At 51.6% G+C, this 70051-nt stretch overlaps 1 protein-coding gene, 1 long non-coding RNA gene and 1 pseudogene across 4 annotated transcripts; 1 reads left to right on the plus strand and 2 right to left on the minus strand.

The window, feature by feature from the left end:
- Nucleotides 1-4400: 4400 nt before the first annotated feature.
- On the minus strand, nt 4401-41069 carry RPS6KA1 (ribosomal protein S6 kinase A1). Of its 3 annotated transcripts, XM_059070280.2 has the most exons (22): nt 40944-41069; nt 34845-34889; nt 26495-26611; nt 26144-26225; nt 24391-24471; nt 24130-24209; nt 22653-22759; nt 21889-21926; nt 21399-21541; nt 20951-21021; nt 20548-20636; nt 19523-19587; nt 19165-19267; nt 17585-17715; nt 16118-16243; nt 15805-15894; nt 15262-15420; nt 7445-7606; nt 7125-7201; nt 6723-6840; nt 5677-5814; nt 4401-5338 (listed from the first exon to the last, which is right to left on the minus strand). In XM_059070280.2, exons 1-22 carry the CDS (start codon nt 41004-41006, stop codon nt 5216-5218), a joined length of 2208 nt encoding a protein of 735 aa, XP_058926263.1. In that variant the 5' UTR covers nt 41007-41069; the 3' UTR covers nt 4401-5215. The 3 variants fall into 3 exon arrangements, with proteins under 3 accessions (XP_058926263.1, XP_066870351.1, XP_058926256.1); XM_067014250.1 differs by lacking the exons at nt 34845-34889; nt 40944-41069 and adding an exon at nt 29400-29572; XM_059070273.2 differs by lacking the exons at nt 34845-34889; nt 40944-41069 and adding an exon at nt 27459-27672.
- A 4675-nt stretch (nt 41070-45744) lies between these two features.
- LOC131768135 (large ribosomal subunit protein eL18 pseudogene) lies at nt 45745-46878 on the plus strand (annotated as a pseudogene).
- Nucleotides 46879-47416: 538 nt separating this feature from the next.
- LOC131760625 (uncharacterized) lies at nt 47417-51976 on the minus strand. Its single transcript, XR_010837352.1, has 3 exons — nt 51806-51976; nt 48601-48672; nt 47417-47825 (listed from the first exon to the last, which is right to left on the minus strand). It is a non-coding gene; the product is annotated as an uncharacterized lncRNA (long non-coding RNA).
- Nucleotides 51977-70051: the final 18075 nt, after the last annotated feature.

A 70051-nucleotide genomic window follows, 5' to 3' on the forward strand; every position in this document is an offset into this window, starting at 1 on the left:
TAAAAATAAATCGATTAAATAAACTAAAAAAAAAAAAAGGGTGAGTTTCAGAACCACACAAAGCTCGATTTGAGTTCTGCTCTGCCACTTAGCTGTGTCCTTGGGCAAGTCACTTAACCTCTTAGCCTCAACTTTCTCATGTGTGGAATGGAATTAATCATATCTCTGGGAATTCCTGGTGATCCAGTGGTTAGGACTCTGCTCTTCTACTGAAGCGGGCACGGGTTTGATCCCTGGTCGGGGAATTAAGATCCTGCAAGCCACATGGTGAGCCAAAAAAAAAAGCATATCTCCTTCACATGAGGATCAAATGAAATAAAGCCTGGAAGACACCTGGCATCCAGCGTCTCCACATAGTATTTGTTTAATAGACTGGAACGGGGACTTCCTGGTGGCACAGTGGTTAAGAATCCGCCTGCCAATGCAGGGGACACGGGTTCGAGCCCTGGTCCAGGGGAAGATTCCACATGCCACTGAGCAACTAAGCCCGTGTGCCACAATTACTGAGCCTGTGCTCTAGAGCCCGTGAGCCACAACTACTGAAGCCTGCACGCCTAGAGCTCATGCTCTGCAACAAGAGAAGCCACCGCAATGAGAAGCCTGTGCACCTCAATGAAGAGCCACCCCCGCTCCCCACAACTAGAAAAAGCCCACGGACAGCAATGAAGACACAACGCAGCCAAAAGTAAATGAATTAATTTAAATATATATATATATTTTAAAAATAGAATGGAGCGGATATTTCATGGGAAGGGGCATCCTACAGGGTGGGAGCTCAGGCATTCTTATTCGAGTGTTGAAGGGAAGAGTGGCTCTGGAACTTGGGGACATCTGGACAGACAATTTGTTTCCCCATGCTGGGTAATTTCTATTAGTGGGTTTTGACCAAAGAGTCAGCACTCAGGGAAGTTCCTGGCTGAGGTGTTGGTGGCTTGGAACTGTGTTTCTGGAGTCCACTGAGTTCCTGGGGGGCCGTCCTGACCTTATGAAAGTTAGAACAAGCTTAACTGTACAAGCCACACTTTTTACCTTCCAAAACATGTTCAGACTCACTTGCTCATTTGATCTTCAGGTGATGCTGTGAGATGAGCACAGATTATGATCCTCATTTAGCAAGTGAGGAAACTGAGGCTCAGAGAAGGAAAGTAATATTTGAGTTTGGGGGTTTAGCTGCTGAGAAAGCAGTTGTGGACTTCCACTCTACCCATCACCATTTCCTGGTTCTTGAATCTTCTCTCTGTTGCCTGGGGCAAGACACTGCTTGGTGTCTCAGAGCATCAGCTTCCTTTCCTCCTCCCTAGATGCCTTTCCAGGCTCCTGCAACTCTGTGGGTGAAGTTTCTATACTTCCTCCAGCACTACCAAGTCCACTGTTCCTGCATTCTCTCTTGCTCACCCATTCAACAAACACTAGCTGAGGACCAATATATTGTGTGCCAGGCCTGGTACTAGGTGCTTGGGATACAGAAATGAACAAAACACAGTCCATACCTTCGAGTTCACAGACTGGGTAGGGAGAAAACACATCATCAGTTAATTCCAAAGCTGTGTGATACACAAAGAGATGGAGTGAGAGCATCTGGGGATCCCAAAGGAGGACTGCCAAATCCTATCTGGGATGTCCCTGTTGGCTTCCTGGAGGTGTCATTTGAATTTTCCTAAAGGATGAGTAGAAGTTAGCCAGGCAGAATCCAGTGAAGGCAGGAACATGTTCAGGTCTTGGGGATAAGTTATGAGAGCTGATGCTGGGGCTCAACAGGCACCAGATCACACAGGACACTGACTGTCAGGCTAAGCTGTCTGGGCTCTCTCTGTGGGCAGAGAGGAGCCACTCCAGGACAGATGCTGGGTCAGATTTGTGATTATAATGGAGTATGCTGGGGACACAAAAGACTGAAGGGGGAACTTCCCGGCGTGGCACAGTGGTTAAGAATCCACCTGCCAATGCAGGGGACACGGGTTCAATCCCTGGTCCAGGAAGATCCCACATGCCGCGGAGCAACTAAGCCCATGCACCACAACTACTGAGCCTGAACTCTAGAGCCCGTGAGCCACAACTACTGAGCCTGCACACACAACTACTGAAGCCTGAGCACCTAGAGACTGTGCTCTGCAACAAGAGAAGCCACCGCAATGAGAAGCCCGCGCACCGCAACAAAGGGTAGCCCCTGCTCACCGCAACTAGAGAAAGCCCGCGCGCAGCAACGAAGACCCAACGTAGCCAATACTAAATAATTTTTTTTTAAAAAGAAAAGACTGAAGGGAATTAGTAGCCTGTGGCAAAGAACAAAAAATGTGGTAAACAGGGAGAATGGAGAGGATGGGATGGATCCCCAAAATATTTAGGGAACGATATTGATGGGACCAGGAGGAAGACTGGATGGAGGAAGTGGGGGAAGGGGTCAGGGGTGATGCTCAGGATTCCAGCTGCAATGATGGGGTCCAGGGTGGACAACCTAGGGTGGTGGGTGGGACAGGAAATGTTGGTTTCACTGCACAGAGAAGTGGAACACACTCAGGTCAGGGACTCAGTACTATGTGTGTCAGTGGTGTTCACCAGAGCTCCAGTGCAGCCTCCTTCCCTGCTCCTGTGGGGAGGCTGCTAGCTCAGAACCTGCAAGCCAAGGCCAGCTCAGAAGCTGAGCTGCTAGTGTCACAATCTCCTTCCATCATAACAGGATTTACCTCTCGTGCCCTTACTTTCTTATCTATAAAGTGAGGAGGTTGAGAAATAACAGAAGCAAAAGACCCTGGTTCATAAAGCTTTGAATCTTGCCAGACTGGCAGGCCCCCACTCACTGACTGTTATCTCACAGTTTCTTTGGCTGGTTCTCCCTCTTCCAGGTCACCTCTAAATGCTAGTATGTGCTAGGGCTCAATCAGTCTCCTTCTCTGCTCTCAGTCCCTACAGTAGCACTTCTCGAACTTTAACGTGCACACAAATCACATGCAGATCTCATTAAAATGTAGGTTCTGACTGAGCAGGTGTGGGGATGGGCCTGAGATTCTGCACTTCTAACAAGCTCCCAGGTGATGCTGATGCTGCCGGGCCATGGACCACACTGTGAAAGTCCAGCTTCCTGGCTCTACAAACTTTCCCCAAACTAATGACTCCCAAGTTTATACTTCCAATCCAGACTTCTCTCCAGAACTCCGACTTCTAATTACAACTCTTGGTTGACACCTCCATTTGGATATTTTAAGGCATCTCCCAGAGTTCTCAAACCTGCTCCTCCCCAACTTCTCCTTCAGTACTCAACTGCTCAAGTCAAAAACCTACAAGATACCTGTGCGTCTCCTTTTTCTCTTAGCCTCTACATCCAAACTGACAGCAAGCAAGTGGGGTCTACTTTACCTCCAAAGCATACCCGGACCCTGTCTACTCCCTCCCCATCTCCACTCCCACCGCCCTAGTCCAGGCGACCTCCTCTCTTGTGGGAGCTACTGCAGAAGCCACCGACCTGGCCGCCCTGTTTCTTGCCTGCCCTCTCCCCACATCATTTCTCTACACATTAGTTAGAGTGGTCTTTTTAAAATATAAATCAAATCATGTCACTCTTCTGCTTAATTAAATTCTTTTAGGAGCTAGCATCTCATCTGGAATTAAATCCTAACTCTTTACTCTGGCCTACAAAGCCCAGCATGCCTGGCCCCTGCCCTCCTTCCGAATCTCACCTCAGGCAAACCCCTGGCCCTGACACCACAGCCTTGTCAGCTTCTCTCCAGTCCCTGAGCATGGCCAGCCTGTTTCCTCCTTGGAGCGATTGTCCTGACTCTGCCCTCTGCTTCCTGGTCCTGGCTGGGCCCTTCTCATCATTCAGATCTCAGCTTGTGGGTCACCTCCCCTGAGAGGCCTTCCCTGATCACCCCATCTCTCACCCCAATTTAACTCTGCATGTCTCATCAGTAGCTGACCTTTGTTTACGTGTCTATTTCCCCACTGGAAGTAAGACCCAGGAAAACAATGACCTTGTTTTCTGCTTGGTTCACCAGTATCTGGAACAGGGCCAGCATAGGTACTCAGAAAAAAATTATTGTGTTAGGAAATGTCATTCCCCCTCTGAGCCTCAGTTTCCCCATCTATTAAACAGGGATAATAATATAATAGCATCTTCCTCACAGGGTTCTTAAGATTAAATGAGAAAGACATGTAAGGCCCAGGCACGGTGCCTGGCACTTGGTCACTAGTGGCTAGTAATCCCATTACTATGGTCAATACCATATTGGAATCCCTGACAGGAATGTGTGGGCAGAGCCAGCAGGACTCCCACATGCTCCCCAACTGAGCTCCAAGCAGCTGGGCTAATTGGCCCTGGCCCACTGCTTGTCACTACCAAAGTCCTCAACACCCCATCGCAGAGGGAGGCCAAATCCAGGGATGACAAGTGGAGACAAGCGAGCTTCAACTCAACTGTAAGTTTATTAGAAAGGCCGTGGACATGTGAACCCTGAGTTACCAGCTGAGGAAGAAATGGAAAAAGGCCCTGCCCCTCTTGGCCTGCCCCACAGGCCTCCTGTGAACTCTGTCCTGTGGCAGACTCCAGCAGAAGTCAGCCAAAAAGTGCTTTCCAGATGCTCCTTCAGGGGCTGCCCAACCTGACTGCAGAGGCCCCAGTGGTACGGCCAATGTGGATGCTGGTGCCGGGAGCTGGGAGCCACAGGTCCTCTCCTCTAGCAGAAAGTGGTTCCAGAACCCCCAACAGAACAGAACAGAAAAGGAGCCGATGGGGATAGAGCAAGTTCTGCTAAACAGCCAAGGGCTCTGGAAGGTGACGCTGGACTGCGTTGGAGGTGGGTGCAGATTGCTACAGATGGTCAATTGTAGGGGTCCCCCCCAGGGGGACCCTAAAGCTGCTCTAAGGAGTCTCAGCTACAGACAGCCCTAGCGTGACTCAGTGCCCCTCCTGGGACTGCACTGGTTATTTCTGTTCCCAGAAAGGCAAATGGATCTTGTAAAAATCCATGGTGGTTGGTGTCATTTTTTCCTTAAAAAAAGACAAGAGTTTGTACAGTGAATCGATTTCAACCAGCAGAGCCTGAGCCGAGAAGAGTGCGTCCTGGGGGAGGAGAAGGCACTTCTCACGCCCTCCCCGGGGTGATCTGGGCCCCCTCGGGGCTCCGCTCCCTCCGGCCCTGTGACTCAGGCCCGCTCCCTCTGGGAAGTACGCTGCCTCCGTCGAGCTAGCGCTGCCCTGCGGCCCGGATGCTCTGGCCCCTCACAGGGTGGTGGATGGCAGCTTCCTCACCCGCCGCTGGGCCAGGATAGACGACTCGATGGGCTTCAGCTGAGGGGTGGGCTTGGAGCTGCTGAGCGCAGAGTACGTAGCTGCCATGGCTCCCTGGAGGAGGAGGTGGGAGTCAGTTCCCGAGGGTGGGAGGCGCATGTGCTCCAGGGCCAGGCCAGCCCTTCCCAGTGTTCCACAGCCCCCACAGGCCCCTGTTAATCCCGCCTTGGTGGTTCTTCATGGTCATCAGTCCTGCCTCATCCATCAGACTGGAGGCTTCAGAGCTCAGGGGCTGGGCCCCCTAGAGGACCAGGGGGGCCATGAGTGTACTGTAGACACCCCTGCATGTCAGACTGGGGCTCCCTGGGAAGAGACACACGTGGCATCTCCTGGCTCTGCCGCCCCAAGTCCCTGCCCATGGAACCTTGGCCTGGCAGCCTGGGTGGCTGTACCTTCACAGTCTGCAGGTCCTGGTGGGATAGCTGGCTCTGGGGGAGCTTGTCTTTCTGGGTGATCCACGGGTGCTGCAGGACCTGCTTAGCTGTGAGGCGCTGGTGCGGGTCCACATGCAGCATCTTGGATACCAGGTCCTGGGGGAACAGCAGGAAGGGGCTGGCGGGAAGGGCTAGCAGGGGCGCACACAGCTGTGTCTGTAAGGCAGCCATGTCCTGCCATCTCCCGCCTGGACCCTTGCAGTGGCCCCTTCGATCCACTCTCCACGCCACTCCACGGCCTCCCCGAGCACATGCCCTTCTTCAGGACTTCTTCGTGGAAGGCCGTTTCCTTTCTCTTTCACCTTCTAGAAGCCATGCAGGAAGGTGGGAAGAACCTAAGGCTGGGGTTGGGCAGGTTCAAAACCTGACTCCCCTGCTCATCAACTGCACCTCCTGGGCAAGTTACTTTAACTCTGTGGGCTTCAGTTTTGCCTCTGAGAAACGGGATAACAAAAATACCTGACTCGTAAGGTTAATGCAAGGCGGTACTGTTCGTTAAGGGCTCAACCTCTGTCTGACACAGAGGTTCCCAAGACTGGAACCCATTGCTAACAGTGAAAGCTCAAACGTCCTCTCCTCTGAGAAGGCCTCTCTGCCCGGTGGCCCGGGGCTCTGCTCGTGTCTCCACTGCCTGTACCCCTGACCAGGAGGACCTGCCTCTCCGCACGTGGCATCTCTGTTCCTTGCGCGCAAGCCTGTCTCTCACCTCACGCTAAGTTTCCCCAAGGCAGGGGCTGTGACGATACAGCCCTCTGTTCCCCTACAGGGCCCAGAACACAGGAAGGGCCAGTAAATGATCACCAAGCTGTTTCCAAACAAGGTGTGGGGGGCAGTCTGCCTGGGACTCTTCCACTTGGAGAAATATGGCAACAGAAGATTTGTGGGACATTCCACTTGGAGAAATGAGGCTGCAGGTCACCTGTTCATGAAATGCTGAAAAGCCCTGGGATGGGACCCTGCCCCCCAGCTCCTCAATGAGCAGGGTCCAGGCCTCACAGACTCACCTTGGCTGTATCTGAAACCGTGTCCCAGTTTCCCCCGCTGAGGGTGAACTTCCCACTGCCGATCCGGGTCAGGATTTCCTCTGGTGTGTCACTGGGTCCATTGGCAAATGGAGTGTATCTGGGGGAAAGTCCACCCAGTCTGGGTATAATAGCCTCTGGCCTCCATCCTGGGGCCAGGGGCGGGGAGGGGTGGGGGACGGTGTCTCCCCCTTCAGCCGGGGTGTTCCCAAGGGTGGCACTTCCTCCTCAAGGTGGAGCTCCCAAAGGCAGGACCATGTCCCTGTCTTCAGGCCTTCCTGAGGCCGGGCTGAGTCTCTCCCATCAGACAAGCACCACTCCAGCTACACTAGGGCTGGAGGAAGGAGCGGGGGGCCGAGGGGGGCAGGCCAGTGGGGCACTCACCCCGCCAGCATGGTGTACAGCAGAATGCCCAGGCTCCAGATGTCACAGCCCTCGTCATAGCCCTGGCGCTTCAGCACCTGGCAGGAAGGAAGGCAGGGGAGGGTGGTCAGTGTGAGGGGCAGTGGCGGGTGGCCCCATATGCCTGCCTGCTGCTCCCCAAAGGCTAGGACAAGGGTCCCAGGCCTGGGCTGATCCTCCCTTGGTACCTGGGCCAAGGCCACAGAGATGGGTTCTGGACAGCGTGGGGCCTCTGGAAGGGACACAAGGCTCCTCGTGCCAGGTGCCCTCACTCTGGCCGCTGAGGAGGCCAGGCCACTCACCTCAGGTGCCACGAAGTTGGCGGTGTAGCAAGGTGTCATGAGGAGCCCGTTCTCAGCCCGCAGCTGCTTGGCAAAGCCAAAGTCGCAGATGCGCAGGCACTCAGGGTTCCCAGACTCGTCCACATACAGGATGTTGCTGGGCTTGAGGTCCCGGTGCACAACCTGGGGGCAGAGGGCCCGGGTCAGTTCTCCATGTGGGCAGGCTGCCGGTGGCCCAGGTCAACTGCCAGGGATGGGAGAGTTAGAAGATGGGCCCAGAAGGACCCAGACTCTGAGAGGGGAAGGGGCTACAAGGGGGCCTTAGTGCTGCTGGTATTGCCGACTTGAAACTTCTAGGTCAATGTCTGTGAGGCAGCTCTAATTTCACTGTCCACACGGAACTCCTCAAATCTGCCATCACACAATCTTACCTAATGGCCACTCCATTCTTCCCGTTGCTTGGGTTGAAATCTTAAGAGTCATTCTCAATGCCTCTTTTTTTCTCGTATTCCTCAATCGATCCATTAGCAAACTCTGCTGGCTCTACCATTAAAATACATCCAGTGCCCAAGCACTTCTCAGCGCCTCCTGGCAGCACGCTGATCTCAGCCACCATCGTCCCTCCCCTGGGTTATGGCAACAACCTCCTAACTGGTCTTCCTGCTTCTGACCTCACCCCCTATAGCCTGTTCTAAACAGAGCAGCCATGGGCTTCCCTGGTGGAGCAGTGGTTGAGAGTCCGCCTGCCGATGCAGGGGACAGGGGTTCGTGCCCCGGTCCGGGAAGATCCCACATGCCGCGGAGTGGCTGGGCCCGTGAGCCATGGCCGCTGAGCCTGCGCGTCCGGAGCCTGTGCTCCACAACGGGAGAGGCCACAACAGTGAGAGGCCCGCGTACCACAAAACAAACAAACAAACAAAACAGAGCAGCCAGAGTGATCCTATTAAATGTAAGTCATATCATGTCCTCTCCAAGGGTTGCACTCTCAAGAGGAAAAGTCTTTACGATGGACTGATGGCCCCACCTCATCTCTCCCCTGCCCCCTACCCACATTGTTTGCGCTCTCTGGTCCTCTAGCACTCTCCTCCTTGCTCAGTTGGCTTTGGCCACACCAGCCTCTTTGCTCTTCCTTCAACATGCCAAGCACACTCCTGCCTCAGGGCCTTTGCACTTGCTGTTCCCCCTTTCTGGAATACTCTTCCCTTAAGCGTCTGCCTGGCTCATTCTCATTTCTTTCAGGTTTCAGCTCAAATGTCACCTTATCAGTGAGGCCTTCCCTTGACCATTCCATATAAAACAGCAATCACGGACCAGTACTCCTTAGTCTCCTCACCCTGCTTTATCTTTATCCACAGCATTTACCACCACTGGATATTTACTTAATTGTCTTCTGAACCCACCCACTGGAATGTAAGCTCCACGGGGCGTTTTGCTCACTGCTGCATCCCAGCATTTAGAATAGTTCCCAGCACAAAGTAGGTATTCAATAAATAACTGCTGAATGAATGGATGAATGACACTTAACTAGTGAGGCCTTAAGCAAATGACTTTCCTCTGGCCCCATTTGCTCATCTGTAACCTGAGAGGGCTGAACCACTCCACTTACTTTTCATCCACCCCCTCTCCCTTGGCATGGTTCTATTCAGTCATTCCTCTAACTATCACCTAATTATCGACAACTCTCAGGTCTCTGATGCTAACCCAGAGCTTTCCTGAGTCCAGGCTCATATAGCTGCTTACCAGACGGCAACCACTGAATGTCCCATAGACCCTCAAACCCAACACATCCCAGACTAAACTCATTCTCACCCTCCTTCTCCTCCTCCCATGAGCTCATGGTACCTCCCTGAGCACCGTCAAAGACCTTCAATGGCTCCCTACTACTTGCAAGATAAAGCCTGAAGTCCCCATCCTGGTGTGGAAGGCTCAGCTGTCCGTTCCACCCTTTGTCCACCACATCCCTCAAGCGCCCTGAGCTCAGGCCAGTGGGGGTTCCTTCAGTCATAAATAGCCGTATCTCTCTGTGGAACGCTGGCTCACCCCCAGCACCCAGCACAGGGACTCGCACAGAGCAAGTGCTACATGAACGCTGTGCAGTGAATGAATGAATCACATCTCTGAAACACACAGAGACCTTGCAGGTTAGATCAGCTGAGTCTCGCAGGTTAGTTGGCTTTATGAGATGGTCCTTGCATATTCCCCGCAGAGCCACGCCAACAGGCTCAAAGGGCAGCTGCTGCTCACTCCAGCTGGCAGTCATCATACAGCAGCTTGGGCCCAGGTTTCAAAAGCAGCCAAATTACCAAACCAAACCAAATCCCAAACAAGAAAACACCCGCACTGTGGAGGCCAAATGCAGCCACTGAGTCAACAGGCTGTGGCTCTGGCAGAGCTGTGATTTCAGTCAGGAGGCAGATGGGCCAGAGTGTGAATCCTGGCTTTACCAGCAGTAGCTGTGTGATCTTGATGTATCACTTAACCTCTTTAGTACTTGGTTTTCTCACCTGTAAAATGGGGCTGATAAGAATGCTCGGCCCCCAGGGTTACAGGAAGCAGCATATGAGTTATGTACCGGAAATATTTAGCACAGGGCTTGGAAACTGGCAGCTGCTGTCATAGTAACGCCAGCACTCCCTGGGGCTGAGCCCCACCATCGTGATGGACATTAAGATACAGTGAGGGGGCTTCCCTGGTGGCGCAGTGGTTGAGAATCTGCCTGCTAATGCAGGGGACACGGGTTCGAGCCCTGGTCTGGGAAGATCCCACGTGCCGCGGAGCAACTAGGCCCCTGAGCCACAACTACCGAGCCTGCGCATCTGGAGCCTGTGCTCCGCAACAAGAGAGGCCGCGATAGTGAGAGGCCCGCGCACTGCGATGAAGAGTGATCCCCACTTGCCACAGCTAGAGAAAGCCCTCGCACAGAAACGAAGACCCAACACAGCAAAAATAAATAAATAAAATTAATAAACTCCTACCCCCAACATCTTTAAAAAAAAAAAAAACGATACAGTGAGTGCTTGTTAAGAAGCCCTTAAAAATTAGAAGACAAGAAGGGTAGGAAAATGAAGGGACAGATGCTGTCCAAAGCAGCATCCGATCACACACAAGTTAGGGGCACAGACTCTGGGGCCAGTTTAGCGATAAGGCTTTTACTTAAGCTCCCAGAGCCTCAGCTCCCTCACTTATAAAATGGGCAGAAGAATACTAATACCTTCTTCATAGGTTCGTTGGAACAGTTAAATGAGTTGATGTGCAAAGTGCTTAGAGTCTGTCTGGCCTGTGGAAAGCGCTATGCAGAGCAGCAGCACCTCTATCGTCACCAGCACCATCGGAGGGTGTGCATTAGGGCACCTGTGACCAGCCACACACACACAAAAGGGTGAAGTTCTTCTACATAAATCATCTGGCTAAACAGAGAAGTCAAAGTGTGAAGCCCTGCTGAGTTCTCAGACAAGCTGTCCCCGGCATGCTGGGGCCCTTACAGAAACATATGAGGGAAGCAAGAGACCTGAAAGGGCCCACCTATTAAACAAAGAACTCTTGCAAAATAGATGAAAAAGGCAGACAAACCAATTTCTTCAAACGGACAAAAGACTTGAACAGACATTGCATAAAAGAGGCTGTCCAAATGGCAATAAACCCACGAAGAGACGCTCAACTTCATCAGTCGTCAGGAAAATGCAAATTAAAACCACTATGAGATACCATTCCTCATCTCCTAGAATGGCTGTGATTAAAAAGATGGAAGGGTTTCCCTGGTGGCGCAGTGGTTGAGAGTCTGCCTGCCGATGCAGGGGACACGGGTTCGTGCCCTGGTCCGGGAAGATCCCACATGCCACAGAGCGGCTGGGCCCGTGAGCCATGGCCGCTGAGCCTGCGCGTCCGGAGCCTGTGCTCCGCAACGGGAGAGGCCACAACAGTGAGAGGCCCGCGTACCGCAAACAAAAAAAAAAAAAAAAAAAAAAAGATGGAAAATACCAAGTGTTGGAGGGTACCAGAACTCTCACACGCTTCTGGGAGGAGTGTAAGTAGATAAAACAACTTTGAAAAACTGGCAACATCTACTAAAGATGAATATACACGGCACTATGACCCAGCAATTCCACCGTTAGGTTTACACCCAGCGTTAAAATGGGCAAGTGTTCATGACAGACAAGTGTAAGAATGTCACAGCAGCATTATTTGTCACAGTCAAAAAACTGGTAACAACTCCATGTCCATTAACAGTAGTAAGGACAGGGCTTCCCTGGTGGCGCAGTGGTTGAGAGTCCGCCTGCCGATGCAGGGGACACAGGTTCGTGCCCCGGTCCGGGAGGATCCCACATGCCGCGGAGCAGCTGGGCCCGTGAGCCATGGCCACTGAGCCTGCGCCTCCGGAGCCTGTGCTCCGCAACGCGAGAGGCCACAACAGTGAGAGGCCCGCGTACTGAAAAAAAAATTTTTTTTAATTAAAAAAAAAAACACAGTAGAAAGGACAGTTAAATTGTGGTCTATTCATACAGTAGAAACCACACAGCAACGAGAAGGAGTGAACTGCAGTCACACAACATCGCAGATGAATCTCAGAGAGTGCTGAGTCGCAGAAGTGAGATATGAAATAGTACGTTTATATAAAATTAGAAGTCCACTTAGAATGGTTATCCTTGGGGAGGGTGCAGGGACTAGAAGGGGCTCGAGGGGGTCGGGGGAACTAGAAATCCTTCAGTTCTTGATCTGGGCGCTCGGTTACATGGGTGTATTCACTTTTTGAAGATTTATTGAATCATACATGATGATTTGTTTACGTGATATTTTAATAGGAAGATACATTAAAACAAACAGGAGGTCCCAGTGGACACTGCTCCTGGTCAGCCCCTTCCCATTCCTCGGCTGTTATGAGATTCCCAGCTTCTAGACCACAGATGCTGCCAAAGTATAATCAGCCCCGAGAATCTCCCTCCAAATACCTCCAAGAGAGCTTCCCATTTCCTCATCATCTACCCCTGGCATTTGGAAAGGGCCAGAAACTTTAGAAGCCCATAGATTCCAAAATCCCAAAGATTTTCTTTGGGCAAGAAACAATATTCTCCCATGACACCCCACCGAGCAGATGTCTGTGCTGGAGCTCACTACCCCTCATGGAGGGGCTCACTACTTTTGGAGGCAGCTCCCACTCTATAAAGCCCTTCTCTGCTCTGAGTTTAGGGGGCCCACTGGAAACGCACTGCTTCAGCTCTGTCTTCTAAACCTTCTTTGGGTTACATTAGCTAGTACTCAACGTGAGAACGAAACAGGAAAAGGAAACACATTTACTGTCTGACCTGACCTGTTTCTGTATCAGTCTGTTTGTATTAGCCATTTCAAAAAACTAAACCACTTCAAACACGACCATTAACAGTACATGTGGTAAATAAACTGAAGCTCTGGTTATGAGGTGAAGATCTTTTTCACAAAACTTTTACTGTATTTTTACAAACCCTAATGAAAGGATTGATTCAGGCCAAGGTCCTGAAAGGCTGAAACGATTGCATGAAGGGTTGGTGAGGACCTTTATGATACACCTCAGGCCCACCCACTGCCCGCCACCCATTCACGCATCCCCGGACTGTGACCACTGACACGACTGATGACTAAGGGGGCAACGAGACGTTGGCTCACGGACGCGACGCTTTGTGAAGTACACTGTACCTCCCATGGAGTGTTTATTGACTCCTTGCTCCCAAAAAGAAGTGGAAGCTAAATCTAAATAAGACTTTGGAGCACCTTGCAGTTTACAGGAAATATAGGCAATAGAGAAACAATTAAAACGATGCCACAAGGAAGCAAACAGACACATGCAGAATGTGGGCCAGGGACTTCCCTGGCGGTCCAGTAGTTAGGACTCCATGCTCTCACTGTCAAGGGCCCAGGTTCGATCCCTTGTCGGGGAACTAAGGTCCCTCATGCCACGCGGCACAGCCAAAAAAAAAAACCAAAAAAGATTTGGTGGATCTTGGGACTTCCCTTGCAGTCCAGTGGTTACGACTCCGTGCTTCCACTGCAGGGGGCGCAGGTTCAATCCCTGGTCAGGGAACTAAGATCCCCCATGCCATGTGGCTCGGCCAAAAAAATACCAAAAAAGATTTGGTGAATCTTAAAGGGAAATGATTTTCCTTGTACTATCCTCTCTTTTTTTAAAAAAAACTTTTTATTTCATATTGGCGTATAGTTGACTAACAATGTATTAGTTTCAGGTGTTCAGCAAAGTGATTCAGTTATACATATACATGTATCTATTCTTTTTCAAATTCTTTTCCCATTTAGGTTTTTACATTATATTGAGCAGAGTACCTTGCGCTATACAGTAGGTCCTTGTTGGTTATCCATTTTCAATATAGTGGTGTGTACATCCCTTGTACTATTCTTTATTTTATTTTACTTTTTTTGCGGTACACGGGCCTCTCACTGCTGTGGCCTCTCCCTTTGCGGAGCACAGGCTCCGGACGCGCAGGCTCAGCGGCCTTGGCTCACGGGCCCAGCCGCTCCACGGCATGTGGGATCTTCCCGGACCGGGGCACGAACCCGTGACCCCTGCATTGGCAGGCAGACTCGCAACCACTGCACCACCAGGGAAGCCCTGTACTATTCTTTTAACTTTTATATAGGTTTGAACTTTTTCCTCAATAAAAAGTGGGGAAAGATACTCCAGCAACAACAAAAAAGAAAGTAAGAAATTGAAAGAGGGAGAAGGAGGGAGAAGAAGAGGGAAGGAAGAAAAGAGGGAGGGAGTGGGGTAAAAATCTTGACAATTCTTGAATCTGGTTACCGGGGGGTTCATTATTCTATTCTTGTACTTTTTGTATATGTTTGGAATTTTTCATACTAAAGAGTTAATGTTAAAAAAAAGGCATAGTAATGATCTGGTCCTATTTCCCCGTAATGTTTATGTGGCCTTTTCCTGGGGCCTGCACTGGACCATGGTGCTTCCCCAGCACAGCACCTCACTTCATGCCTCATCCAACCTGTGAAGGGGCAGCCCTTACTGTCATGAGTTTGCAGATGAGGAAATGGCTCAGAGAGGTGGGAGGCTTTCCCAACCTAACATGCAGAACTGGACACAGCCAATCTCATCCCAGAGCCTGCGTCCTTAACCCCCATACTGCCTGACCAGAAGCACCCTAAAACATCATCTCGTCCAGAGAGAAACTCACGCTGACTCTGTTTTCAGCTTTGATACCCTATAAGGACCTTTTCTAGCTCCACCTTGTGCAATGATAAGGACAAGTCCTACGGTTCGGACACACACTCTTCTCTAGCACCTGCTGTGTTTCCAGCAGCATTTCCTCTTGCATCCACTTCCTCCATCCTAACAGGCGAACCCATGGCCGGATTCACCACCCTGAAGCCTGGCAGCTCCCACAGTGATCCTGCTCCTTCCTAACTTAAAGCCTCACTCCCCATCTGTAGCCATCCACCCAAATTCCTCAGTCAGACATTCTGGCTCCATTCTTCCTGGACTGTGTGACCTTGGGCAAGTGAGCTCACATCTCTGAGCTTCAGCCTTCTTACCTGTAAAGTGAGGCCAATAACAGCACCTACCTAACAGGGTTGTTGTGAAAATCAATTGAGATAACGTAAGGAAAGAACTCAACATGATGCCTGCCTAGGTCCTGAATAAATGTTCCTTTTCACAGTTTGGCCTCATCTCTCCCTCCCTCCCTTCCTTATGTCCATCCACTTGCCCCCTCACCCATCCCAAGTCTCCCCTCTGTCTGGTTGGTTGAAGACTGCCTGGGCCAGTCACGGTCCATACACTCTGTTTACGATATGACCCTTGGCCGCCCCCCACGCCCGCTTGGTGCCCCCTACCCAAGACTTACCCCCTGGGAGTGCAGATACTCCACGGTCTTGCTGATGGTGTGCAGGACGAAGCTGGCCTCACGCTCCGAGAAGAACTTCTGCCGTAGGATCTTATCCAGCAGCTCCCCTCCCCGCATCAGCTCTGTCACCAGGTACACGTGTTTGCCATCATCGTACACCTGCCAGAGACCTCACCATCAGGCCCCTCCCCTTGATGCCAGGCCTGGGCCCCTTGGCCACCAGCTCACCAGGACAGGAAGGAAGGAATGACATGAGGCTTGGGCGTGTGTTCTGCTCTGTGTTTCAGTCACCCTGGCAGGGCCTTCACCTATCTGGGCCCCTGGACAGGATGCTGGCTCTGTCCTGATGGGCAGGAAAGCTCTCCGAGACTGCCTGGGTCTGAAGTGGAGGGCACTTGGGTGCAGCCAGATCAGAGGCACTAAGGGGCCTCCCCATCCGTAAGCAGAGGAGGAGGATCAGAAGTCAAAGGAATGGGAGCCCCGAGACCGGTCCTAGAGTCGAGGGCCCCCGTCGCCAGCCCACTCTCAAGGACCCCCGCTTACATCTTTCAGAGTGATGATGTTGGGGTGCTGCCCGTACCGCAGAAGAATCTCAATCTCTTCCGAGGGATCTCGCTTGCTCTTGTCGATGACCTGAGGAGAGGGGTGCATGTGGTGGTGTCCGAGGGACCGACTCCAGACTCCCTTGCCGCCACAGAGCCCACGCTGCAGGGCGTGGAGTCTCAGCCGCACACCTTTCACCCATCCACAGAGCCTCGGGCACCAACCCTCCCCCCACCAATGGGCCAGGGCTACATAGCCCCCCCACCTCCACCCCACCGAGCGGCCTCGGCCGAGACAAGGTCGAAAGGCCTACCTTGACAGCATACTCCATGGTGGTGGCCTTGTGGACACAGCGCTTGCACTCGGAGTAGGAGCCCACACCGATCGTCTCTTTTACCACATAGCCGTCGCTAAAAACCAGGTTCTTTCCGTGTAGTTGCTGCAGGAAACCAACAGGTGGGACTGACCCCTAGCTCTAGGATGCAGGGGTCATCCCCCCAGAACCCAAGGCCTTGGCACTGGGGAGATGGCACCGGGCAAGAGGCTGGAGGTCCGGGGTAGAATGTTGGCTGTGTGACCTCGGGCAAGAATCTGCCCCTCTCTGGGCCTGTTTTCTACACGATATGGTGGGATACTCACTCTCTCCAGGGTGCCTGGATGCAGTCTGTGATTAGTGGGTGCCAGAGGGGGCAGGCAATAGGCCACAACACACATGGAGTGGTTTGAAGCTCCCAGAAGCCCAGGCAGGACTGAGAGGGATGCAGGAGTCCTGAGCCAGGTCCCAGCTCTGCCACTTAACGTGGCCTTCAGTGAGTTGCCTCCCCTTTCTGGGTGACACAGCCCACCTCAAGGGGTGTCTCGAGGCTCTGAGACATTAACAGTATCAGATGCTGCTATGGTGCCGAGAGTGTGGCAGGCGCTAGTCCGAGCACTTTTCACCAGGTGACCCACAGCCCGTGGACGGCCCTGGTTCATGTCTGTTGTTCTCACATCCAGTCTGGTTTAACGTTTGTCTGTGACCAAGATATCCCAGGTGGGTAATAAATCACATAGTCACCTTAACTTTATACACATGAACTCACATAATCCTCAAAACAACCCTTGGAGAAAGGTTTTTATCATCACCCCCATTTACAGATGAGGAAACCGAGGCACTGGGAAGGTGAATGTCCCCTCCACAGTCCCTGACCTTGGAAGCTCTGACCCAGCAGGGAGCTCCAAAGTCTACATTCTTTTTTATTTTGTTTGTTTGTTGTTGTTGTTGCTGTCGTTTTGTGGCCGCATGGCGCAGCATGCAGGATTCTAGTTCCCCGACCAGGGATTGAACCCACAAACCCCTGCAGCGGAAGCATGGAGTCTCAACCTCTGGACCACCAGGGAAGTTCCCGAAGTCCACCTTCTTGCCTCTCGACTCTAAATTTCCTACAGAGCCGGGAAAGTGTGCAAATGGGGGACAAGCGGAAGGAGACCCGAGTGCCACGCCAGCCACCCCTGTCAGGACCAGCCACTCCCCAGCAGCACCACCCCGGGCGCTCCATGGCATTGACCCAGGCCCTACAATGTCCTGGCTCTGTGTCAGGAACCTCATAACCGTGTTGTTATCCCTGTTTTACAAATGGGGAAACTGAGGCTCAAGGAGGCCGGAGGCCCAATGGGCTCCGCAGTGGCATCAGGGTTTGAACCCAAACCTATCCAAGTCCAGAGCCTGTGTTCTCAGCCGTTCTGCCTTGTGGCTTCTAGGTAGAAAAGGACAACTGAGCAGCAGCCTCCTGCCCCTCACCTGTACCACCGAGTGCAGGGGCGCCTGTGTGGCCCGAGGCTTGCCGTCATCCTCCATCAGGCCAGTGGCCACGAAGCTGAAGCCACGGAACAGCTGATGGGCACCAGCACTCGGGGGGATGCCTGGGGAGTCTGCAGGGGCAGGAGAGGGATGTGAGCCAGGGGAGGTACCCTTGACCCGAGGCAGCCCAGCAAAGTGGACCGCAGGGGCTCCCAGGCCTGCCTCGGCATCTGGCCGTTGTGGCAGCCTGGGCAGGGCCCCCCATCCCCGGCCTTAGTTAGCCCATCTGTCCATGTGTGCTTACACCGGCCCAGCCCTGACACACAGGGAACAGAAAGACCCTCACCTCCACCACCCGCCCAGGCCAAGGCACTTTATCCCTTCCTGGAGGCCTCCCTGCCTCTGGTCTGCCCCTTCAGGTCCATCTTCTGTGCAGCAGCCAGAGGGATAGTCCCAACCACAAGTCTACCCCCTGCCTGTACCCTTCAAATGCTCCCCTCTGCCCTCAGGAGAGCCCAGCTCCTCAGCCTGGCAATGATGTGCTCGTGAGCTTAGCCTCCTCTCTCCCCACTCCACAGCTCAGCCAGGCCAAGCTTCCAGATCCTTAAGGAAGACTCCGAGCCCCTGCACATGCTGTTCCTGCTAGCTACAACCCGCTCCCTGTCCACCCTGTGTGAGGTTCAGCTCACACAGTCCTCTGAGAAACCTGGCCTCGTGCTGTTCCCCCAGCCCCTCGCCCCATTACGCTGCACTTGTCGTGCTGCCCAGAGCTGTCCTCGTGTCTCTCCCCCCACTACAGCCTGAGCCATATGAAGGCAGGGCCTGGGTCTGTCTTCTTCACCATCAATGCTCCCGTGGCTGGCACACAGTAGGGACTCGGTACGTATTTGTCAGATCAACGAATAAAGATTGGGACAGACTGCTTAGGGAAGTGCTAAGCTCCCTGACATCAGAGATGTGCAAGCCACGGTGAGAAAAGCACCCCCTCTGCTAAACCTGCCCCTTCAGGAGACCTTCCAGAACGAACGCTCTTCCCCAATATCTGGCCAAAATGTTAGGATTTACCAAGTTCCCTCCCAGAAGCCCCCTACTTGGCTTCTAGCAGTAACCCCAGAGACTGAGTGGGTCTATGGCTGAGCCCATGTTTCAGATGAGTCACTGAAGCCCAGTGGTCAGAGTAGCCAAAGCCGATTCCCACACTTGCCCCTGACCTGTGGGCACTGTCACCTCTGCTACCAGACTGTCTCCACCTCACGTGTTTGCCGGGTCAGATACTTTAGCCCTGACGTGAGTGTGAGCCTGATGTGTCTGGTCTTCCCAGTGGGCTGAAGATGCCCGGGGCAGGGGTCCCGACTTCTCTCTTGTGGCCTTCACCCCCACCCCCTCACCCAGGCACAAAGAGGCCCATAGAGTCCCGGAGCGGACCCGAGAGGGAGACAAGGAGTCAGAGACCCATCCACCTGTCTGCCCACACACCTGGGCCTGCCGCAGCCCTGACCACCCCCCCTGTGCCCCAAGAGGCCCCTGACTCCCTGCTTCCCTCCTGTACCAGTCCAAGACAAACCGGACAAAGGGCGCACCCTTGGGCGTGCGGGATGTGAACTCAGTGTCAAAGTAGAAGGTGTCATCGGGTTGTGCCACAGCCGGCTTGAAGGGTGGCTTGATCTCGCGCCGGTACAGCTTCTGCAAGGCGGGGCGGGCACAGTGGTCACCTCGGCACCTCCACGGCCTGCCAGCGGCCCCGTGCAGGAGTCAATGGCCTGGACGGAGCACAGGCTATGCAGACAGGGCATGACCGCTTGCCCTTGGGAGGCCAGCCCATGCCTCCAAGGCCATGGTGTCACCTCTGCTTCTTATGGGAGGCCCTAGGCAGTAGGAGCCCCCTCCGACCACAGCTGAATCCCTGACTGGGGCTCTGGGGTGGACAGACACACTCACATTCCAGTCAATGGTGGAGTAGAAGACATGCCGCTTGATTTCCTCTGCCCCATCAGGGCCGGAGCCTGAAAAAGCCCAGATGAGAGGTCTGCCCTGGGATGCTCCAACCCGCAGACACCCCACCCCGTCCTCTGAGCAGCCTCGCCTCACTGTGGTCTGGGACCAGTGGCTGGGCTCACGCTGCCCCCAATCCATCCAGCCATCACCCTGAAGCCTACTGCCCACTCAGCATTTTCCACTGTCTGGAGTCCCTCTATGAACAAGCTCCAAGGTACTGACAGGAGAAGGAAAGTCCAGAGAAGAGAGGCCAGGCAACTTGCCCAAGGCCAAAGTCAGGACAGGCCGAACCTGTTCCGAGATCTGCAGGGGGCCCCCACCTCCCTCCCAACTCAGGCCTCATCTCGGCTGCTCTTATCCCATTGCCCTTGTCAGCCACCAGACAGGCTCTCACTCCATTCAAGCCCAGGGACCTGGACGGGACCTTACAAAGCTGGTCATGATCCAGGTGAACCCAGGAGCCAAGGAGCCAACACATACTGAGCAGCTACTACAGGCACATTCGCGTGACTTCATTTAATCAACAGAGCTTGAGATCATTGTCCTCCATGGAGACGAGGAGCTAGGGCTCTGGGGGGAGAAGTCAACTGCCTTGGGTCACTTCGCTCACAAACGGTACTCACTCGATCAACAAATATTTGTGGAGGGACCACTGTGTACCGAGCAGTGGGGTCCTGTCACGGGGTTGGGACTGGGACCTGAGCCTCTGATGCCTGAGCGCGTGCTCCTTCCGTGCGGGGCCTCTGTCCTCATCCCCACGGGGAGTAGAGATGACTCAGTTCCTGCCTTCCCCCTACACACAGGTCACCCCACTGCCCCAAACGCCACACATGGAGCCAGAAAGCAGGGTGGCCGGAGGCATTGTCTCCCCACACAAAGGACAACGGCCCCTTTCAGCCCCAGATGTGGCCCCGTGGCCTAGGCCGCAGCTGTACCCCGCTCCCCTCCCCTGAGCTGGGGCTGCTTACCGAGCCGGTTGGCAGGATTCCGCTTGAATAGGGAGCGCAGGAGGCTCTGGGCTTCCGTGCTCAGAAACTGGGGCATGCCTAGCTTTGCCCTGAAACAGCCCCCGGGCCTCATCAGGGCTGAGCCCGGCCCCAGAGGCCCCGTCTCACCTCCCACCTCCGTCCACGTCTAGTTTCCAGCTCAGTCCAGACAAGCTATCCTCAAACTCCCCGCCCAAAGACTCAGGGATTCCCCTTCCACAGGCCCCTATGGATGGAAAGAGAGCCCTAGAAAGCACAATGCTCAACCCAGAGGAGGGTCTCATTAATGGGGAATCTGAGGCAGGTGCAGGGTGTTACTCTGGCCCCCAAACTGGGGCCAGGCGTGGAGGAGACCCTGAAGTGTCAGAGAGGGGCTGGAGCTTACTTCAGAATCAGTGTCATGGTCTCCTTCCGGTCCTTCCCCTGGAAGGGCAGGGAGCCCGTCAGCATCTCAAACTGCAGAGGACAAGGGTCTGGTCAGGCTCTGGTCCCATCTCCCATGCCCCCCACTTCCTCCCACCCTGGCCACTCAGCTCCATGCCTAGGAGGTCCATCTGGATCAAGATCTGTGTCTGTCCCTCCCCGTTCTGTCAATCAGACCACGAGGAACAGTACTAGGGGTCCAAAGCTGGGGAGAGGCCCAGCACAGGGCTGGGGACTGAGCCTGGAATCCTTCCAAGGAAGGAAACTGCAGCTGGGTGGAGGGTGAGGCCAGCTTAGCTGTGAGAGGACAAGAGGAGAGCCTTAGAGACCATCAGCCACCCCCTTACACAGATGGGGAAACGGAGGCCCAGGGCCTGGGTTGGATGCTTTACCCCTGCCTGGGCACTCACCATCAGCACCCCATAGGACCACCAGTCTGCACTGTGGGTGTGGCCCTGGCGGTTGACGACCTCGGGGGCCATGTACTCCACCGTCCCACAGAAGGAATAGGCCTTCTTCTCGTGGTCAATGGCCTCCTTGCTCAAGCCGAAGTCTGTGGCAAGGAGGGCAGGAAGACACATCTGCAGGACCCCCTGCCTTCCTCGCTGCCACTCCATGCACACCTGTCCCTCCTGCCCAGAGGCCTGAGGGCATCACCCCCATCACACTCAGGAGGAAGTTGAGGCCCAGGGAGGTTAGGTGACCTGCCCAAGGTTACACAGTGGGGAGCTGGGATTCAAACCCAGGCCCTTCCAGGTCTGGGGCCTGGGCTTTTGAGCGCTTCCAAGCACCTGGCACAGCCTCTCAGAAAAAGCGGATCCCCTGGCACTCAGCCCAGGCCCATCAAGAGAACATCCTGCCCTCCCGTGAAACCGGAGGGGTCAGGTGCCCTCCACTCACCAGTGAGTTTGATGTGGCCTTCCTCATCCAGAAGGATGCTGCAATGGAGAGATGGGAGTCAGGGCCCCCCAGCTGTGGGCCCTCGGTGGGTTCAGGGGACACCATGGGGCCTGTGGGGGTCGGGTCCAGCCCAGAGAAGGTGATCCACCCAGGGCCGCTCATCTGATGAATGGGCAGGTGGAGTGGGTGTTGGTGGTGCCCTGTAGGTGTGCTGCCTACCTTCTTGCTAATTCTTGAAACAACTGTGTGAGGTAGGTACTTTCATGGCCCCATTTTAACAATGGGGAAGCTAAGGCTCAGGGAGGTTAAATAACTCCCCCGGTCATAGAGCTAGCAGGTGGTAGAGACAAGACTTGAATTCGGGTCTGCCTGACTCTAAAGCCACATCTCATTCCACCTCAGCACCTGCCCATGGCTCCCAAGTTACCACTTGAGGATATTCCGATGTTAAGCAAAATTCTAGAAAGGGCCATATCAAGGAATGACCTTCAATGGTGGCATCTCAGATGTCACACTGGATTAGCAAAAAAAGTAGGCAACACCCAGGCACAGAGGTACCTGGCCCTTGGTAATGGCAGTACTAGAGACCAGGCAGCCCCTCGGGTGAGCCTGCTGCCTCCACCACTCTGCTCCACCCACCCGTTCATGGGGCAGCCCATCAGGCTGGCTCCGTCCCCCAGCAGGATGGCTCTGTCCTAGAAGAGGCCCCAGGGCCTGCCTCTGCACACCCTAGGGAGGCCGGGCGTGGCTGGGCCTTCACTCACTTCTCAGGCTTCAGGTCTCTGTAAATGATGCCCAGGCTGTGCAGGTGGTCCAGGCCCAAAGCCAGCTCGGCCAGGTAAAATTTCACATCCTCCTCCGTGAACATAACCTGCAACAGGCGGGAGAGAGCTTCAGCTGGGATCGCTTCCTCCTCAGGAACTGGGTCACTGGGCAGTCAGCAGCTTCCCAGTCCTCCTTAGAGGTTCCAGTGCCATACACCCTTCTCTGTATGAAGGGGTCTGAAGAATAAAATGACGAGCATCCAAGTCACTCATGGTAGCACTGAAATGCAAACAGGGAAAGGCTGGAAACAACCCAAGGGTCGAGCTGTAGGCTAGAATAAACTCTCTCCCCCACATAATGGAGCGCTACGCAGCCATAAACTAGAACAAGGATTCCTCCATGTTCTGATATGGATCCATCTCCAAGATACACTGTTGTGCAAAAAGCAAGATACAGAACAGTATATACAGAACAGTACTTTGTATGTAAGAAAGTAGGGGTCAGGATTCAGAACACACAATGAATTGGTTTGTATTTCCAAAGAAACGTGAGAAGCTTAGATAAAAACCAATAAAATGTTTATCTGTGGGGGGGGTGGTAGAGGGGGCTGGAGTGGGAGGAAAACTCAACGAATATTTTTCTTTTCAATCATGTATTATCTATTTGAACGTTAAAATAACATCTTAAAAAGTCTGGTTCTCTTCTGAAGTTTAAGTTGTATTAATGGTCCCATTTTTATATTTGGCTCAAATTCTTTTTTTAAAAAAATTTATTTATTTATTTATTTATTTTTGGCTGCATTGGGTCTTCATTGCTGCGCGCGGGCTTTCTCTAGATGTGGCGAGTCAGGGTTACTCTTCGTTGCAGTGCATGGGCTTACTGCGGCGGCTTCTCTTGTTGCAGAGCACGGGCTCTAGGCGCACGGGCTTCAATAGTTGTGGCAATGTGGGCTCAGTAGTTGTGGCTCGCGGGCTCTAGAGCACAGGTTCAGTAGTTGTAGCGCCCAGGCTTAGATGCTCCACGGCACGTGGGATCTTCCCAGACCAGTGCTCGAACCCATGTCCCCTGCATTGGCAGGCGGATTCTTAACCACTGCGCCACCAAGGAAGTCCTCAAATTCTTTTATGTGAGTTCAAAATACTTTTGGTTAACTGGACATAATGTTAAAGCATCTCACTTTCTAGGTGGATTTGGACTTCTCTGCATCCTTCATAGCCCTGCCCAGAGAAGCCCTGAAAGAATGGAGGTGAAAGAGGTGAGAGCCACCCTTAGCTTCCTGGAATCAGGGCAGCATCAGATCCAGAGCCTGCTTCTCCTCAGACCATCTTGGGGGAAACTCTCAGAGGCTTTGCCAGGGAATGGGCTCTGTCCCAGGGTGGGTCAGGGACTGCTGGGCAGGTCTGGGGAGTCTCAGGTTGAGGTCTCACTGTCATGCCAGCTCCATCCTGGTGCCCTGGCAGTGGGGTGTCAGCTCACCTCTTTAGAGAGCCGTGTGAAGAGGTCCCCGCCACGCAGGAAGTCCAGAATAAGGTAGAGCTTGCCCTCGGTCTGGAAGGCTGGGGAGAGGGGAAAAGGCCATGGTGGAAGCAGCTGGGCCCTGGGCCCTGCCCCTCTGATCCCAGCTCCCTTAGACTGCTGGGTGGCAGACAGGGCAACATACAGGGAAGGCAACAGCCCAACAGCAAGGGCAAAGGCTGGCAGGTAGGGTAGGAGCTCAGGTAGGGTCTGCTGTCTCACCGTAGTGCAGCTTCACCACAAACGGGTGGTTTACATCAGCCAGGATGTCTCTTTCCATCTTGGTCCGAACGCGGTCACGTACTGGTCAGAGGAAGAAGGTGGTTACCAAGGGTCTGGCCACCCAACACAGCTACCCCCAGCCCTGGCTAAGAAGGACTCTCTTTTCTACTTGCTCCTCACGTCTCTTGGCAGTGCCCAGGGCTGGCCCTTGGTGCCCTGCCCATCTCTCTAGCCCTGTCTCTTGCCATGCCCCAAGGAGGCCATTCAATCCAGCCAGTCTAAGCATCCTGTTCCTTGTGTGCCCTTAGCCTCTGCCCCTGTGGCTCCCCCTGGGATGCCTCCATCAGCCCCCTCTCCATCTGGCATAAAAATCCCCAATTCCAGTCTAGGGCAGATTCCCTGGGCATGAAATTCAGACTCATGGGTCTCAGCAGGCATCCCACAAACACTTTTTTTTTTTTTTTTTTTTAAGGAGTAAAAGTCCTGGGACTTCCCTGGCGTTCCAGTGGTTAAGAATCCACCTGCCAATGCAGGGGACAGGGGTTCAATCCCTGGTGCGGGAAGATCCCACATGCCGCGGAACAACTAAGCCTGTGCGCCACAACTACTGAGCCTGTGCTCTAGAGCCCTCAAGCCACAACTACCGAGTCCACGCGCTGCAGCTACTGAAGCCCGTGCGCCGAGAGCCTGTGCTCCTCAACAAGAGAAGCCACTGCAATGAGAAGCCTGCGCACCACAACGAAGAGCAGCCCCCGCTCGCTGCAACTAGAGAAAGCCCGTGCACAGCAACAAAGACCCAACACGTGAAAAATAAATAAATAAAATTTTTTTTAAAAAAATGGCTACTCCCATGTGAGCCCACACCCTTTGAGGCTACAACCCACGCTCTCCCGGGCTCCCTGGTCACAGCACCAACTGCACCGCACTGCAGGGTCTGCTCAGCCTCTCCTGCCCCAGCCTGGGAGCCCTTCGCAGCATTCTTCTCCTCCCACCAGCCCTCCTGGGGAAGGACTCCCATCCCCACCAGGCTGGCCTTGGGGCACCACAGCTGCATCGCCCCACAGACAGCCCTTTGTGGCTCCATGACCCCAAGGCCAATATCTCCTATTCTCTGCCGCTCCCCACCCCAGCCGGGGCCCGCTTCAGTTGGTCAGTGGCCGCACTGGTTCCCAGGCTGGTCAAAGAGACACGACCCGGCCCAAAGCCCACTTCCAACCACCCTCACGCCCTCTGCAAGTCCAGGGATTCTAGACCTGGGCTCAGCTCCCTTCTCTGAGGCCATCCATCTCTGTGGCCTTGCCTTGACCCAGCCTCTCCTACCCACCCAGCTGCCTCCTTTCCCGGGTTCCCTCCTCTCCTCTCACGCCGTTCTCCACCCCCCAGACGTCTCCCTCTGACTCTCCTAGCATTGCAGAGCAACTCTGCTGACAGAGCAAGGCCTCCCGCAAACACGGTGCGCTCACGCCCTGCCTCCTGCCACTCACCTTCGGCTATAGTCAGCACTTGGCTTAAGGGGAGCGGGAAGGGGTGGGGTTAATCCCCGGAAGTCTGTTCTTCTGAATGGACCCTGCTTTGCCATCAGCTGAGGTGGGGGATAAGGAGCGGCTGAGTATAGGCCTGTTTCTCTACCTTCAGACAAGGTACTCCTGGTGACAGAGCTATCTCCTCCATCAGACCCAAGGCCCTTGAGAGCTGGGCTCTCTCCAATCTGTGCCCAGCCTGGGCTCCGCATGGGGAGGTACCCCCCACTCACCTTTCAGTGTCGCCTTCTTTAGTACCTTCATGGCATACAGGTGCCCACTATCAGGCCGGGTGACCTTCCGCACCAGGAAGACCTGAGAAGGCAGCGGCGGGGAAAGCAGGGGAGGAGCTGGGCAGGGGGCCGAACACATCAGCTCCCACGCTCCAGGTCCCAGGCTGACCTCCAACTTCCCTAAGCACCAAGTTGACCTTGCGTCCCCACTGGGTACCACTGTGACCTCTCTCCTCCTCCCCTAAGACCCATCAACCCTTGCCCTCTGATCTTTTAAACTCCAAGGTGACCCTCCCGCCTGCCCTCTGACATGAACAGTGCTGCCCCTCCAGCTGTGGGCTCAGGACTCACTTTGCCAAAGGATCCCTGGCCCAGAACCTTGAGGAGCTCAAAATGGGATGGGTCGGCCTTCTCAGAGCCAGCCTTGACATGGTGCGTGATGGAGATCTCCTTGAGGACGTCCTCATCCTGATGGAGGAACAGAGCTGGTGAGCACGGCGGGCCCCGTTCAGGTCAGCATAGGGCATGTCCCCCCATCCAAGTCTACTCCCACCGGATCTCAGCAGACACGGTCCTACAGGCCCAACCAGCCAGCAACCCTGACAGGGCCTCCCAGTTCATCAATAGCAAAAGCCGGGGAGGGTCAAACCACCAAGGTGCCAGGTCAGGTGAGCTCCTATTCCTCCTGCTGCTCCAGCCTGTTCGGGCCCAGAGGGATGCCCAGGCACGGCCAGGTGGAGGCGAGCCCAGGCTCTGGCTGAGGCCCACGAACCTGCCCCAGGTCCTCCCTGTGCGGCTCCCCTCCCCCCGCTACAAAGGTTTTGGTTTTGCCACAATAGGAAGTAGGGTCTGTTCTCATACTGGGAAGGCACAACTGGGCTTTTGTTCCTGGTCAAGATGGAAGATGGGCTCTCTCTGGCTAGAAGGACAGGGCTGAGATACACAAGAACCCAAGAGTCACCTCAGACTCCCCCACCAACCAGGTAAGTGCCAGCCTGGGGTGGGTAGGAGCTAAGGCCAGAGACTCTATGCTCCACCCTCTGAAACTTCCTTCATACAAGTCTACTAGAAAGCCCTTGCCATGTCCCAGTTGTTCTAGGACCCCTCTGTTCTCCCTCCCGTCTGTCAATATGGCCATGGAGCCCTGAAGTGCCTCCTCACTTCCCTAGGAAGCAAGTCTGGGCAGGGCCCAATCACCCAGTAGGGACAGGCGTGGGCAAGGAGAGCCCAGAGCCAGCTGAGGCTAAACTGGCTTCCAAGGCACCTGCTCCAAGGGCCACAGTCAGGCCAGGCCCAGACGTCTGGGCACACTCACCGAGTCCTGCCTGGGGCCAGAGCCGGGGCCAGGGGCAGGCAGAGAAGTCTGGCTGATCCTGGGCCGCTGCTTCCTGGGCAGCCAGGGGAGCAGGGCCCAGAGCCGCAGACGGGGCAGCTTGGGATCCTGCTCCATCCGTCTGGGCTGGGCCGAGGCACCATGGCAGGAGCAGGCAGCGTCCGGGGCTGCTGCGGAGGTGGCCAGGCCCAAGGCGGATGTGCAGGGTGAAGGTGGGGGCTGGGCCCAGCCCAGGACTGCCAATCACTCAGGGCCTGTGGTTTCCCAGCTCCCTTACCACGCTCCCTTCCTCTCTCTTCACCCTCCCCATTGCCTGAGGGCTGCCCTCTGGCCCTCCTCCCCATCCTCCCTGTGGGCCTTCAAAAGGAAAGCCCCATGCCAACCCAGCTACTGAGGAGGAGATAGGTACCCAACAGGGAGAGACAGGCAACTAACATGCAGAGGCAGATAAAGAGGGACACCCAACAGGCAGAGGCAGGCATCGTACAGGTGAAGACAGATGAAGGCGGGCATCCAACAGATGGGTAGGAGAGTCCACGTGCCCAACAGGCAGGGATGGATAGGGGCATGTGCCCAACAGGCAGAGGAAGGGAGAACACACATCCAACAGGCAGAGACAGATGGGCACATGTACCCAACAAGCAGAGGCAGGAAGGGACTCATACCTAATAGGCAGAAGTGGACAGAGACTCATACCTAACACGCAGAGGCAGATGGGGACACATATCCAACAGGCAAAGATAGATGGGGACATGTACCCAACAGGCAGAGACAGATGGGGATCCAACAGGCAGAGGCAGATGGGGGCCTGCACCCAACAGGTGGAGACAGATGGGGACATGTACTCAACAGGCAGAGACAGAAGGGGACACGACCCAACAGGCGCCCAGCACGTGACATGTACCCAACAGGTAAAGACAGACACTCATGAAGTGGAGACAGAGACAGGAGCTCAACAACAGAGGCAGGTGGGCAGCAGCCAGCATCAGTGAGGACCAAAGAGACTGACAGGTACCCAGGGCACACACACAGGCAGGAAAGACACACAGACACCCCAAGGGTCAGGCTCTGGACTTAAGGGAAGACCTCCAGGTTCTTGCTGATCTGCCTGGGGGCAGGAAAGCGGTGAGGGGACATCACCTGCAAACTCCCAGCACTTGGGAGAGCAGTCTGGTATTTGTGGCAGACCCATCTCTGAGGAATTCCATTTCTCTGGGGTTTCTTCCCCATGCTATGGCCCGAGGGGCACAGGATCAAGACACTGGAGACCAAGATGGATGTCTCCTGAGTCCAAACTGATGGCTTTGACCCAAATACCCCAAAGCTGTCATCCCCCACTTCAGGAACAAGGAACTGAGGCCCACAGGACAGTGACTAATCCAGGCTCAAAGTGAACAGGTGGCAGAGCCAGCTCGAACCCAAGTTCTTCCCCTGGTTGCTGCCTGGCCTGGGGTCAGCAGACCTCAAGTACCAGGAAAGCGTGGGCAGGTAAGTCAGCCAGAGCCACGTCCTGCCTTTCCAATCCTGCCCCCTCCCTTAGTACCAGGACAGTCTGGGGACTTCCCATTCTAGATGTTGACCCTCAGAGACACAGCCCCATCTTCAGGGGACCCTGAACAGCCACAAAAGCTGCAGTCACAAAAAGCTGCAGGCCAATCAGGCCCCTGAGTGTAACCCAGTGGGTGGGACAGGCAGAAAGCCCTGCACAGAGAGGGCCTGGGGAGGGCCAAGACCACACAGCAACCTCTACCCACCCCATCCTGAGGTCTGAATCTCCACCTGTCTGTCTGCCTCTGACTGAGAACACTCCCTGGGGACACAGGCAGTCACCCGGAAACCCCAGGGGACACAGCCACCCCCAAACCCATTCCTTGCCCAGAGTCGTGACAGACCCGGCTGGAGGCAGGCCAACCCTCTGCTCACCTTTCTGGGACAGGGGAGCGAGTCTCTCTCAACTCTGGGGAAATCTGCCGGGGTCTGCATGGTGGGGCCCAAGCTGGCGGCCAGAGGGCCCAGTTACTCCCCTTACTTCTGCTTTTTTCAGCTTTCCTGGCCCAGAAGGCAGGGTCCCTGACCCCTTCCTTCTCACTTCCCCCTCTGCAGGGAGGAGGGACAGAAGATGGCTTTGGCTCCCCTGCTAAGGAGGGGACAGTGTAGACCCCAAACCCAGGGCTCCAGGGTGGGCCCAGAGAGATAGCCCTCATCTCCTCTGATCCTAAGGAAAGGAGACTAGGACGCAGATAGAAGTTACAAGGAGATGAGGCAGTGACACAGTGGGTACCCCACACCTCAAACATCCCCTGGAGAGAATGGGGGGCAGAAGTCGCCAAGGCCACCATCTCTGACTGTCCCGGTCCAGACCATGGGAAATCCTTCCCCTGTAGTGACCTTCCCATGGCTGGGCCCACCCAAAATGGCAGCCCACAGAGCAGGCACCACCCTGCCCTAAGAAGCCTGCCAGCCCGGGGCCCTGGGACGGGGGGCAAGGGGGCAGAAGGCCTTAGCATGGACCTCACAGAGGTCTGAAAGAGGAGCAGGTAGTCATGGGGCAGGGGTTGACCAGGCCCAGCCCTTTGCCACATGGCCTCACCACATCACTGACACCAGTACACCCACAGAAACTGACACACACAAATGCACACAGTCCGATCATCGGAAACCATTTCCACAGACATCCCCTATGTGGAAACGCTCCCACGTACGCCGAACTTCCCCTTCCAGTCCCCACAGGGCCTCCGATAACTGTCTGATGACGGCCTGCTGGGCGTTGTAAAAGATGCTTCCTTAGACTGAGGCCTCTCATTGTACTCCAGCTTCTTCTGGAGCGTCTGGGGTCTGGAGGCTAGGGCAGTCCTGAGAGCCCCAAAGCTCTCTGGTCCAGTGCCGGCTGGGCACCCCCAACCCTTGCATCCCTCAGAAGCAAAGGAAGACTCTCCACGGCTAGCAGGGTACAGGAAGGGGCAACAGGAAGGAAACTGTCTCAGAACTGCCTTCACTGAAGGGAATGTGCAGGGCCTGTGAGGCCACTGGTGGCAGGAGTAGGGAGGACAGCACCAGACCCCACCCCCTGGTCCCTGCCCCATTCCCCCTATAGATACTTCCTCTTCTTTACTTCCTCCCACAAGGCAGCTGGAGAGAAGCCCAGACCCGCCCCCCTCCCACCTGATCCCTGGCCCGTAGGGTCCCCACACTGGGCCTCCCTCCAGCAGCTGCAGCCCAAGCCCACCTGCTAATCTCTGGCCCTAACGGACACCAACAGCCCCTCCCCCAGCTGGCATCATCTGCAGGGCCTCCCAGGACTGCCCCCTCTGGTGGGACAGATGTCCCCAGACGCCTCTCCCAGAATGCCTCTGGGCAGGTTAGGAGGGATCTACATTTCCCAGGCATCCTTGATAGGGGAGCTGGCTTTGGGCCCGAGGCCAGGACTGGCATGGAATGACAATGAGAATTGTGTCTATTAATTGAACATTTATTGCATGAAGTCATTCTTTCCCTCAACTTTTATTGGTGTGAATTCTGCCAGGCCCTGTGTCCTAGCTCCGAGGGAAGTACTGTCATCCCATTTCAGAGAGGAGAAAACTAGACTCAGATAGAAAGTGACTTGCCCAAGGCCACATGGCCAGAAAGGGGGAGAGCTCAGGGCAAAATCAACCTGTTTATTTCCAAAGCCTACACTCTAAGCATTTCATTATCACCTTCCTTGCAAGGCCTGCCAGCCTGCCTCCCCTCTGGAAATCACTCACAGCTACTGGCCCGCTGCTCTGTCCTCAGGCCAGGAACCAGACACTAGGAGGCGCACATGTTAAGGCAGACTTGTCCCCAAAATAAATACACAATAACAAAACACAACTATCCTGGGACAGAATGCAGTCAAGGTGCTGTAGGTGCCCAGAGGCTCTAACTATCTGCCTGGGGTGAGGTCCAGGAAGACAGGGCAGTCCAGCTGGACCCTGAAGATGAACAGGAGTTGGCCAGGCAGAAAGGAGGAAAAATTTAGACACTCCGTGTAGGAAGAGACCAACGTGGAAAAGAGGCTTGAGGCCAGGAGTACAGCATGGGAAGTTAAGAATCGTCTACTCACTAGCTGAGTGTTCCCAGGCAAATCTCTTTCCCTGTCTGAGCCTCAGTTTCTTCTTCTATAAAATAGAGGTCAAAACTAGATTGTCCCACCCTCAAAAGGTTGTTTCTAGAAGCAAAATGGGCCACAGAAACAAAGGGACATGGTAAACAGAACTCCCTGGATTACATGGGCACTCTTACTGCCGCAGGGTCTCCTCTGGTCAGGCGGAAGGGACAGAGCCCAGCAGATCTCAGGTTCTGGGAAGGTGGGCTAGCCTACCCTGGCTAGTCCCAGGGAAGTTCCCCCCAACACCTGAAGCTCCCAGGGCTCCCCGAAGTCCACAGTCACATCCTGCCGGAGCTCCAGCCAGGGGGAGCATGAGGGATCCGGGAGGGATCAGGGTTTCATAAACAGGAAGAGAGGAGGGGAGGGGGGAGACGCTCAGCTCTCAAAATAGACCTGCAGGAGCTTCAAAGGGGTCCAGCTCCGGAGATAGCCAGGGGAGGGGGCCTGGGGCACCCAGTCCACCCCCAGGAAGGGAGGGAGGGTGAATGGAGCCCCAGCATGCCTGAGGGCACCAGGTGCACTCCAGGAGCTCCCACCCTAGACTGCAGTCCTCACTATGGCTGCTAAAACCCCAATCTCCCCTCCTGCCTGAAATGGATAAAATAAACAAACATTAAACACCAATATTATGCCTCAAACCCTGTTGGATTCTTCACTTTATACACATCACAGTCCCTCCTCTGGGTGGCCCTGAGGGGTGGACTCTATTCTTTTACAGAAAAGACATCTGAGCCTCAGAGGGGCAAATCACTCGCCCAAGGTTACACAGCAAACAAGAAAGAGGGGCAGGATTCTGAACTCAGAGCGCCTGCCTCCCAAGTCCCCCTCCAAGTCAGGCCTCTCCTCCACCTGGAAGGCCCACTTCTCTCTCCAGCTGCCCAAATCCTGCCTTTCGAGGCCCAGCCAAATGCCAGCTCTGCAGGGAAGGTGACTGGTGCCCCACGGCCCTCCCCAACTCTTCCTCTTCTGCCACACACAGCAGTGACTGTCCTTCTGGTCCATGCTCAGCCCTGAGTTCAGATGCCACTGGCTGGGTTCCCCGGGATGCGCTCATCTCATCATGCCCCCAAGAGACATGTAGGAAGGTGGTATATTTCACTGCCCACTCTGGGGCCTGGCGCAGAATGGAGGTCTTAGGTGCCCACAGCCCGCCCTTCCCCATCACAGCGCCCTCCACACAGCTTTCCTCTTACCACCGTTCCCCCAACACTGGGAACTCCCTGAGGGTGGGTGTTGAATTCATTTTGGGGTCCCCGGTGCTACAGCAGGGTGCACTGAAAGTCTGATGCTGCAAAAAATAAACCAGCCTGCTGCCAGCTTGTTCCACTGAACAAAGGGATGAGGTCCTGACCACAGGCTGAGCGCTCCCTGGTGTTGAGCCCAGAAGTGGGTGCTGGGGATGCTAGGAGGTTCTGGAGCAATGGAGAAGGTGAATGAGCAGGTGCCGAGGAATGATGGAACTTGGGGTCACGGGGACCCAATGCTCCTCCTCTTCAGCACTCAGTGTGTTTCCTGGACTGGGAGGAGTGTGGGTTCTCTGGTCAAGCAAGACCTGACCCTATCGCCCACCAGCTATTTGACCTTGGGCCTCAATTTTCTCATCTGTAAAATGGGGAGAGTTAACCTCCAGGGGTGTTATGAGAACCAAATGCAAAGCTCCTAATATGGCGCTTTCTCTCCCTTAACGTGGCATTCGAGGTTCTCCCTGACCCATCATGTCCAGCCACGTCTCCCTTCCCACCCCAGGATCTGCTCTAGAACAAGAAGGAGTCACAGGCTTGGGATCAAATGTAGGTTGCCCGCCTGGGTAAGTTCCTGCCCTTTCCCAACCAGCCTCTCTAGCACTGAGGTGAGAAGCTGCACTCACCACCAGCTCCCTCAAAGCTGCAAGCACTTCTGCAACTCCCAGAACCATAGCCCCAAGATCTGAACATCCTGGGTCTTCACTGGAGACCTACAGCCCCTTCATTCTGTTACTAGGCAACCAGGGGCAGCTCCTTTGTGGGAAGAGATTCTCCAGACATGGGGCTGAGATAAGCCAAGGAGCCCAGTCCACACCACTTGGACTGCTTTTGGTGGTCCAAGGTTGCCATAGTACCAAAAAAAGGAGGGGGTGGGAGCCTACTTGTGTCAGCCTGCCCTACCCCGGGTGGCTCAGCTCCCTTATCTTAGGAGGCTGAGTCAAGGCAAACATCAGGACCAGCTCTGGGTCTATCTCAAAGGTCAAGCTCATGGTCTGGTGCCCAGGCAGACCCAGGCCAGGAGGGTGTGGCCACTAACAGGCAGTGGAGCTGAGCAATACAGCAGGGCGTTCACGCTGCTGGTGCTTCACTGTGTGGCAGGCAGTGGCTACTTCATTTATCCTTCATGTCACTCCTGAGAAGTAGGTTACTATTATTCCCAATTTACAGCTGAGGAAACTTTTGAGAAGCTTCTGGTCAAATGGTGATGGTGGAGCCAGGACTCGAACTCAGGTTGGCTCTACTGCCAGAACCCACACTTTGTCCTACCTGGCGGCTTCCAAAGCCCCTCCATCGCCAGCAGCTCTGTGACCTCACAGCTCCTCGAGAATTGGAGGAGCTCAACGTGGAGATGAGAAAGCCCAGGCCCAGAGGAAACAAACGACCCACCTAAGATCACACAACTGTCACCCAGCCCTGGCACTTCTGTCGACACACAAAACCAGCAACAGGAGCTGAGGGGCTGAAGGGAGGAGCCCAGGGGAAGCAGAGAGAGCAGAGGAGAGGGAGCCAGCCTGGGGCTGGGAGGTGGGATCCCTGAGAAACGGCCTGTGTGCCACATGCCAGGCACTGGGCCCTGGTTAGATTTGAGGCCACCAGGTTCCCTCCAGCGCCAGGTGCCCAGATGATTCCAGGCCCACGTCAGGCCCAGCAGACCTGAGCCTCTCTCAGCACCCCTTCACCCTCTCAATACAGTCGGCCAAGCTGCCACGAGTAAATAAACTGAGGAAGTGTCCTGGTCTGGGTGACGGGTAACCAGAGTTCTAGCCTGGATTCTGACCCTGGCTGGGCCACAGTGAGAAATAGGAAGGTTGGAGCAAGTAATCCTGACACACAGGGTTGCCTCGAGGATTAGGTGGGACCAGAGAAGGAAGGCTGAGCTGGGCCAAAGGGCCTCACACCCGGGGGGGACGAGGGCAGGTCTCCCTCCTCTTCCACTCCATGCAAACGGTCCTCCCACCCCTGACAGTCCCTAGCTCTGGTGCTAGCCCTGGTCCTTACCTTGGACGGCTGAAGTCCAGCTTCTTCCCCTGAGGCTTGTCCATTCTGGAAAAGAGAAGGGAGACGAGAGAACACTGTCAAAACTTACCAGAGTGGCACAAAGCAAAGGTAGACCCCATGGGGTGCCCCCACCCTTGGCTGCTCCCAGGAGCTAGGGGGCCATGGAGGTGAGGACGGGAGTTCTGGCTGTGTCCTCTCGACCTCCACTCTCACAGGGAGGGCACAGGCATCAAGGCTCCTGCAACAGCCCCTCACAACTCAGGCAGACCATTTCCCGGCATCTCTCCCTCCGGCTCTCTGCCTGGCAAATACCTCATCTTTGAAGGCTCAGCTCAAATGTCACCTTCTCCCAGTGAGAAGGAAAGGACTCCCAGCTCTGCCACAGACAAATTGTGCATGCCAACTAACCAACTCAAGAGGTCTCAGTTTCCTGATCTGTAGCAGGAGGGTATTTACCTCACCTCCCAAGGCTGATGCAAGGGTTGAAGGAAACCAAGTCTGGAAGAGTGTCCAGCCCAGTGATGGTGGCTACCCTGGCCCTGCCTGCTCTGGGACCCCTCCCTATCCTTGCAGAATCACTGCTGCTCCACTACGGTCCTGTGATCCGTCATTTTACCACTTATCACAACGCAGGGACTATTTACACATGGGCCTGCTCCTCCTAAAAAACGGGGAGCCCTGGGAGGGCAGAGATTAGGGCTTGGTGCTAACAGCTTTTCTCTTCTGAGCCCCTGCCACGTGCCCGGCACTGGGCTCAGTGCCTCACACCTGTGGCACCATTAAACCCTCCTGACCTGCGAGGCAGGCCCTGGTCCCACTTGGCAAAGGAAGAAACTGAGGCGCAGAGGGGCCTAGTGATGGCACATAAGGTTACACCGCTGGTAAGTGGGGATTCAAAATCCGGTCTCTGACACCAGGAGGTGCTCAAAAGAGGACTGAGGAAAAGCAGCCCACTGCCCAGCTAGGGGAACTACCTGCAGAGAGGCAGGCACTGGAGCCCGCCCCTGGGCAGTCCTCCAGCCCCCAGACCTCAACCTCAGGTGGGTGCTACTCACCCTGGGGTACACCATCCCTTTCCTGTGTGATATGAGGTGAGTGACCTACCCCATCTGGGCCTTGAGAAGCTGAAAGAAGCTGTCCCCACCCCTCCTGCACAGCGAGAGGGTGGGGAGGCCAGGAAGACCCAGGACTTTGGAGCCAGGGGCCGGGTCCACAGGGCAGCTGCGGCTTTGCTCGGCAGCAGAAGGCATAGCTGTGCTCTGCCCATTACATAATCTCCCTGTCCCTGGAACAGCCCTCCCCTTGTTGCTCCCAGGACATCCTGCCCCCTGAGCCCCTTTAATGCCCCTAATCCTCCCCAGGGGCCAGTGTTCTACAGGCCCCACCACGCACACATACACATACCCGTCATCTGTCAGAAGCCTGGGGAGAAGGACCAGGTCAACCAGGGCTGGGGGGAGGGGGAGGCACGGTGCATTTGTAGATGGAGTTCCACTTCACCCAGCATTCTAGACTCTTGACATAATTCCCCCAGATGGTAACAACGGCCTATACACCAGCCTCCCCTATTCCAAATCCTCACCCTTCCTAAAACTTAACTGTAATCGTTACACTTGAGTGATCGGCTCCCTTGGTCACTCACTCACTCCTTACTGAGAACCTTCTATGTACCAGGCCCCAAACCCTTCCATGGCTTCCCACTGCCTGCAGGATAAAGTCCCAGCTCCTTAGCATGGCATTCAAAGCCGCCATCACCAACTGCCCAACATAGGTGATTAATGTGGGTTCTGGAACCTGACCTTGTGGGTTCAAATTCTGGTTTCTACCACCTGCATGACCCTGAGGTTACTTCATTTCTCAAGGCTTCAGTTTCCTCATCTGTGAAATGGGGATACAAGTAATGTGCCTCATTGGGTGGCTGTAAGGAGCAAGCAAAATAGTGTCTGTAAAATACATGTACCTGGCACGTAACTGGTCCACAAACAATCCCCATTATTACTATCAGGCCCTTTTATGGAGCTAAACTGAACAACCTGAGACCCTGAACAGACCAGCTTGTTTCACATCCCCACGCATTTACACAGTGGCTCCTCCTACCAAGAAAACCTTTCTTGCCTGGTCGCTTTGGCAAACCCCTGGTCTTCTTTCAGGACTCAATTCTAATGTAATCTCCTCTGTCCACACAGTCTCAAGTCCTTTCCTCCCTCCTCTGGGCCTCACAGCACCGAGCAAACTGCAGATTAACTCAGGGAGGAGCCATGACTTGTCCAGCATCATCTCTTTGGCACCCAGATCAGGGTCCAGCATGTAGCCTGTCAAATGAAAGCTCAACCCAGCAAAGAGAGCAAGGAGGCCAGAGCAAGTTTTTTTTGTTTTGTTTTGTTTTTTTGCCACGCCATGCGGCATGCAGTATCTTAGTTCCCTGACCAGAGATCAAACCCATGCCCCCTGCAGTGGAAGTGCAGAGTCCTAACCACTGGACCGCCAGGGAATTCCCCAGAGAAAGTTCTACTACTCCCATTTTTCAGACGAGGTTCAGAGAGTTGAGGGACTTAACTGTGGTCCCTAAGACATGGGGCCATGACCCAGAGTCATGTGGCTGCAAGCCTGAATCCCTGATGAGGGAGGGGAGGAGGTGGTGGGTGTACCCAGAGGTGTGCGCTTACAGAGCAGTATCTTGGAGGATTCAGGGGGCTCCACAGGCCTTATTTGGTTGCCTCCAGTCCAGGGGTCTGTGGCTTGGATGCCATCCTCATGGAACCCCATACCTGTAAGAGCTGTTGCACAAGGTCTCTAGAGGGGAATGGGCAGCCCCGGAGAAAGGACTGGAAGTGCAAAGAGGACCACAGGTGAGCGTCCCCCCTTAGAGCCAGGGTCCTGGGAAGACAGGGCTCATTTGCCCCTCTGGCCTGACTGCTGCACAGATGGTGAAAAGAACACAGGTCTGCAGCCACAAAGACACAGCCACTAATGCTAGCTCTGCCAGCCTCTCACTCTGACCTTGTGTCTGTCACATTACTTCTCTGAGCCTCGGTTTCCTCATCTGTACTACGAGGGCAGGGTCATCTTGTTCACAGCTGTACCCTGCTGCTTGGATTAGTACTTGTCACATGATAAGTGCTCAATAAATATTTGCTGAATGAATGAATGAATGAACGAAAGAGGACAATGATACTGACCTTACAGAATACTGAATGAAAGACGCTGTCTAAAAAGTCTGGTACAGGAAAGGACTTTTGGCCTCTTGGAGGATGGAGACCCACTCTCCTCCCTCTTCCTCAGAGAGCACTACTCATGGCCTCCAGACCACTGTGCCCCCTCCCCAGAGGTCAGAGATGGGTTTCACCAAGCATCCTTCCTTCCCATCCAACCAGCTCTGTCTTGGGAAGAGGGGCCAGGGCAGCGTCTGGAGAGGCCGGGCAGCAGATGGACAAAGACAGCACGTGCCCCACAGGCAGGAAGCAGCCCCAGGAGTTGGGTTCAGAGCCCAGCACTGGCAGCCCTGCGCGCTGCTGGAAGCTGAGGGCCAGGTGCCAGGGACGGCTGGTACTATCAGCCCTCAGCAAAGGCTGGACAGGAGAGTCTGCCAATATCCGGAGCCTCTCTTGGAGTACCTTCCACCTGGGCCAGTTCGATCCCAGCTCTTTCCTGTCCTTAAGCCTCCCCCAACTAGGCTGGAGACAACAAGAGATGTGGGTTCCAATTCTGACTCTGACATTAATTCACAGTCCAGTTCTCCTCTCTGAGTTCAGCTGTTCCATATGAAAATGGGGGTAATAATCCCTACCTTGAGAAGTTGTTTTATTTTAATAAGGTGACAGCGGTGAAGTGGGGTGGGTGGCACATAATGAAGCTCTGTACACGGCGAGGCTGGGCCTGGGGTCAAGGTTACAGCTTTCAGCAAGGCCAGGGAAGGCCCAGGCAGAATCATCAACCACACTTCCAATGGGTTTACTCCACCTGGGCCACACCCCAGACAAGGCCCTGCCTCCCAGCAGCCCATTTGCAGCAGCGTCATGGGGAGGGCAGGGCAGTCCAGATCCCAGGCCTCTGCCAAATGCCCCCACCAGCCCCTCTGCCTGCCTCCTTCCTGGCCAGGAGCCAGCGGCAGCGCCTTTACCTGCAGGTCAGGCTGCTGTATCACTTACATGTCACCTGGGCTAAGAACAGCGAGGCCCTGTTCTCCAGTGAAAACAGCCCAACCCGCGCCCTGGCTGCCCCATGGCTCCTGTTACCCAAACAATAACACCCAGTCGCCTGGCACCTCCATGGAGTGGGGAGGAGGAAAATGGGCAGTGGTACTCGGGACTCTGTACCCTCTCAGGCCCAGAAAGCAGAGGCCAGAACCCAGCCCTGGCCATTGGAGAAACAGAGGCCCAGAGAGGCTAAAGACTGATTGGGGGTCACACAGTGTTTCCAAGGTGAAGCTCCTAGAGAAATCACAGCCCCCCTAATCCTAGGAAATAAGCCAGTCTCTTCCTCTCAGAGTTCAGCTGCAGCAGTACTAAAACTGAGTTGAGCTTCCTGTTTAAACCTGGCCCCTGCTCCAGGATTCCCCAAAGAGAAACAGGAAGTAGTGCCCTGGACTGGGAATTGAGGTCCTGGGTGTCTTTCTTCCTTACTAGTATAACCCATGGTAAGTCCTTCGATTAAGTCTCTCCCTGGCCCCTCCCAGTCCGCCTTCCTCTAGGGAGGCCTAGGTCTCAAGGGTATGCCAAGGCAGAAGAATCCACCTCTGAGCACCTCCCCAACCCCCTGTGCCCCAGTCCTTGGGAAGTGGGCTGCGGTGGATAGGGGCTGCAGAGGGCAGTGTTCCTCACCTCAGAGGGTGAGTCAGGGAGAGAACTTCTGAACTGAGCAGGGCCTGTAAAAACCCCATGGCAGGGATCCCAAAGCAATTTACTCCAAATTGCGCCTTCAGGTTGGCTACCTAATCCTGCCATGCACCCACCCTCCAATAGCCAGTGTCAGCCATGATCATCCCTTTAAAGCGGCAGCACACCCTGGGTTCTGGGGACCAGGGATACTCACTCTGATCTCAACCTGTGGCCCTGAGAGGCAGGGCACTTGGTGGTTGCCCCAGTTAAGAGAGGGCAGAGGAGGGGATCTAAGCAGGGGCTCTGAGCCCAAGCCAGAAGAGAATCACCTTGGCTCCCAGGCTCACTGAGGTTTCCCTACCCTCCCTACATATCCCCACATCCACTCTGGAAAGGCAGTTATCACCTACCTCCTTCCCAGAATGAGGCTGAGGGAAAAGTTTTTTTTCTCCATCTGCTGGCAGATGGGCTTGACCTTGACCCTGGGGGTCAAAGGGCACAGGAAGAGCTGGCCTTCTGCAAGCTTAGGGCCTAGCACCATAGAATCCTCAGGGGGCAGGAGGTGCTTCTGGGAGAGGCTAGGCAGGCAGAGGCCAAACTCCCCAGGGGCCCAGTCCTTCCTATGGGAGGGGGCAGGAACCAATGTCCTCCTCATACCCAGGAATAATTTTCACAACGTCTAAGGGCTTTTCCCCATTTTCTTCTCTCCAGCCTGGAGCAGGTGACACAGGTGTCCTCTGACCCTAGGCTGGAGCAAAGAAGACCAAGAGTTTCAGCCCCAGACGGGCGGTGTCACCCCAAATTCCACAACTGCTAGGGTCAAGAGGGACAATCCTTCTAGGGTCAGCAGCCGAGAAGCGGGAGCTCTTGGGGTAGGGCGCTGGGAGACATCAAGGAGAAGTGGGGGGCCCCATGATCCTTGTCTCTTGTAGAATCCGAGACATCTGACACCCCAGCCCTGGCCGTCTGCCCTAACGAAGGAAACTCCGACAGCTCCCGGTACAGGTCCTAGGTGTGTGGGGTGAGGCGGGGGTCAGATCTCAGCGCACCACGGGATCCCCTCTCCGGGCTAAGGGGTTTCTCGGCGCTGTGGCGGAACTGTCCCTCGCGCACACACACCCGGGGCAGAAGGGGGTGGAGCCGGAGAGGGGGCAAGAGATCGGAGGGCACTCGCGTCCTCGCGGGCGCCCGCCAGGCTACAGAGGCGCCGCGGGCCGCCCCGCCCCTGTGGGGACTCGGGCTAGCCGGCAGCCAGCGCCCGTCCCCCGCCCAGCTCACTCACCTCCGGGTCCAGCGGCACCAGCTCCATGAGCGGCCAGGGCTCCTTGAGCTGGGCGAGCGGCATCGCGCCGCCGCTGGGCGGCCCGCGCTCCACCGGCGGCCCGGGCCGCCTCGCCTCCCGGGTCCCGAGGTCCCCGGCTCCGCGTCCCCGCGCCCCCTCGTCCCCGCGACCCCTAGCCCCCTCGCCCCCGCCGAGACCCTCTCGCTCTAGCTGGGCCGTCCGCGCCGCCGCCGCCGCCGCGGCACTCGCACTTCGGCTCCCTCCGTCACCCGGCGCCGCCGCGCCCATTGGCTACCTGCGCGAAGGGCGGGGCCAACGAAGCCCCGCCCCGGCTCCCGCGGCGCGGCATTCCCAGCACGGACCCCCAGCCCCCGCCGCGAAGAGTGCGGGCCCCGCCTTCACCGCGAGCCCTGGGCCCGCGCTCTGCTCAGCCCAGAAGAGGCCCTCCTGGCTCCTCCCTCCCAAACCTGGTCCCCTGAGGGGACCACGCCAGGGCCATCCATCTCCCCCACTCAACTCGTTTGGAATAGCTCCCCAGATGTTCCTTCTCCCCCCACACACACACACTGAATGTCCTGGGCCTGACCCAGGCAAAGGCTAGAAAGGAACCTGGGCCCTACTCCCCCCATTACAAGGCCCTAGGACCCCCCCAACCCCGCCCCGGAAGGCGACACTGGGATCTCCTGCGCCCCGGCTCCAGGTAGGGTACAAGTCTTTCGCCACCGTCAGGACCCACAGTGCCTCCAAAGTGATGTCTTAATACGCATGTTTTGCTCTTTTCAAGCCGTCTCCCCCGAATCTCTCCCAACTGCAGGCCCAGCTCTGGGCTCATTTGGACTTGTGCCCCCTCTGAGGAGAGCAGGGACCAGGTTCCCAGGATTGACCGACACTTGGGTTGCACTTGGAGTGCAGGGAGGCCAGGGAGAGAGATTTCCCCTGGAGAGATTCATCCTCCGTCTAAAGAGGTGTTAGGGGTTCAGGTATGATGAGATTTATTCACACGTGGGGGAGTGGAGAGATGGGCTTGCGGGTTCCATGGGTGGGGAAGAATGTCCATTTGCAAAGCTGTTCTAAAGCAGGATTGTTTATCAGAAGCCTTCTTCCAGTCAGGCTTCACCAATATATGATCTCCTTGGATCCTCACCACCACCTAGTTTACACATCATAAAACAGCCTCAGAAAGATGAGGTGACTTACCCAAGGTTACACAGCAGATGTGGAACAGATTAGGACTTTAAAATATCAAAGTCAATGAAGATTCCTCCTAAATCCAGATGCTCCTGTTATTCCATCACTTTCCAAGGGTAGCACCTCAGCTGTTAAAGTGAATTGAGTTTTGAGTGGAAAAGACTTTGGAACCGAACAAATCTGGATTTGAATCCTAGCTCTGCCACCTCCTTAACATTGGAAAACTCATTTCATGTCTCTAAACCTGTTTCCTTATCTGTGAAAGGGGAATTATTAATATAATTCCAATCTTTCAGGTATATCCTGAGGACTAGATTTAATTCAATAAATATTTATGGCTATATATTACAAACCAGGCCCTCTTCTTGAGCATGCATTATAAACCAGCCCTTTTCCTCGTTCCTGTGGATATAGCAATGAACAAAAGAAAGTCCCTGTTCTCATGGAGTTTACATTCAGTCTGGTGTGATTAGATAAATTATCAGAGCTAACATTAACATAGCACTTACTGTGGACCAGGCACTATTCTAAGCACTTTACCTGTAAACTCATTTAATCCTCACAACAACCTTATGAGGTAGGTGCTGTTATTATGTCCAGTGTATAGATGAGGAAACCAAGGACAGAGAAGTTAAGCGTTTCATTTTCTGGGTCCCTCCAAGGTCACACAGCTGGAAAATGGCAGAGCTGAAAGACAACCCTGGTAGTCTAGGCCCAGTGTTCACTCCTTTTTTTTTTTTTTTGGCTGCATTGGGTCTTCATTGCTGCGCACAGGCTTTCTCTAGTTGTGGCGAGTGGGAGCTACTCTTCATTGCGGTGTTCCAGCTTCTCATTGCGGTGGCTTCTCTTGTGGAGCATGGGCTCTACGTGTGCCGGCTTCAGTACTTGCAGCACACAGGCTCAGTAGTTGTGGTGTGCGGGCTTCAGTAGTTGTGGCATGTGGGCTCAGTAGTTGTGGCTCACGGGCTCAAGAGCGCAGGTTCAGTAGTTGTGGCGCATAGGCTTAGTTGCTCCGCGGCATGTGGTTACTCCATGGCATGTGAGATCTTCCCAGGCCAGGGATCGAACCTGTGTCCCCTGCACTGGCAGGTGGCTTCTTAACCAGTGCACCACCAGGGGAGTCCCTAGAGTTCATTCTTTTGTTCACTCACTCTATTACCTCCTTAGTGAGGGCTAAACTGGAGGCAACCTGGGCCAAAGTTGGTAGCTGTTATTGACATCAGTGTTAGTATCAGTTGCCTGGAGCCAGTTTCCGATGCCCCAACCCCTGCTGCTCAGGGCTTGCTGTAATGTTTAGACCAAAAATTAGATGAAAAAATGGTTGTTGTTTATCTGAATTCAAATTTAACTGGGTGTCCTGTTGATTTGCTAAATCTAGTCGTCCTACTCAGGGCTCAGAACAGATTGCACACAGGTGCCAAATATCTGGCTGCAAGCCGGTTTAAGTTAAACTTGGGAAGAGACATTGAGATCTAGAGAATTAGGGCAAAGGACTGCTGGGTGAGGAAAATGAGGTGGATGGGTGGGAGGGGCATGGGTGAGGGGAAAACTGGAGTGATTCTACCTTCAATCTGCCCCCTTCCCGGGGCTCCTGGTCTCTTCCTTCCCCTTCTTACAGGAAAGGATTCCATATCAAGTGCATCATCTCAATGTAAGGACCCAGTAGTGACTGTGCTTTCCTATGAATGTTTCACTTCCTGTGTCCTCTCTCCCAAGAGTATTGGGTTATGAGTGGGTTATGCTGGAAAAGCGGGGTGCCCAGAGGACACCTGGGCCCTGCCTGGGAGCTTGGGCAGGTCAGCTTGCCCATCATTGTTGAAGGGATGTTGCAGTCACTCAGCATATAGAGACCGATCCATAGCCTACAATGTGCTGATCCTGCTGTGGCCTCAGCTCACAGTTTTCTCTGTTTCTCTCTAGGCTGCAGCCACACTGACTTTCCTTCAGTTCTACTGCCCCAGGGCCTTGCTCCTTGCTCTTGAAACTGTCTGTCTTCCTCAAGCCAGTTTATCTCCACAATCACTTCCTCCAGAACATCTTCCCTTACCTGCCTGTTATATACACTCATGGCAATGGATACTTCTCCTTAGTGCTCCTCAAGGTGTACTTTTACATTTGTTTTTGTGATTACCTGATTAACATTTAGCTCTCCAATTAGACAGGAAGCTGTGAGAGGGCAGTAATCGGGTCTTCTTGGCTCTTCATTGTCTTCCTGGCACCTGACACACTGCCTGGCACACAGTAGATGCTCAAAGAGGCTAAGTGACATGTACATCATCATCTTGCTACAGTACAGTAAATCTAGGACTCTGACCCAGGCAATCTATCCTCGTGCTCTGAAATGCTACACTCGGAGTCGTGGATAAATGATAGCTATTATTATTATTCATAATGGGGTGAAAACAGGCTGTTCTGGGCAGTCACTTGAGGTGTTTGTTAAGTGAATGACTCATAAGTGTGAAAGGGCTCTGCTGGACACAGTGAGGTTCTTATTCTGTACCTTGTGGAAGAGGTTATTCTGGCGTGAAGCAGGGGGGCTGAGCTGACAGGCTGGGCGCTGGGTTTTAGGTCCTTCTACCGCAACCTGGGCATGTGCTTGCTATAATGTTCAAGAGCACAGGTTCTGGATGGGCCCTGCCCCCCAGGAAGAGAGTCTGTCATTATTCTTTCTTGGCCATTCAGTAGAGGAGGGTCTTGGCACATGTGTCTCCTGGCAGCAGGTGGAACAGCATGAGGGGAACAATCATAATGGTAGTTCCCTTTAACAAGTGATTACAGAATGCCAGAACTTGGCTCAGCATTTAAATAATAATCATCATCAACTATGACAGCTGATTGAGAGAGAACTATGTGACCTGCCTGGCACTGCGAGTGTTTTAGAGGCAAGAGCTCATCCAGTCACCCCAACACCACCATGAGACAGAAATTATTGTCCCCATTTTCCAGATGAGAAAACGGAGGCTCAGGAGTGATGAGACTGCCCATGGTCCAACAGCTAGCAAGTATTACAGCTAGGTTGGGAACCGAATTCTCTCAGACTCAAAATCCAGTGCTCTTACTCACTTCACTATACTGTCAGCCCAGAAGGGGCTTCACAGGTACTCAGTATGCAGAGGTGGGTAGTGGTGAACAAGTAAGGGGGTGGATTCTCTTGTCTGCCCCATCCAGGTCTGAGGCATGGAGGTGCTTAAAAGCCTCCTGTAGCTCCCCCATCACACTTCAAACAAAATCCAGGGACTTTGCTGGGCCTGCAAAGTCCCGCAGGCCCTGGCCCCCTCCTCCCCGACCACTCACTCACTCACGGCCCCCCTGCCACCAGCTTGCCGCCTGCTCACTGACATGCCACGTACACTCCCACCTCAGGCTTTGCTCCTGCTGTGCCCGCCACCTGGAACGTTTTTTTCTTCGGCTCTCAGAGTTCACTCCCTCACTTCATTTGCACCTCTGCTCAAATGTCACCTCTTCAGAGAGGATTGACCCTATCTAAGATAGCTCCCCATCGATGGTATCATCTTACGTTATCTTTTTTTCATGGCATGGCTCTCTACCAGGGATCATATTGTATATTTACCTGTTTGTTTATTGTTTGTTTCTCCCACTAGAACAAAACTCCATGAGGTAGGACTTGTCTGTTTTGTTTACTGCTATCTCGCTGGCTACAGCTGACATATGGCAGGCCTTCAAAATATGCTTGTGTGGGGACTTCCCTGGTGGTCCAGTGGTAAAAAATCCACCTTCCAATGCAGGGAACGTGGGTTCGATCCCTGATTGGGGAATTAAGTTGCCCCATGCCATGGGGCAACTAGGCCCACGTGCTGCAATGACTGAGCCCATGGCGCAACAACTGGAGAGCCCACGTGCCACAGCTGCGAAGCCTGCGTGCTCTGGAGCCTGCACGCCGCAACTAGAGAGACCTCCCACTGCAACTGCTGAGCCTGTGTGCTCTGGACCCTGCTCGCTCACCAAAACTAGAGAGAATCCTGCGCACCGCAAACGAAAGATCCCACATGTTGCAACTAAGACCCGGCTCAGCCAAGAACAAATAAACGATAAATAAATAAATACTAGAAAAAAAAAGTTTCCCACTCAAAAAAAAAGAATGAGGCCAAGGGAATTCCTTCCTTGGTGGTCCAGTGGCTAGGACTCCATGCTTTTACTGCAGGGGGTATAGGTTCGATCCCTGGTCAGAGACTAAGATCCTGCAAGCTGCATGGCATGGCCCCCCCCAAAAATAAAAAAAGAATGAGGACAAGAGCTAGGACAGCTACCTAAGGCTGTTGGTCAAGCTTTACAGGTTTCTGGCCAGACCAACCAACTCCTTCAGTCAAGTTGTGCTGAAGAGGTTGTTCATGAGTTGCATCAACTGGTGGCCTCTATCCCTTTCCCAGATGATCCGGAAGGTGAAGCTTCCTGGAGGGGAAGGCAAAACAGGTGTGGTTATAGGGACTAAAACTGATGATATGCATGCCCAGTAGGTGCCCGAACTGAAGGTGTGTGCACTGCCCCCGGAGCCGCATCCCCAAGGCCTGGGGCAAGATCCTCACTTTCGACCAACTGGCCCTGGACTCTCCCAAGGGCTGTGGCGCTGGCCTACTCTCTGGTAAAGGCCAAGAGGTGTACAGGCATCTCAACAAGACCTCAGGAACACCAAACCCTACGTTCCAAGGGCTAGAAGTTCAAGCGCACCAGAGGCCGACAGGCCAGTTGCCACTACAAAAACCAACCCCAGATCCTGCCTTGTTATTAAAAAGATTTTGGATGCTTAAAAAAAAAAAAAAAGAAGAAGAAGAATGAGGCCAAAGATTGGGTAGTCAGAGAAGAAGAGGAAAAATGGGAGCATCCAGATGGGACAGTCCCAGGGCTACTGGAGAACTAGCTAGTGGACTCCTCCACTGACCTGGAGACAGGGACAGGGTGGGGGGAACAGAAGCTTGTTGCTGCTGGTTACAGAGAATGGGAGCTGGAAGTAGAGGTGGATATAGTAGCAGCAAGAGATGGGAATGGAATTGGAGGTAGAGGGGCAGAAGAGGAAGCATTTGGTCATCAACAGATACTTATGGGCAGCTATGTGCCAGGCACTGTTCTGGGCACTGTGGACACGGCAAAGGAATACACAGAGAGGGTCTCTGCCCTCTAGAATAAGGGTGGGTAAACTATGAACGGCCTATGGGCCAAATCTGGCCTCTTTTTAATGTGCCTATGAGCTAAGAATGGCTTGTACATCTTTAAATGATTGAAGAAATCAAGAGTATTTCATAATGTGCAAAAATTATATGAAATTCAGATTTCAGTATCCATAAATAAAGTTTTATTGGAGCACAGCCACGCTCCGTTTACGTATGGTCTAGGGCTGCTTTCACACTACAACAGCAGAGTCGAGTAGTTGCAACAGAGACCATATGGCTGAGAAAGCCTAAAATGTTTACTAGCTGGCTCTTCAGAAAAAAAATTTGTTAACCCCTGCTCTAGGAACTTACATTCTCTTTGGTTAAACAAGCAGGTAAGCTAATTTCAGAGTGCTTCTGAGGACAAGAGCCAGCTGGCATCAGTAGTTTCTCACACGCTGCTTCTGCCTCAGCCACCTTTCTCTGGAAGGGAAGTGCTCCATCCAGCTGGGATGTAATACAGCAGCAGAGGAACTGGGGTCATTGTGATCAGCCCCCTGATTCTGGGCCAAGAGGATCAAGACTTTTCCTGGAAGAAAAAAGTCATTGTCAGTGATTTGCAAAGTCCAGCACCCGCTGGTTCCCCTTCCCCTAACCCAGTTCCTCAATCTAGGAACAACTTGTTTATGACTTCAGAGGAACATCATCACCTTTGTCATCAAGGCCTGCCACGTGTGTTCCTGCCACTTGTGTGCAGTACCTCCTTCTTTACAAAAAGTCTTCTCCCACACTACCTCATGGAGCCCTTATGGGGTAAGGCATGGCTTGGGGTTATTGTTCCCATTTCACAGATGAGGAAACTGAGACTTGGAGAAATGACCTGACTTACCCAGGGTCACATAGCTTGAAATAGCTTGCAAAGCCAGATTTAGAAAGTAGTGCAATGTCAGCTTTGGAAGGGCCTTTGGGACTGTTTCATCCAGAGATAGGAAACTGATGGCCTGAGGCAGAGGTGAATCAGTTAAGGGTGGTGGCCAGTCCTCCATGTGCAAGAAATAAGGCATGCATTGTCTGTAGAGAAGTTTAAAACATTAATGAAACTGGGTGGGTCTGCTTTTTTTATCACTGTGCCCTGGCAATTCTAAACAATGTCCTTGGTGATAAAATCCTCCCTCCTGAAGAGATCTTTCTTGGTCTAAGTTCTAAATAATTGCCGCGATTATTATGATATATATATATATATATATATATATATATATGCTTCAAATTAGTACATTTTATCACCTAACCTTTAATAAATAACATATTCTATATGGAAGTTAATTTGAAGAACTCCCAGTTACACAACTGGCACCAACATATACCTTCAATTTGAGAGCTCATAGCAGGTCAGCATCATTGGAGCTCACATCAGGAGCGTTCATGTTCCCATGTCCCTGCATTTAAACAAATCAAAAAGTCAACGGCAATAGCACAGTGATTGTAAAACTGTTACTGTCGTTCTGTCCTTCTCTGAACCTGCCAAGTTGCCTCTTTTAGAGGCATTTCTTCATGTGTGTGTGTATGTACCTTTTGTTAAAAAAAATACATCAATATAACCATAAACTATTAGTCCTTTACTTTTTTCCCATTTGTACTATAATTTTTATTTTATTTAAAATTTTTCTTTTTGCGGTACGCGGGCCTCTCACTGCTGTGGCCTCTCCCGTTGCGTAGCACAGGCTCCGGATGCTCAGGCTCAGCGGCCATGGCTCACGGGCCCAGCCGCTCGCGGCATGTGGGATTTTCCCGGACCGGGGCACGAACCCATGTCCCCTGCATCAGCAGGCAGATTCTCAACCACTGCACCACCAGGGAAGCCCTAGCAAAATTCCTACTCAATATGGCCTATCAATAGGGGGCCAGTCATCTGTCCTGATTTGGGGTATAATGAAGGAATTGCAAAGAGCTAGGGCCAACAGAAGGAGGGGAAAGAGGTGGAGAGAGGTGGACCTTGGAGGATGAGGGAAATGGAGAAGGACATGGGAAAGGCAGGGCATTCTGGGGGAGGGTACTGAGTGAGCAAAGGCAGAGAGGCTATTTCATTTTCATAAAAGAAAAAATACAAAAAATGCATGTGAACCTGAAGAAAGATGGTCTTTTATTTGCTCCCTCTTCGCCAAAAGAAATCGATCCAACTCCAAAAAGCACTGACAGGAAACAAAAGTCTTTACCAAAGGTCTCTGGAGGATACTGCAAAGGGATTACACGGCACAGCTCATGGCAAGACATCATTTCAGAATCCTCCTAAATCTCTCTTCCTCAAAGTTCCACACTATTACAACAGCTCCCCAAACCTCTTCCTTCTTTCTCTTTTTCCCAATTCCTGACCACCCAAACTCTGCCAGCTCCCTCACTGCCCCCCTTTCTCTCAGAAGCAGCTTTTCCTGATTGGGACTGGGAGGAAATTCCTCCAGGTCTCTCCACTCTTTTGCTTAGGTCTATTCCTCTCCCTCTGCCCTCCTTACAAAGGCTCCTAAGCCTGGGAAGGAGGAAAAGCAGTGCATATTTACATTTGAGTATTTTTGTCCCGTTGCCTGGGGAAAAAAAAAAAAAAGATTGGAAGGCAAGACACCCGAATGTTAACAGGAAGATGCCAGCAAAGCTTTGGAATCAGATAAGGTTGGGTCCAGGTCCTGGCTCTGCCACTTTCTAGCTGTGTGACCTTGGGCAATCCTCACTGGAGACATTTCTCCAAACCTCAGATTGCTGTTCCGTGAATGACTTAGCATGGTATCTGGCATATAGCAAGCGTTCCATAAAGTGTAGCTTACAAAATAAAGGAGTTAGTTACCTGTAGATAGTAGGAATATGGTGAACTTTGTTTTGTCTTTATCCATATTTTTTGCCTTTATCAGTATTTTTAAAAATTTTACAATAAGTACATACTTGTAAAAATAAAACAACATAAAGATCATTATAAACACAGGCGTAAGATTAAATGTTTATCAGTAGAAGATCAAATGAATTATGAATTCCATATTCTGGAATATTATGAACTCCTTAAAAATGGGGTATCTCTATAAACAATGACACGAAAAAATGTCCACAGTATACAGCAAGTTTTAAAACAATATGTGGTGTGACTCCCTTTATATATATATATATATATATATATAGTATGCTACAAATAAGAAAAACCACAGCTATCTCAGCAGTGAAGATGAGTGCTTTTTCATTTTTCAAATCCGTATTTCTGTAAGGTTTTAATTAAAAAAAATAAGACAGATGAATTACTTTTACATAAAAGAAAAACACTGAAAGGGGGGGGAAAAAACAGGCAGGTAGGGTTTCCCGTGTGTTTCCCAGGCCCACGGCGGAACAGAGCACCAGACAAACGAAGGACCCCAAGATTCTGTGCACCTAAGTCCTATCGCTGAGCTGGTTGAGCTCCTGCCAGCCACCAGGCTGGGCAGGAAGGGTAAACAGGGCACCCCATCTTCAGCCCTCGAAGGCTCCCCCCCTGCCCCCACATCCTCTTTTGCACACTGCAATAGAAAGGAGCCAGTTGAAATTGCTCCCGGGCTTCCCTGGTGGCGCAGTGGTTGAGAGTCCGCCTGCCGATGCAGGGGACACGGGTTCGTGCCCCGGTCCGGGAAGATCCCACATGCCGCTGAGCAGCTGGGCCCGTGAGCCATGGCCACTGGGCCTGGGCATCCGGAGCCTGTGCTCCGCAATGGGAGGGGCCACAACAGTGAGAGGCCCGCAAAAAAAAAAGAAAAAAAAAAGAAAAAAGTAATTGCTCCCTTTCTCCCCATGGGGACCCTTCTAATACCTCTGCTAAGGAGAGTAAAGTTTGCTGGAGCAGAGAACAGGTTAGGGGCAAGAGAAGGCCCTGGGGCCTAAAGATCTTTCTAGATGTATGTGGCCTGTGGCCCCCAAGACTTCCCCGCTCCCCCAATCTTGTTGAAACTGAAGATGGGGGGGCTCTGGAGGGACCGCAGGGCCTTGCCGGGTTCTCAGGGTGGGACCCGCCCCGCAGCGTGTGGAGGGAGCAAGCTGCTTAGCCCCCAAACTCTTGGGGGACAAGCCTGAGCAGTTCCCGGAATGTGGGGGAAATGGGTTCCCTATCATCCATCTCTAATAAAAACCACTTGGGGGCCCCTATCTGCCCTCTCTATAAAAACCATCGCCTACAGAAGATCAAGCCCCAAGATTTGAGTCCCAGGATTTCCTGACTAGTTCCAAGAACCCAACCTAGAAAGTGGGCGGGGTTCCTGCCTCCTCTTCCCCTCCCGACTTAGGCCCTTCTCGCTTTTGGGCCCCCAGTCCAGGCCCAACCCCACGGCCAGCCCATTCAGTTCCCAAGTCTAGTCGGCCCTGCGATCCCTCAAACCACCGCCAGTGCCCGCCCCGCCCCCAGTTCTGCGCCTCCCCCCGCCCCATTTCCGCTTAGTTAGCACTCCCGGCACCCCGCGCGCGCCTCGGGTACCTCCTCGGCCCGCGGCCACTCAAGCGCCGAGGCCCCGCCCCTCTGATGCCCCGCCCCAAAGCCCCGCCCTGGCACGTGCCCGTGCTTAGCTTGTTTACCTCTCATTGCCTGTCAGGGGACCCCTCTACAGGTCAATCTCTGACTATATTATCAGCCCTTGGGAACTGCATTCGAAATGTTGGGAAGGGGGTTCGCGGCGTTCAGAGAAGTCCGGGGAAGATGCAGGCCCGGAAGCGGAAGCAGAGAATGGAGAGGGCCGGAGGTCGGGGCAGTGAGGACCACAAAGCTCGAACGCACGCCCACCTCCTTCCCTCCGGGCCAGCGCACTTGGGAGTGGGACGAGACGCTCGGTCTGGGTCCGGCGGGCTCGAGCCCAAATCTGAGCAAGGGCTGGCCCGGTACCCGCCAGGTGTGCTGCGCGGGACTGGCGACAGGGCGGGGTGGCCCCGGGAGCGATTGTCGGGGGTGGAGGGCGAGTCAAGTGAGCTTGGAGTGCCCGGCCTAGTATCGGGAATCGAGGGTCCAGCTGGAGGTATTGAGGTGAGGTGAGATTAGGCCCAACGGCTCTCTCGGCCTGGATGCCGTGACCTGTCCTGGCAAGGGTGGGGAGCAGGAGGCCCAACCGTTGGGACTGTGCCTCATTAGCGCTTCCCAGGTGGGGCGCGGAGCTCGACTCTACGCCGCCACCGTGTGGCCTCAGGGAGCAGCGCCTGCCTGGACCCGGAGACTCCTCAGGGCGGGGACGGGGGACCAGGTCCTGGAGACCTTGGGAGAGCCGCCCTTGGGGAGACTGACTTTCGATACCCTGCTCCTCCCAAGCTGGGTTCCAGGAATGGGGTTGAAGTTGCCATGGCGGCGGCGGAGCAGTCACCGGGCCTTCCTCCAGCCGCTGTGAATCCTCTTCAGCACAGCGTGGGATTGTGGTGTGGACACCCATTATCCGCCAGCATCTTGTTGCTCACTGAATAAGGAGGTGTGGAGATGTGGATGAGAATGATCCCTCCCAAAGGCAGCAAGGCCTCCAACAACCAACCAGCTTTTCCTAAGCATCTACTATGTGAAAGGCGTACAAAGATGAATAATTAAAATAAGTAGGGAAAGCCCTCTCATATTTGTGGCTCCTCACTCATGAAAATAACAGGTAACTTTTAGGAAGGCTTACTGTATGTCAGACATTTACTGAGTACTTTTATATGCGTGATGACATTAAATTCTCACCACAGTCCTCTAAGGGTAGTCACTATTATTCCTATCCAACAGATGAGAAAGTTTAGGTTCAGAGAAGTTAAGTAAATTGCCTAAAGTCACACAGCTAGATCGAATTTCTAAGCCTTGGTTTGACTTTTTTTTTTTTTGGCCAAGCCTTGGGGCTTGCAGTATCTCAGTTCCTCAACCAGGGATTGAACCCGGCCCCTGCAGTGAAAGCCCAGAATCCTAACCACTAGGCCACCGGGGAACCCCCTTGGCATTTTTTTTTTAATAGACTATTTTTTAGAGCATTTTTAAGTTCACAGCAAAATCGAGCAAAGATGCAGTGTTTCCATATGCATCCTTGTGTGTTGTGCCAACACACAACTTCCAACACAGGAGTGGTGCATTTGTTACAATTAGTGAACCTACATTGATACATCATTATCACCCAAAGTCCAAAATTTACGTTTGATAAGCCTTAGTTTTTAACCACTATGTCAATTTCCTACCCTAATTATAAGGCCACTTTCCTGAGCGGGGATTCAACTGGGACTTTGAAGGGTATGTAGAATTTCCAAAGCAGGGGTTAAGAAGGACATTTCAGGCAGGAGAGTTGTATAGAGAAAGATGTAGAGGGATTTTCAGGGTACTTGGCAAGTTTGACTTGAGCAAGAGGCCCCAAGCTGCAGTTAGTCAATTGAGTATCAACCTTATGAAGTTTGTCCTAAGCAATAATAGCCATGAAATCATGGGTTTAGAATGCAAGTTTTATTTTTGAATCCCCATTGAAATAAATATGTTAATCTTTGAAAAATATTTGGTTATATGCCACTAAAATTATCCCTAGAGCCCCCAGTGATAGTCATACCCCATTCTGGAAAACACTACCATAGGGAATTACTGGAGGTACCCTGGGGAGTTAGGATGAGGCCACTGTTTGCTAAGCAAGGGTCATCTGTGTCCCAAGTAAGCTGCTTGCTGCTGTTCGTAATTCTCTGAGCCCCAGACCTACCAGCATATTTGATCTTATCTTTCCTGGCTGGCAACACTTTGGTGGCTCCTTATTCTCTTCTAGATAGAAGAGTAAATGCCTTAACATAACCTACAAGGTCCTTGGGGATCCTGGGGTAGGCCCACCATGGCCCCATCAGGCTGGCAAAGAGAGGGAGATAGGAGACAGGATTTCCTGGAGGAAGTGACATCTGTGCTGAAGTCTAACGGATTTATGGGAGAGAACTAGGTGATGGTGGTGAAGAGCTTTTTTAGATAGAAGGAACAGCAAGTGCAAATTTCCCAAGGCAGGAAGGAACAATGTGCATGTGAGCACCTGAAAGAGGCACTAGAGGAAGAGTTGGGGAGAGGAGTTTGCAGGGGCCAGACCCTGCCTGCCGTCCCTGGAGGCATCACAAGCATTGTGATCTTAATGCTGTGCCTTACGAGGAGCCATTTAGGGCCTCAAGAACGGTGACTTCCGTTACTTGAATAACAAATACTTTTTGAACACCTACTTCAGGGAGAGCACTAGGGATTTTAATAGAAGACTCTCATGGTCCCTGCCATCAGGAAACTTGCGTTCTTTTACAAACAAAAGTTATACATATGCATGGTTTAAAGAAATAAGTATTATAAGGTTTTCTATGAAAACAGAAGGCAGTCCACTACCTTTTCCCTCATTTCCACTTTTGCAGAGGCATCTATTTTCAACTTTTTTAGCTGACTGTATTTTAGATTTATCTCCATTATCTCTAAGTAATCTTGTTTTTTTTAAAATTTTTAAATTTTATTTATTTTTCTATACAGCAGGTATGTATGTCAATCCCAATCTCCCAGTTCATCCCACCACCACTACCCCACCCCCCTGCCACTTTCCCCCCTTGGTGTCCATACGTTTGTTCTCTGCATCTGTGTCTCTGTTTCTGCCCTGCAAACCAGTTCATCTGTACCATTTTTCTAGGTTCCACATATATGCGTTAATATACGATATTTGTTTTTCTCTTTCTGACTTACTTCACTCTGTATGACAGTCTCTAGATCCATCCACGTCTCTACAAATGACCCAGTTTCATTCCTTTTTATGGCTGAGTTAATATTCCATTGTATATATGTACCACATCTTCTTTATCCATTTGTCTGTCGATGGGCATTTAGGTTGCTTCCATGACGTGGCTATTGTAAATAGTGCTGCAGTGAACATTGGGGTGCATGTGTCTTTTTGAATTATGGTTTTCTCTGGGTATATGCCCAGTAGTGAGATTGCTGGGTCATATGGTAATTCTATTTTTAGTTTTTTAAGGAACCTCCATACTGTTCTCCATAGTGGCTGTATCAATTTACATTCCCACCAACAGTGCAAGAGGGTTCCCTTTTCTCCACACCCTCTCCAGCATTTGTTGTTCGTAGATTTTCTGATGATGCCCATTCTAAATGGTGTGAGATGATACTCACTGTAGTTTTGATTTGCATTTCTCTAATAATTAGTGATGTTGAGCAGCTTTTCATGTGCTTCTTGGCCATCTGTATGTCTTTGGAGAAATGTCTGTTTAGGTCTTCTGCCCGTTTTTTGACTGGGTTGTTGTTTTTTTTTTTTAATATTGAGCTGCATGAGCTGCTTATATATTTTGGAGATCAATCCTTTGTCCATTGATTGGTTTGCAAATATTTTCTCCCATTCTGAGGGTTGTCTTTTCATCTTGTTTGTAGTTTCCTTTGCATTAGGAAACTACATTTTAAGTTGCATTCGGTCCCATTTGTTTATTTTTGTTTTTATTTCCATTACTCTAGGAAGTGGATCAAAAAACAACTTGCTATGATTTATGTCAAAGTGTGTTCTTCCTGTTTTCCTCTAAGAGTTTTCTAGTATCCAGTCTTACACTTAGGTCTCTAATACATTTTGAGTTTATTTTTGTATATGGTGTTAGGGAGTGTTCTAATTTCATTCTTTTACATGTAGCTGTCCAGTTTTCCCAGCACCACTTATTGAAGAGACTGTCTTTTCTCCATTGTATATCCTTGCCTCCTTTGTCATAGACTAGTTGACCATAGGTGTGTGGGTTTAATCTCTGGGCTTTCTATCCTGTTCCATTGATCTATATTTCTGGTTTTGTGCCAGTACCATATTGTCTTGATTACTGTAGCTTTGTAGTATAGTCTGGAATCAGGGAGTCTGGTTCCTCCAGCTCCTTTTTTTCCCCTCAAGACTACTTTGGCTATTCAGGGTCTTTTGTGTGTCCATACAAATTTTAAGACTTTTTATTCTAGTTCTGTAAAAAATGCCACTGGTAATTTGATAGGGATTGCATTGAATCTGTAGATTGCTTCGGATAGTGTGGCCATTTTCACAATATTGATTCTTCCAATCCAAGAACATGGTATATCTCTCCATCTGTTTGTGTCATCTTTGATTTCTTTCATCAGTGTCTTATAGTTTTCTGAGTACAGGTCTTTTACCTCCTTAGGTAGGTTTATACCTAGGTATTTTATTCTTTTTGTTGCAATGGTGAATGGGATTGTTTCCTTAATTTCTCTTTCTGATCTTTTGTTGTTAGTGTATAGGAATGCAAGAGATTTCTGTGCATTAATTTTGTATCCTGCAACTTTACCAAATTCATTGATGAGCTCTAGTAGTTTTCTGGTGGTATCTTTAGGATTCTCTATGTATAGTATCATGTCATCTGCAAACAGTTTTGGGCTTCTCTGGTGGCGCAGTGGTTGAGAGTCCGCCTGCCAACGCAGGGGACACGGGTTCGTGCCCCGGTCTGGGAAGATCCCACATGCCACGGAGCGGCTGGGCCCATGAGCCATGGCCGCTGAGCCTGTGCGTCTGGAGCCTGTGCTCCACAACGGGAGAGGCCACAGCAGTGAGAGACCCGCGTACCACAAAAAAAAAAAAAAAAACAGTGACAGTTTTACTTCTTCTTTTCCAATTTGTATTCCTTTCATTTTTTTTTCTTCTCTGATTGCCGTGGCTAGGACTTCCAAAACTATGTTGAATAATAGTGGTGAGAGTGAACATCCTTGTCTTGTTCCTGATCTTAGAGGAAATGCTTTCAGTTTTTCACCATTGAGAATGATGTTTGCTGTGGGTTTGTTGTATATGGCCTTTATTATGTTGAGGTAGGTTCCCTCGATGCCCACTTTCTGGAGAGTTTTTATCATAAATAGATATTGAATTTTGTCAAAAGCTTTTTATACATCTCTTGAGATGATTATATGGTTTTTATTCTTCAGTGTGTTAAAATGGTGTATCACGTTGATTGATTTGTGTATATTGAAGAATCCTTGCACCCCTGGGATAAATCCCACTTGATCATGGTGTATGATGCTTTTAATGTGTTGTTGGATTCTGTTTGCTAGTATTTTGTTGAGGATTTTTGTATCTATATTCATCAGTCTGTAATTTTCTTTTTTTTTTTTTTTTGTAGTATCTTTGTCTGGTTTTGGTATCAGGGAGATGGTGGCCTCATAGAATGAGTTTGGGAGTGTTCATTCCTCTGCAGTTTTTTGGAAGAGTTTGAGAAGGATGGGTGTTAGTTCTCTAAATGTTTGATAGAATTCACCTGTGAAGCCAACTGGTCCTGGACTTTTTGTTTGTTGGAAGATTTTTAATCACAGTTTCAATTTCATTACTTGTGATTGGTCTGTTCATATTTTCTATTTCTTCCTGGTTCAGTCTTGGAAGGTTATACCTTCCTAAGAATTTGTCCATTTCTTCCAGGTTGTCCATTTTATTGGCATAGAATTGCTTGTAGTAGTCTCTCTCTTTTTTTTTAAATTAATAATTATTTATTTATTTTTGGTTGCATTGGGTCAGTTGCTGTGCGTGGGCTTTCTCCAGCTGCAGCAAGCAGGGGCTACTCTTCTTTGCGGTGGGCTTCTCATTGTGGTGGCCTCTCCCATTGCGGACCACAGGCTCCAGGCACGCGAGCTTCAGTAGTTGTGGCTCATGGGCTCTAGAGTGCAGGCTCAGTAGTTGTGGCTCATGGGCTTAGTTGCTCCATGGCATGTGGGATCCTCCCGGACCAGGGCTCGAACCCGTGTCCCCTGCATTGGCAGGCGGGTTCCTAACCACTGCGCCACCAGGGAAGCCCATGTAGTAGTCTCTTATGATGCTTTGTATTTCTGCAGTGTCCATGGTAACTTCTCCTTTTTCATTTCTAATTTTATTGATTTGAGTCCTCTCCCTCTTTTTCTTGATGCGTCTGGCTAAAGGTTTATCAATTTTGTTTACCTTCTCAAAGAACCAGCTTTTAGTTTTATTGATCTTTGCTGTTGTTTTCTTTGTTTCATTTATTTCTTCTCTGATCTTTATGATTTCTTCCTTCTACTAACTTTGGGTTTTGTTTGTCCTTCTTTCTCTAGTTCCTTTAGGTGTAAGGTTAGATTGTTTATTTGAGATTTTTCTTGTTTCTTTTCTTTTTTAAAAAATAAATTTATTTATTTTATTTTTGGCTGTGTTGAGTCTTCATTGCTGTGCGCGGGCTTTCTCTAGTTGTGGTGAGCGGGGGCTACTCTTCGTTGTGGTGCGTGGGCTTCTCATTGTCGTGGCTTCTCTTATTGCAGAGCACGGGCTCTAGGCGTGCAGGTTTCCGCAGTTGTGGCACATGGGCTCAGCAGTTGTGGCTTGTGGGCTCCAGAGCTCAGGCTCAGTAGTTGTGGCGCATGGGCTTAGTTGCTCCGCAGCATGTGGGATCTTCCCAGGCCAGGGCTTGAACCCCTGCCCCTGCATTGGCAGGTGGGTTCTTTTTTTTTTTTTTTTTTTTTTTTTTTTTTTTTGCGGTACGCAGGCCTCTCACTGTTGTGGCCTCTCCCGTTGCGGAGCACAGGCTCCGGACGCACAGGCTCAGCGGCCATGGCTCACGGGCCCAGCTATTCTGAGGCATGTGGGATCTTCCCGGACCGGGGCACGAATCCATGTCCCCTGCATCGGCAGGTGGACTCTCAACCACTGCACCACCAGAGAAGCCCGGCAGGCGGATTCTTAACCACTGTGCTACCAGGGAAGCCCAAGTTTTTTCTTCTTTACTGAGGCAGGCTTGTATTGCTATAAACTTCTCTCTTAGAACTGCTTTTGCTACATTCCATAGGTTTTGGATCGTCGTATTTTCGTTGTAATTTGTCTCTAGGTATTTTTTGATTTCCTCTTTGATTTCTTCAGTGATCTCTTGGTTATTTAGTAATGTATTGTTTAGCCTCCATGTGTTTGTGTTTTTTACGTTTTTTTCCCTGTAACTGATTTCTGTTCTCATAGTGTTGTGGTTGGAAAAGATGCTTGATATGATTTCAGTTTTCTTAAATTTACCGAGGCTTGATTTGTGACCCAAGATGTGATCTATCCTGGAGAATGTTCCATGTGCACTTGAGAAGAAAGTGTAATCTGCTGTTTTTGAATGGAATGTCCTATAAATATCAATTAAATCTATCTGGTCTATTGTATCATTTAAAGCTTGTGTTTCCTTATTACTTTTCTGTTTGGATGATCTGTCCATTGGTGTAAGTGAGGTGTTAAAGTCCCCCACTATTATTGTGTTACTGTCGATTTCCTCTTTTGTAGCTATTAGCAGTTGCCTTATGTATTGAGGTGCTCCTATGTTGGGTGCATATATATTTATAATTGTTATATCTTCTTCTGGGATTGATCCCTTGATCATTATGTAGTATCCTTCCTTGTCTCTTGTAACATTCTTTATTTTAAAGTCTATTTTATCTGATACGAGTATTGCTACCCCAGCTTTCTTTTGATTTCCATTTGCATGGAATATCTTTTTCCATGCCCTAACTTTCAGTCTGTATGTGTCCCTAGGTCTGAAGTAGGTCTCTTGTAGACAGCATATATATGGGTCTTGTTTTTGTATCCATTCAGCGAGCCTGTGTCTTTTGTTTAGGGCATTTAATCCATTTACATTTAAGGTAATTATCGATATGTATATACCTATTACCATTTTCTTAATTGTTATGGGTTTATTTTGTAGGTCCTTTTCTTCCCTTGTGTTTCCCACTTAGAGAAGTTCCTTTAGCATTTGTTGTAGAGCTGGTTTGGTGGTGCTGAATTCTCTTAGCTTTTGCTTGTCTGTAAAGCTTTTGATTTCTCCATCAAATCTGAATGAGATCCTTGCTGGGTAGAGTAATCTTGGTTGTAGTTTCTTCCCTTTCACCACTTTAAGTATATCATGTCACTCCCTTCTGGCTTGTAGAGTTTCTGCTGAGAAATCAGCTGTTAACCTTATGGGAGTTCCCTTGTATATTATTTGTCATTTTTCTCTTGTTGCTTTCAATAATTTTTCTTTGTCTTTAATTTTTGCCAGTTTGATTACTATGTGTCTTGGCGTGTTTCTCCTTGGGTTTATGCTGTGTGGGGCTGTCTATGCTTTCTGGACTTGGGTGACTATTTCCTTTCCTCTGTTAGGGAAGTTTTTGACTATAATCTCTTCAAATATTTTCTCGGGTCCTTTCTCTCCCTCTTCGCCTTCTGAGACCCCTGTAATGCAAATGTTGTTGCGTTTAATGTTGTCCCAGAGGTCTCTTAGGCTGTCTTCATTTCTTTTCATTCTTTTTTCTTTATTCTGTTCCGTGACAGTGAATTCCACCATTCTGTCTTCCAGGTCACTTATCCGTTCGTCTGCCTCAGTTATTCTGCTATTGATTCTTTCAAGTGTATTTTTCATTTCAGTTATTGTATTGTTTATCTCTGTTTGTTTGTTCTTTAATTCTTCTAGATGAGTTTTTTTTTTTTTTTTTTTTTTTTTTTTTTTTGTGGTACATGGGCCTCTCACTGTTGTGGCCTCTCCCTTTGCGGAGCGCAGGCTCTGGATGCACAGGCTCAGTGGCCACGGCTCACGGGCCCAGCCGCTCCGCAGCATGTGGGATCTTCCCAGACCGGGGCACGAACCCGTGTCCCCTGCATCGGCAGGCGGACTCTCAACCACTGCGCCACCAGGGAAGCTCCCTGTTTGTTTGTTTTTGCAGTACTCCGGCCTCTCACTGCTGTGGCCTCTCCCATTGCGGAGCACAGGCTCCGGACGCACAGGCCCAGCAGCCATGGCTCATGGGCCCAGCCGCTCAGTGGCATGTGGGATCTTCCCGGACTGGGACACGAACGCGTGTCCCCTGCATTGGCAGGCGGACTCTCAACCACTGCGCCACCAGGGAAGCCCTGTTCTTTTTTTAAAAACAATTATTTTATTTATTTATTTTTGGCTGCATTGGGTCTTCATTCTGTGCATGAGCTTTCTCTAGTTGTGGCAAGTGGGGGCTACTCTTCGTTGTGGCACGCAGGCTTCAGTAGTTGTAGCACGTGGGCTTAGTAGTTGTGGCTTGCGTGCTCTAGAGCTCAGGCTCAGTAGTTGTGGCACCTGGGCTTAGTTGCTCTGCGGCATGTGGGGTCTTCCCGGACCAGGGCTCAAACTTGTGTCCCCTGCACTGGCAGGCAGATTCTTAACCACTGCGCCACCAGGGAAGCCCCTAGGTGTTTGTTCTTTAATTCTTCTAGATCTTTGTTAAACATTTCTTGCATCTTCTTGATCTTTGTCTCCCTTCTTTTTCTGAGGTCCTGGATCATCTTCACTATCATTCTGAATTCTTTTTCTGGAAGGTTGCCTATCTCCACTTAATTTAGTTGTTTTTCTGAGGTTTTATCTTGTTCCTTCATCTGGTACAAAGTCCTCTGCCTTTTCATTTTGTCTGTCTTTCTGTGAATGTGGTTTTCCTTCCACAGGCTGCAGGATTGTAGTTCTCCTTGCTTCTGCTGTCTGCCCTCTGGTGGATGAGGCTATCTAAGAGGCTTGTGCAGGCTTCCTGATGGGAGGGACTGGTGGTGGGTAGAGCTGGGTGTTGCTCTGTTGTCAGAGCTCAGTAAAACTTTAATCCGCTTGTCTGCTGCTGGGTGGGCCTGGGTTCCCTCCCCGTTGGTTGTTTGGCCTGAGGCGACCCAGCACTGGAGCCTACCCACCTCTTTGGTGGGGCTAATGGCCGACTCTGGGAGGGCTCACACCAAGGAGTACTTCCCAGATCTTCTGCTGCCAGTGTCCTTGTCCCCATGGTGAGCCACAGCCAAGCCCCACCCCCACCCCCACCCCCACCTCTGCAGGAGACCCTCCAACACTAACAGGTAGGTGTGGTTCAGTCTCCTATGGGGTCACTGCTCCTTCCCCTGGGTCCCGATGCGAACACTACTTTGTGCTCTCCAAGAGTGGAATCTCTGTTTCCCCCAGTCCTGTCAAGGTTCTGCAATCAAGTCCCACTAGCCTTCGAAGTCTGATTCTCTAGGATTTCCTCCTCCCGTTGCCGGACCCCCAGGTTGGGAAGCCTGACGTGGGGCTCAGATCCTTCACCCCAGTGGGTGGACTTCTGTGGTATAAGTGTTCTCCAGTTTGTGAGTCACCCACCCAGCAGTTACGGGATTTGATTTTATTGTGATTGCGCCCCTCCTACCGTCTCATTGCGGCTTCTCCTTTGTCTTTGGATGTGGCGTATCTTTTTTGGTGGGTTCCAGTGCCTTCCTGTGGATGATTGTTCAGCAGTTAGTTGTGATTCCGGTGCTGTCGCAAGAGGGAGTGAGCGCACGTCCTTCTACCCCACCATCTTGAACCAATCTCCTAGTAAGCTTGTTTTGCCACTTGTAGACATTTCAGGTTTAAACCCTATCTCTTGACTTTCTACTCTGGAAGATAAAGTTTTAATTGTTTTTCCCCATCACCTGCCCCACCATACTCATAATCCCCACATCCTCAAATTGCCAACATAATTTTGGTTCGTTCAGTAGTCTTTGTTTACATCGTTTTATGTAAGCTATGATTACTTTTCCTTTCCTGTACAACTTTTTGTTTTCCCCAGAGTCAACAATTGTCCTGTTGTGTCACTTGCTTAGTTTCTAAGCATTCCACCCTCCACCAGTTATCTAAATCTCTTAAGAGGTTCCTGCATATCAGGTGTCTCACATTGGTGTCTCTGGAAGCAGAGGTGGAGATAGACATGTTTACTAGGGATCGACACCTATGAAAGGAAGTGGGCGGAAGCAGGATTGGGCAGAGGCAGAGGAACCGCACTGAGGCCTGCAAAGCCTCCGCCCACCTGGCAGGGAGCCCTGGAGCAAGTATGGCCCATCATATGAGTGTCCTGAGCCCTGCTGAAATGGCCAGGCCTTTATACCCCGCCTGGCTCAGTCCTGCCTCTGGGCTGCCCCAGGAAGGCTCTGATCTCCGGTGAGGTAGCTCTCTGCATCGGAGAGCGAACCTGAAGGAGCTGACAGCTGGAGGTGGTCTGCTGCTCAAACTCCCCACAGCTGGGCCACAAGCCCTTCCTTGAAGGGGGCTCGGGGAGGCAAACTCCATGAGTTTGCATTTATTGCATTTACAATATTGCTTCTGTTTTGTGTTTTGGTTTTTTGGCCGCGAGGCATGTGGGGTCTTAGCTCCCTCTTCACTGGAAGGCGAAGTCCCAACCACTGGACCACCAGGGAAGTCCCTGTCAATTCCATCTTGAAGAAACTTTTCTTCTGCTCCAGTCTGGAGCATTTGCCCTTTATATCTGGTGAACGGCTATTATTCTGGGCAGGGAAAGATCCAGACTTTGTAGGGCTTAAAGTTTATACAATCTGGGGGCCCTTTAAAAAAAGGAATACAAAGTTAGCTGTAATTTATTTGGATTGATAAATCAATAAATTCCTGGCGCTTGAGATCCCTTAGAGACTCAAACCTTTTCTTCTGAGCTCTCATTGAGCAGTCTAGCAGCAGTGCTCTCTGATTGGTTTCTCCCACCTGCCTAGAGAACCCTCTACAACTCCAAGCACTCCCAGCAGCCCCCAGAATGTGCAGGAAGCAGAAGCTTAGGCTTCTAGGTGAGCCCGCCTCTGATCCTGGGGTCTTCATGAGCATCTATCACCTCGCTCCTGTGTTGGATTTCCTTGGGACTGCTGCTTTCTTTACTCTCTCCTTTTGGTGGAGCACCTACTCCAACATTTTGTTGGGAAAGAGGGTGTGTGAGGTGACATTTTTGAGACCTTGCAAGTCTGCAAATACCTTCATTCTACCTTACCCTGAATAATGTGGTTCGGTACAGGATATATGAAAACTCTTAGAACAGTGCCTGGCACATAAGAAGTTCTAGGTGTTTTGCCATCATTATTATAAAAAACGCTCATTGGAGGGATTTCCCTGGTGGTCTGGTGGGTAAGACTCCGTGCTCCCAGTGCAGGTGGCCTGGGTTTGATCCCTGGTCAGGGAACTAGATCCTGCATGCATGTCACAACGAAGGATCCCACATGCCGCAACTAAGATCTGGCACAGCCCAAATTTTAAAAAGACAAAAAAACAATTATCGGGCTTCCCTGGTGGCGCAGTGGTTGAGAGTCCGCCTGCCGATGCAGGGGACACGGGTTCTTGCCCCGGTCCGGGAAGATCCCACATGCCGCGGAGCGGCTGGGCCCATGAGCCATGGCCGCTGAGCCTACGCGTCCGGAGCCTGTGCTCCGCAACGGGAGAGGCCACAACAGTGAGAGGCCCACGTACTGCAAACAAACAAACAAACAAACAAACAAAAACCAACTATCTTTGGAGATTATTTTCTTTTAGTGTTACTATTGAGAAGTCCAAAGCATCCTGATTCCTGGTGCTTTGTGTGTAGTCCCTTTTCTACTTTGGAAGCTACAGGGTCTTCTCTTTGTGTCCCCCTCCACACCTCCCTGACCACCATGGTTCTGACATCTCACGATGGTACTTCTGGGACAGGTCTGTTGCTACGCATGGCACTGAGCACTTGGAGATGCCTTTCAACATGGAACCATATGTCCTTCAGTTCTGGGAATTTTCTTCCATTTTTAATTGATGACTCCTCTCTGTTCTGCTTTCTCTTTCTGTAATATCTATTATTCAGATGTTGAATGTTCCAGACCAGTACTCTAATTTTCTTTTCTTTTCTTTTTTTTTTTTTTTCTCTCTGCTTTTCTATCTCTTTTTCTCTTTGTTTTACTTTCTGGGAGATTTCCTCAAATTTATCTTCCAATCCTTCCATTGAATTTTTAATTGCAAGGGCTTTCTGTTGTTGATGTTTGTTTCTTTTTTTTTCTTCTTTCTTTTTTAATTTTTTTAGCCGTGCTGGGTCTTAGTTGTGGCACGCGGGATTCTCCTTGTGGCGTGCGGGATTTTTAGCTGTGGCATGCAGGCTCTTAGTTGTGGCATGCGGGATCCAGTTCCCTGACCAGGGATTGAACCCAGGCCCCCTGCATTTGGAGCACGGAGTCTTAACCTCTGGACCACCAAGGAGGTCCCTTGTTAGTTTCTTTTTAAAATAACATCCTGCTCTTGCATCCTGGATGCACTATGTTTTCTTGTCTCTCTGAAGATGTGACCATATGTCCTTCCTCTCAGCCTAGTCAGATTAGCTTTGAGAGAAATTTTTCTGATCCTCTTGACCAGAGAGCAAAGCCATGGGTGCCAGCTTTCTGGGAGGAAACAGGTTGGGGGGTGTCTCGGCAGTCACAGTGTATATGGTCACTTCATTGCCTGATTTGGGAAAGATACCTCCGAACTCCCTGTGCCTGCAGTTTCCCATCCCAGTGATTCTGTTTAATTCTCTTTAGAGAATAAACCTCCAGTTTCCTGCCGGGATTGGGGAAGGGACGTAGGGACCTAACACTTCTGATCCCGGAACATCTTCCAACCTCTTCTCCTTATTTAATACTCCCACCTCCATTTAAACAGGTACCTGAGCCTTTTGGGGGAGTGATCTAAATTGGGTTGGCTCTCCTTCCCCACGTCTGGGTTAGGCAGTAGTTTCCTTGGGTTTGCTGTGTAGTTACCACCCAACCATCTGTTTTCCAGCTTCCCTCATTCTCCTCGTCTCAGTGGGTTTGTGCTTTTTTAAAAATTTTTATTTATTTACTTTTGGCTGCGTTGGGTCTTCGTTGCTGCCCTCAGGCTTTCTCTAATGGCAGCGAGCAGGGGCTACTCTTCGTTGTGGTGCATAGGCTTCTCATTGTGGTGGCTTCTCTTGTTGCGGAGCACAAGCTCTAGGCTCGTGGGCTCAGTAGTTGTGGCTCACGGGCTCTAGAGCACCAGCTCAGTAGTTGTGGCACACGGGCCTAGTTGCTCCGCGACATGTGGGGTCTTCCCAGACCAGGGCTCGAACACGTGTCCCCTGCATTGGGAGGTGGATTCTTAACCACTGTGCCACCAGGGAAGCCCTCTTTCTGTAGTTTTAGTGGAGTTTGGGGAGGGACTGAAATTAGACGCATATGTTCAATTTGCCATAATTTTCAGAGCTTCCATTTTTACCTAAACCAGTAAACAGATTAATAATTACAGACTGTGAGAGCTACAGAGGAAACAAACATGAGGCCAAGACAAGAACAATGGCAAGACGACTCAGACTTAAGAAATACAGAGTTGTATCTTTAAAATATGCACCTTGCCTCCGCGTAGAGGGACTTCCCTGGCAGTCCAGTGGGTAAGCCTCCGCGCTCCTGCTGCAGGGGGCCCAGGTTCAAACACTGGTCAGGGGACTAGATCCCGCATGCATGCCGCAACTAAGACCCATCATCGCAGCCAAAATAAATAATAAAATAAATAAATAAATATTAGAAAGAAAACTAAGACATATCTTGCGTCTACTTTAAAAAATAATAAAATATGCACCTTGCTTCAGTGTAGAGGAGACACGTGAGGAACATCCGTGGAGTCGGAGATGGTGAGGAAGCCACTGGAGATCAAGGTGAATGCCGGCTGGATTGGTAAGGTGATGGCTGTAGAGCTGGAAGGAACCATGTAGAACGTAGACAGACTGTAACTGCAAAGGGCAGGCACCATGTCCACTTTGTTGCCTGCTGTATATAAACCCAGATATGCGTATTGTGTCTATATGCCCAGCTGTCTGGTTACCAGAGACGTTTGATAAATGTTTGTGAGTGGTCATGGGTGGGTGAAGAGGGGAGAGGAAATGAGAATGACCTTTCTCCCTCTAGTGTAGACCTCGGAGGCCAACTAAGGGCCGTGGAGTGTGCGGCCAAAGGGAGCCGCAGAAGGTCTGGGAGTGAGGGAATGACCAGCAGGTGAGAGCAGGTCTTCACCTGCACACAGGACCTGTATCACATGATCCCTCACCCTCAGCCTGTCTTCCACCCATCCCACTCCACTCTGGCACCTCCAGCAGTTTCCTCTGCCTGACATGTCTTCTCCCCAGCCTCAGCCCCTCACCTGGCCCCTCCACACTCCCATACTGGCCTCAGGAGACCACTGTCTGATTATTTTTTTTGTATTAATCATGCTTTTTTATTCTATTTTTAAAATAATTTTTATTGGAGTATAGTTAATTTACAATGTTGTGTTAATTTCAGGTGCACAGCAAAGTGAATCAGCTATACATATACATATCTCCACTCTTTTTTAGATTCTTTTCCCATATAGGTCATTACAGAGTACTGAGTAGAGTTCCCTGTGCCATACAGTAGGTCCTTATTAGTTATCTGTTTTATATATAGTAGTGGGTATATGTCCATCCCAATCTTTCAGTTTATCCCTCCCCCACCCACAGTCTGAGTCTTAAACCATATTCTTTTTCTGCAGTTTGCAATTGTGTGGCCATTGAGGGGCTTCTGGTTTTAACGTCAGATTCCCCCATAGAATATGAGCTTTGTGAGGGATGGAACCTGGCTGCTTTATTTGCCATTGTATCCCTAGCACCTGGGACCAAGCCTAGCCTGCAGAAGGGGGCTTGATACATTTTTTAAAATGTTTTATTTTTATTGAGATATAATCAACATATAACCCTGTATTAGTTTTATTTGATTCAATATTTGTATATATTGGCAAATCATTACCACAGCAAGTTTAGTTAACATCCATCAGCACACAGTTACAACGATTTTTTTTCCCTGTGATGGACTTTTACCATCTACCCTCTTGGCAACTTTCAAATATATAATACAGTATTGTTACTTGTAGTCATTTACTGTACCAATAATTGTTGAAGGAACCAAATGAAAGTAGGTGTCATCTCGCTGAGATGGTGGGATGGAGAAGAGTTTGAAGGGGAGACCACGGAGGAGGTATGTCAGTGACTTGGGAGGGAGAGGGCACAGCCGGACCACAGTCAAGGGACAGAAGTCCTGAGGGAGGAAGTGACAGGTCTCAGTGCCTGCTGGGCTCCAGTTGAGTGAAACCAGCCCTGAGCCTTTGTTTGGTGCTGGGCCTGGGCCTGCCCCTGGGCTCTGCAGACTCAGGTGCATGTGAATGTCTGTAACTCCAGGCTTGGTGAGATAAGCTATGAACTATGCTGGTGAGGGCATCAGGGAAGGCTTCCTGGAGGAGGATGTCCTGGAGATGGACTTTGAAAGCTGAGGGAGACACGGCCAGGAGGAGGGGAGTGATTCAAAGGTCTCTAAGGTTCTGAGCCTGGCTGAATGGCTGAAGAGTGGGGCCACAGCCAGAGGCAAGGGACTTGGGCTTTAGATACACTGATCAGTGACCAGGATCTTGGAGGATGGCTAGGGACCTGTGAGGGGGCCCAGGGTGAGGGGCGGAGTACGGCATGCATCTCAGGCTCACTCCTGACTCTGCAGAGCCCTCACCCAGCCCTGCCATCCCACCACTGCACACCCTAGCCTGGGTTCCAGGCCACTGAGACCAGGCTGTCCTAGCCCCATGCCTCACCTCACTCCCTGCCTTCATGCAGCCTCTCCCCAGCCAAGCCTGCCCTCCTTTTCCACTCAGGAACCTCTTTTCCTCCCTTCAGCTCCCCCAGGAAGTCCTCTAGGACTTTTTGTGCTGGGTACTTTTACAGACCTCTCCTTTACCACCTTGTGTTTGGTCGTGTACCCCGTATTTTAAAGATGGGAAATTGAGGCTCACAGAGGCAAAGTGCCCACAGTCATGATCAGGGAATTAAATCTGGGTCTGCCGACTCAAGCCCACTCTCCTCACTGCACCCCAGAGGCCGAGCAGGCAGGCAGAGAGCCTGGGGGATCAAGGCTGCTTCTCTTAGCCAAAGCTCTCTTCTGGGTGCCCCGGGGTCGGTCATATTGTACTAACAGGAGAGATGCAATAGAGCACAGTGGTTAGAAGCATAGATCTAAGAGTGCTTGGGTTCAAGTCAGCTCTGCTGCCTCCTCCTATACCTCAATTTTCACTTCTGCAAAATGGGATGATAATAGTACTTACCTTATAGGGTTATTGTGGGATTAAATGAGGCACATAGAAAACACTGTTACTGTTATTATATATATATCTCACATCTTTATCCATTCATCTGTCGATGGACATTTAGCTTGTTTCCATGGTTTCCATGGTTGAAACCAGCCATGGTTTCTTGGCTATTGTGAATAGTGCTGCTATGAACATAGGGGTGCATGTATCTTTTTGAATTATAGTTTTGTCTGGATATATGTCCGGGAGTGGGATTTCTGGATCAATCCAGCAACTCTGGCAACTCTATTTTCATTTTTTTGAGGAAACTCCATACCGTTTTCCAAAGTGGCAGTGACAAATTACATTCCCACCAACAGTGGACGAAGGTTCCCTTTTCTTCACACCCTCTCCAGGATTTGTTATTTGTAGATGTTTAATGATGGCCATTCTGACCAGTGGGAGGGGATACCTCATTGTAGTTTTGATTTGCATTTCTCTGATAATTAGTGATGTTGAGCATTTTTCTGAGTATGTCCCTCATTGTCTCATCTCTGGCCTTGCTTATGATCTCAGACCTGAAGCTTGTCTCTTTTCAACATCTTATATTTGCCATCACCCACAGTTTACTTGTTCGCATAACATTTATTGTTTCGGTCCTGTATACAGGACAGTAGAGGCCTGGTTGGATAAATTATAATACATTAATACTGTATAATACTGAATATCCATGGCTGCACAGCAGTTTCAAAATTAACCTCAATGGACTCAGAATGCTTGAATTCACATCCCAGCTCAACCATTCATTAGCTTTGTGACTTTGGGGAAATTATTTTACTTTTCTGTGCCTCAGTTTCCTCATCTATAAAATGGGCTAACAATAGTACCTACCTGGTATAGTTATTGTAAATAACTTGCCATCTAGAATGGAAGCTCTGTAAGGGCAGGATTTTGGTCTGTTTTATTCATTGCTGTATCCTCAGTGGCTAGCCTAGTGCTGGCACAAAGAAGCTATTCAATAAATATCTGTTGAACAAATCTGTG

The sequence above is a fragment of the Kogia breviceps genome, chromosome 1, assembly GCF_026419965.1.
Source record: "Kogia breviceps isolate mKogBre1 chromosome 1, mKogBre1 haplotype 1, whole genome shotgun sequence".
Taxonomy (NCBI): domain Eukaryota; kingdom Metazoa; phylum Chordata; class Mammalia; order Artiodactyla; family Physeteridae; genus Kogia; species Kogia breviceps.

Coding starts and splice junctions, on each gene's coding strand:
- RPS6KA1 (XM_059070273.2), bottom strand. CDS start 27,593: ATGGAGCAGGATCCCAAGCTGCCCCGTCTGCGGCTCTGGGCCCTGCTC. Junction 15,895..16,117: donor CCATGGAGTATGCTGTCAAG/GTAGGCCTTTCG, acceptor CCCTCTCCTCAG/GTCATCGACAAGAGCAAGCG. Junction 7,202..7,444: donor CCAACTTCGTGGCACCTGAG/GTGAGTGGCCTG, acceptor CCTTCCTGCCAG/GTGCTGAAGCGCCAGGGCTA.